Consider the following 72089-nt stretch of genomic DNA (forward strand, 5'->3'; position numbering starts at 1 on the left):
TACTTCTTTACTTTCACGGCGCCAGCATGGCGCCGCGCGTACTTCCGGGTTACGCTCGCCACTAACTAAGTAAAATAAACTAAGTTAACGCCATGCCAACATAGATAGTTCATACCTCCACTATCCATGTTGGCATGGAGTTGATTTTAATTAGCGTGGCGAGCGTAGCGAGCCACCGAGCCCGCAGCGTGGGCGAGCGAAGCGAGCCCCGCAAGGGGACTCTGACGCGAGGCGCCATGCTGGCGCCGTGAAAGTACAGAAGTACCGCCAAAACTTGGTAGACAACATTTCAGCATCTTTTATGTGGTCACCTAAGTTTACCACACCATATACCCCTTATACAAATTATGCAACACAATAGTAACCACCTTATACTGTACTTGCCTCTTATACCTTATGCCACATGGAATGAGCCAAAATTCACACTATGGCACACGGATTGAGTCAAAATTCACATTATGCCACACAGATTAAGGCAAAATTCACATTTTGCCACATGGATTGAGCCAAAATACACACTATACCAAACGGATTGAGCAAAAATTCACAATATGCTTCATAAACAGGGGCATTGCATTAAAACATTTACACCATAATGCCCATTACATGTTAAGCCACACACAATAATGTCCATTATGTATTATGCCAAATACCGTAATGCCTATTAAAAATTATGCTACATAAGTGCTGCTTATCTACGTGCTCATTGCCAGGGGTTCCATGCTCATTGCTAGGGGTTCCATGCTCATTGCCATGTGGGATTACATGCTCATTTCCAAGGGGGAATACATGCTCGCTGTAACTGGGGGACAGCTGCCGCCGGGGAGAAGTGACAGCCATTGACAGCCGGGCAGAGAGCAGGGGGCTGCCCAGCTGTATTCAGAGCACTGCAGGTCCCAGCTATTTAAAATAATACCCCTTTCACACCAGAAAATGCCGGGCCTTACCCGGGAATATGGTCCCAGGATCGTGCAGGGACATTCCCAGGCTGGCCTATTTTCTACCAGCCTAGTCCCTGCATTTTCTGATGTCAGAGGGAGAGAACCCCCTACCCCCTTTAACCAACTCTCTATATCTTCATATGAGAAGAAATTTTGAGTGGGCTTCAAATAATTTTGGTCCCGTGAAACTGGGCCATTTGGTTCCAGAGAAATCTGCCCTTAAACAACATGAACAGCCATGACATTTCAGAAATGAAAAAATCGGTTAACCCGCAATATCTCTGGAACCAATTAATCCATATGGTATAGCCTGATATCAGATTGAAGCCCCAGCAATTTTGGGTTCAACTGAGATCAACCATGAGCTTCTGTGATGTCAGAGGGGGAACTGGCAGCCGTTGGAACTGGTTGGGGGTCGGAATTAGCGGGTCCCATGTTATCCGATGGTGGAAAACATTGCAGATTTGCCCGGCTGTATCTCCGTTTCCCGAGGGGCTAGCGACATGGGGCCAGGCTCGTTGGAAAGCCCCAGTCCTCAGCTACATAATGGCCCTATTTGGAGAGTGGGCCTGTAGCTGTAGCTCCATCATGCCCATTGTTAATCCGGCCCTGCCCTGTACACTGTACACAGCCCCTGTTACACTGGCCAATGCACCCTGTACACAGTCCCTGTCACACTGGACACAGCCCCTGTCACACTGGACACAGCCCCTGTCACACTGGCCAATGCATCCTGTCACACTGGACACAGACCCTGTCACACTGGACACATTCCCTGTACATTGTACACAGCCCCTGTTACACTGGCCAATGCACCTGAACAGAGCCCCTGTCACACTGGCCTATGCACCCTGTACACAGCCCCTGTCATACTGGCCAATGCACCCTGTACACTGGACACAGCCCCTGTCACACTGGCCAATGCACACTGTACACAAGCCCCTGTATACAGCCCCTGTACACTGGACACAACCCATCACACTGGACACAAGCCCTGTCACACTGAACACAACCCCTGTACACTGGCCACTTCACCTTTACACTGGACACAGCACCTGTACACTGTACACAGCCCATGTACACTGGACAAAGCCTGTCACAATGGACACAACCCCTGTCACTCTGGACACAACCCCTGTACACTGGCCACTGCACCCTGTCACACTGGACAGATATAATGTACACAGAGCCTGTACACAGCCCCTGTACACTGGACACAGCCCCTTTCACACTGGACACAGCCCCTTTCACACTGGACACAGCCCCTGTCACACTGGACACAGGTCCTGTCACACTGAGCACAGCCCCTGTACACTGTACACAGCCCCTGTACACAGCCCTTTTTACACAGCCTCTTGTACATAGCCCCTGTACAGTCCCTTGTACATAGCCCCTTGTACACTGGCCACTGCAGCCCCTGTACACTGGACTTGTGTACAGCAGACCCTGCAGCCCTTAATGGAGTCGCAAAGCAGCAGCAAACAAATAAAATGATAATAAAAAAAATATATTATTATACGGCAGTAGAGCACAGCACAGGGCACAACCACCCTCTCCCCTCTCCTATGCTGGAGTGAAGATGGCTGTGTGCACATTTGTCTTTTATAGAATCCAGAACCCATGAGAATCCGACAGCACGATGAGGACGTTTTGCCTTGTTTTTAGTCCAGAATGAGGCAGGAACTCCCAAGTCAGCTCGGATCCCTCCTCGGATCACGATGTTCGGGTGGGTTCGGATCTCAAAGATCCGGAACCTGCTCATCCGTAATTTATCAGTTGCTACATAGAAGGCCCTTACAAACTTTTGCTATGGGGCCTATGAATATCTAGTTACATGCCTGGAGGTAGGGTTCTCAGATTGCCCACCATTGTATGTTGCTTGTAGATACTGTAATGATGCAAGATGCTGAAACAGCTTCATACAGGTAAGCACAAGAGTTTGGTCCAAATTCCCTCAGAGTCTCTCACATTACTGAAAAAGGATATTCAGATGACTGAAGTCACATAGGGGGTTATTTTGGTTCACTCTTTCTGACAAATTCCTTCTTAGATGGACAAAACCATGTGCACTGCAGGTGGGGCAGATGTTTCTCGTGCAGAGAGAATTAGATTTGGGTGGGGTTTACTTCAGTGTAAACATAAAGCAGTCAGTATTTACCCTGCACAGAAACAGATTAACTCACCCAAATCTAATTCTCTCTGCACAAGTAACATCTGCCCCCCCCTGCAGTGCACATGTTTTTGTCCATCTAAGAAGGATTTTGTCAGAAAGAGTGAACTAGAATAAGGCCCATAGTGTAGCAGCACAATAGACTCAAGGACAGACTTGTCTGGGTCCTAATGCCCAGCATTTAGGGGAGTAATTTCCAGAGGCAATGGACACTCCAGCCTCCGAGGTCCAAGCCCTGAAGGGGCACCTGCATGTAAAACAGGACCTGTGTGATTTACAGCGGGATCCACGTGTGACCAATGCACTTGCAATGGAGACTAGGGTTGCACCTGTAATTAACTCCTTTTAGTGCCAAAATGTCTGTGAGAGATGTGCAAAAAAGCTGCTAAAAATGCCAGCATCACTCACATTAGTTATATATTCAAATAACAAATGTTGTGTATGTTTGCTTGCCAATTTTTACACCTATTTTGACAAATCCACCAGGCACTCAAAGGGTTAATTGACCCTATACCAGAAGCCCTGATAACATCTGTAATAGGGAACAGGTATCTCTTGCCTGGTATTACTCAGCCTGTGCTGAGCAAGCAATGCTGCTGGATTCTGGGATGATACACAGAGGTGACTGGTGACAAACTGCAACTTGCCTTCGTGCAACTTAGATTAATTTACGCTCTGCCAGCATCAATGTAACAAATAAATAAAAGACCACACATAATGCCATATTAGTTATGCTCGTATTTTAATGCTGTAGATCAATTTATCAGAAAGTAAAAACATTTCCAATAATGTCAGACAATATTTATATTGAAATATATGTATATACTGTAAACTTGGCAGTGTGCACAAGTTTAGCAAATCTTAGCACGGAATGAGATGAGGTATACAAATTCTCCTCTCAAATATCATTCCAGGTTGGTCCTGTTGTATCTCCCTTTTCTCAATCTCATTGTTGCTTTCTTCTTCCCTACACCAGAGAGAAAATGTTATTGTCAGCAAAGTACTAGTGAATCAAAATTTAAGCCATGATTAGTAATTTATACAGTATGGAATTCTGAGCAGCAGGTTAGATAGAGACTAATTGGGTGATGTAAAACTTGTATTTGTAAGTTGTATTTGATCAATTAAAATGACAAACGATGTTTGAAGAAACTTGAATTGACAACAAAACAAATTGAGGACATTCACACTGTCATAAGAGAACAAGGGAGACATTTACAAGTTCAATTTTAAATTCATCCAAATCAGTGGGTAGGATGTATTGAAGTACGAGTTCAGCAGCTTTGTTTACCATATGTGTTACTATATGTGTTTAGCAACTCCTCTCTCTGCACATCTGACATTATACATACATGTGTAATGATGGGTCACTTGCACATACTATAGGACTGGATACAGGAGTGCACACTAGTCATGGCACCTATCAGCTGTCTAATCACTGACAGCCTGTTAGGAGTATGCATCAAGCACAATTCTTGGACAATTTTGGCAGAGCTCAAAGTCCACTTAAAAATGCCCTTTCTACAGTCTTGTTGTCAGGCATCCTGGGAACAGAAGGGCTGGGCCGCCATCAGATGGGTGCTAGGGGTGCGGTTGTCCAAGGCCCTGGCACTCTGAAGAGAGGGGAGGACTTGGGCCTATCTATCTCAGGGGGAGATTCTCTAAGAATCTCCGCCCCCCTTCGCCGCCCATTGCATATTTAATTATCGCATATGCTGTAACATATGCGATAATTAAGGCAAAGGACAGCTCTTGCGTTAAGAGCTGTCCTTTGCAGTGAGAGTCGCCGGGTCCCAGCAGGTCCCAGCGGCTCTCCCCTCCCTCCCACACCTGGCGCTGCTGCTGCTGCGCTGGGCTCTCCTTCTCCCTGCACCCGGAAGAGGATCAGTGCAGGGAGGAGGTCACAGGTCCGGGCAGCACTGCGCTGTGCTGCCCGGACACAGGTGAGGGGGTCGGGGGCGATGCGGGGCGGCGGGGGGTCGGCGCGGGGCGGCGGAGGGTTGCGATAGAAGCCCATTGGCTTCTATGGGGCATCGCCAGATTTTTCTGGCGATGCCCCCCGCCGCGGTAACCCGGCGGGGGATTCTTACAGCATCCCAAAATGCGGTAAAAACCCGATAACGGGGTTTTTACCGCATTTTCAGCTTAGAGAATCTCCCCCTCGATCTGCCACTGACCAGCCAATCACTGTAATCAGTGTCGGACTGCGGGTCATTTGCAGCCAACCACACAGAATATCCACCTGCCAGCTAGCCACGGAGAACACTCCTTCGGTGGTAGTCAGCATTGCCCACTTCTGTGCTAGCCAGCCTTGGAGACTCCTTCACTGCACCAGGACATGATGCGGGTCACCTGCTGCCTGCCACCCAGTGCTCAAGCAGCCCATCGAACCGGTGAGCAACACAGAAAGCCCCCGTATACAGCACAGTCACGTTGTGCCAATGAGCCGGGCAGAGGAGCCGACAGCCTTAAGTGTGCAGCATGAGGAGAGGAGAAGGCAAGCTTGAAAGGTCATTTTATAAATTAGCAGCTCAGCAGTGAGAGGCAGCCCAGGGCTGACACTCTAAACATGCTGTGAATATAATGACAGGCTAAGACAGGCTGTATCTAAAAGTAATAATTTGTGCAATAGGGGGAGTTTGGGGGGGGGGGGCTGTCTATTTTGTCAGTCCTGGGCCCCACAATTCCTGATGGCAGCCCTGCAGAAGAGACCCTCAGAGTCCTAAGCAGACAATCTTCTACTGCTCAGATGGGCCTGTGAACTTTGCCAAAGTACAGAATACTCATGGGGTTGTGTAGTTTTCTCTGTCCTCACCGAGAAATTCTCCTCTCAAATATAACTCCAGGTTGGTCCTGTTGTATCTCCCTTTTCTCAATCTCATTGTTGCTTTCTTCTTCCCTACACCAGAAAGAACATTTTATTGTCAGCAAAGTACTAGTGAATCAAAATGTAATTTATACAGTATCAAATTCTGAACAGCAGGTTAGATAGAGATGAATTGGGTGATTTAAAACTTGTATTTGTAAGTTGTATTTGATCAATTAAAATGACAAACGATGTTTGAAGAAACTTGAATTGACAACAAAACAAATTGAGGACATTCACACTGTCATAAGAGAACAAGGGATACATTTACAAGTTCAATTTTAAATTCATCCAAATCAGTGGGTAGGATGTATTGAAGTACGAGTTCAGCAGCTTTGTTTACCATATGTGTTACTATATGTGTTTAGCAACTCCTCTCTCTGCACATCTGACATTATACATACATGTGTAATGATGGGTCACTTGCACATACTATAGGACTGGATACAGGAGTGCACACTAGTCATGGCACCTATCAGCTGTCTAATCACTGACAGCCTGTTAGGAGTATGCATCAAGCACAATTCTTGGACAATTTTGGCAGAGCTCAAAGTCCACTTAAAAATGCCCTTTCTACAGTCTTGTTGGCAGGCATCCTGGGAACAGAAGGGCTGGGCCGCCATCAGATGGGTGCTAGGGGTGCGGTTGTCCAAGGCCCTGGCACTCTGAAGAGAGGGGAGGACTTGGGCCTATCTATCTCAGGGGGAGATTCTCTAAGAATCTCCGCCCCCCTTCGCCGCCCATTGCATATTTAATTATCGCATATGCTGTAACATATGCGATAATTAAGGCAAAGGACAGCTCTTGCGTTAAGAGCTGTCCTTTGCAGTGAGAGTCGCCGGGTCCCAGCAGGTCCCAGCGGCTCTCCCCTCCCTCCCACACCTGGCGCTGCTGCTGCTGCGCTGGGCTCTCCTTCTCCCTGCACCCGGAAGAGGATCAGTGCAGGGAGGAGGTCACAGGTCCGGGCAGCACTGCGCTGTGCTGCCCGGACACAGGTGAGGGGGGAGGTGGCGATGCGGGGCGGCGGGGGGGCGGCGCGGGGCGGCGGAGGGTTGCGATAGAAGCCCATTGGCTTCTATGGGGCATCGCCAGATTTTTCTGGCGATGCCCCCCGCCGCGGTAACCCGGCGGGGGATTCTTACAGCATCCCAAAATGCGGTAAAAACCCGATAACAGGGTTTTTACCGCATTTTCAGCTTAGAGAATCTCCCCCTCGATCTGCCACTGACCAGCCAATCACTGTAATCAGTGTTGGACTGCGGGTCATTTGCAGCCAACCACACAGAATATCCACCTGCCAGCTAGCCACGGAGAACACTCCTTCGGTGGTAGTCAGCGTTGCCCACTTCTGTGCTAGCCAGCCTTGGAGACTCCTTCACTGCACCAGGACATGATGCGGGTCACCTGCTGCCTGCCACCCAGTGCTCAAGCAGCCCATCGAACCGGTGAGCAACACAGAAAGCCCCCGTATACAGCACAGTCACGTTGTGCCAATGAGCCGGGCAGAGGAGCCGACAGCCTTAAGTGTGCAGCATGAGGAGAGGAGAAGGCAAGCTTGAAAGGTCATTTTATAAATTAGCAGCTCAGCAGTGAGAGGCGGCCCAGGGCTGACACTCTAAACATGCTGTGAATATAATGACAGGCTGTATCTAAAAGTAATAATTTGTGCAATAGGGGGAGTTTGGGGGGGGGGGGGGGGCTGTCTATTTTGTCAGTCCTGGGCCCCACAATTCCTGATGGCAGCCCTGCAGAAGAGACCCTCAGAGTCCTAAGCAGACAATCTTCTACTGCTCAGATGGGCCTGTGAACTTTGCCAAAGTACAGAATACTCATGGGGTTGTGTAGTTTTCTCTGTCCTCACCGAGAAATTCTCCTCTCAAATATAACTCCAGGTTGGTCCTGTTGTATCTCCCTTTTCTCAATCTCATTGTTGCTTTCTTCTTCCCTACACCAGAAAGAACATTTTATTGTCAGCAAAGTACTAGTGAATCAAAATGTAATTTATACAGTATCGAATTCTGAGCAGCAGGTTAGATAGAGATGAATTGGGTGATGTAAAACTTGTCTTTGTAAGTTGTATTTGATCAACCAAAATGACAAACGATGTTTGAAGAAACTTGAATTGACAACAAAACAAATTGAGGACATTCACACTGTCATAAGAGAACAAGGGAGACATTTACAAGTTCAATTTTAAATTCATCCAAATCAGTGGGTAGGATGTATTGAAGTACGAGTTCAGCAGCTTTGTTTACCATATGTGTTACTATATGTGTTTAGCAACTCCTCTCTCTGCACATCTGACATTATACATACATGTGTAATGATGGGTCACTTGCACATACTATAGGACTGGATACAGGAGTGCACACTAGTCATGGCACCTATCAGCTGTCTAATCACTGACAGCCTGTTAGGAGTATGCATCAAGCACAATTCTTGGACAATTTTGGCAGAGCTCAAAGTCCACTTAAAAATGCCCTTTCTACAGTCTTGTTGGCAGGCATCCTGGGAACAGAAGGGCTGGGCCGCCATCAGATGGGTGCTAGGGGTGCGGTTGTCCAAGGCCCTGGCACTCTGAAGAGAGGGGAGGACTTGGGCCTATCTATCTCAATCTGCCACTGACCAGCCAATCACTGTAATCAGTGTTGGACTGCGGGTCATTTGCAGCCAACCACACAGAATATCCACCTGCCAGCTAGCCACGGAGAACACTCCTTCAGTGGTAGTCAGCGTTGCCCACTTCTGTGCTAGCCAGCCTTGGAGACTCCTTCACTGCACCAGGACATGATGCGAGTCACCTGCTGCCTGCCACCCAGTGCTCAAGCAGCCCATCGAACCGGTGAGCAACACAGAAAGCCCCCGTATCACTGACAGCCTGTTAGGAGTATGCATTAAGCACAATTCTTGGACAATTTTGGCAAGTATCATATTATACACATTACAGTATATATATATCTGAAATAATGTTGTATAATTTGAACAACTTACTTTTCCGCTTCCCCAACTTGTACAAGGCAGGCAAGGGCCACAGCTACTGTCACCAAAATTACCAATTTGGGCATCATCTTGGGATTCTAAGATTCTGTTCAATAAACATACATTGCAATTACTTTATGCATGCAGACAGCATTTACACATTATTTCATAATATACTGTATATATACAGTACTGTATATTGCAAGTTTCTGACTTTGTTCGGAAACCCAAGTGCGGCCAAACGCTGTATTCTAGTGTCAGATTCTCACATGATGCCGAGTCTTTAAAGGCTCGGCGTCCCGAGAATTCAGCGCCATTTCTCACATGCTTCCACAAGCTTTGCACAGCTCTGCTAAGTGTAGTCTCCAGAGGCAATGGAGTCATCTGCCGCCGGGTGCCAGCCTTAAAGGGGGCACTGGCTCCATTGCCTCCCGATGTTCCTGTATTTTGGAAACCAGGATCGACCCATGAGCCTGGTGCTGGTTAAAAAAATATGGGGGGGACCCCATTTTTTTGTCCATCCTGAATTTCTAAAACCAGGACCAGTTTAATGAGCCTGGGGCTGATTATAGCCAGGCGGGGGGACCCACGCTAAAAAAAAAAAAAATTATATATTTTCTTTTCTACACTGCCCAGCATTGGCCATATCTGACAGATCCGTATGATGCTGGTAGCTTGTACATATTTGTCTGCCATATTTTCGGCACCCAAATACGAATGTGTACAAGCGGCTACGATATCGAAAAATACCAATAAGGAGAATACGGCTGTACTCTCCATTTATATTTGTTGGTCTTATACAGCCAATCCCATTTGTACCCTTTTGTACAGGGAACAGCCTTAGTAAATTTCCCCCTTAGTATTATAGAGATGGGGGCAAAATTGCCAACCCTCACAGAAATGGCCGGGTGACTCATAAAAATGATTTAGTGGCTCTCATCTAGTTTTCACCTCGTCATTATGAAGCTCAACAGTGATTGAAAAAAGTCATTTAAAAAAAAAGAAATATAATTTTAATATTCTTCATATTAGATATATTTAAAAAATATATATATTATGGGGGCTTCCGGTTGGCGTTACTCCAGGGAGGACGCGTTCTTAATGAGCTCCCAGACCGCGGCACTAAAAGCAATCAAATAAGACTGCACACACGGCTCAAACTGACCCCCGTGCCAACCTCAACATAAGGGATAAGCGTCGGCAAGTGTCCCCAGCCGGGACCGGCTTCCGACCCACCCCAATCCACCGGAGACCGGCTCCTCAGATCCGGAGCCCAAGGCGCGTCCGCCATCTTGTCTTGCGGCCTAGCCCCACAACCCTCCTTCCAGTGCCCCTAACCACCCTGTGGGACCACTCACCGAGACAACCATCCTCCGCAGCGTGCCGCCGGGTGTCTGGCTGTCTGGGATCGGCGGTGCATCCAGCGGCGGGTGTCGCGCTCGGCTCCAGGCTGTCTGCCGCACGTGGCACATGAGGGGGCAGGGATCACAGCAGCACAGCTGTCTCCCTGTTCAGCTGGCTGATCGGCGGTGACGGCTCCGACGGCTGCCTGACCGGGACCTGGGGAAGCCTTTGCTGACACCCTGCAGGACTAGACTTCGGAGTGGAGGGGTGCTGCGCAGGTCCTCTTTCCATACACGGACGGCTCCTGTCTCCCATCCCTGCACCCCACCAGTTACCCGCTCTCCACAGGCTATATTCCGGGACACTACACATGGCTTCCGCAGCTAACAGCCAGTAAACAGGTACCGGAGCTCAGTATATCTCAGAGACGAGAAGTCCTCTTGCCTAACCACCCCCACTCCTCCCAGCTGATACTGCATCCCTGATCACCCCCCCCGGTCCCTATTCCACTCAACCCAGGTCACCCTCACCAAGTGACACCAAACCCTCCCCAGTCATCAACTGCATACTGGGACATACGTCCACCTACTTACCCCACCCAGAGACTGCCCTACTTGCTTGAGACCTCTGGCACACCTAGGCCAGCCAATCAACAGCACCATTGATTGATGTCTCCGACTCTGCAACATTTTTGACTTGAACGGAAAAGACGACTCCATTACCCATACACACAGAAACCAGCCAACTGCCAGCTAGGCCCTTTGCCCACAATAACAGGCTGCCACACCTGGACCGGGCCAATTCAGGCGAAGGTGATCTCTGCTCCAGAACGCCTGCACATCACCTCTCAAACCAGACCAAGTCTTTCCCTACTCCACAACGAAGGCTGACCTCTGCCCCCACAGAAGCCGGTGGTGGAATACCTCTCCCCAACATTTACTGGAGAAAAACATCCATGGGTACAAATAAGAAATATAATTTGTCTGTAAAATACCAGAACCTACCAAATCAGCAATGGATATCTATACCAGGTTGAACTAGATGGACGCAAGTCTTTTTTCAGCCTTACCTACTTTGTAACAGTACCCCCGTGACACAACACACCTAATCCGAGAGTGACGGCCCGCTGGGGCCTTGGGTGCAGAGGTTGAGCCCACCCACGCTTAGCGGTCTCAGGAGGAACTGTCCGCTCTGCCCTTTCCACACACGAAAAGCGCAGTATCAACGCCCCCCCTTTTAAGTGTTCTGGACTGCCCTTCCGACAGCTCTGTCAACTGCTACTCCTACTAGACAGGACTCGTGAGTTCATCATCATTCTCATACTGCTGTTACAAAACCTTTTCTTTCTCAATTGTATTAGCCGTGTGTCTCACAATGTTTTTATGTGATCACTAAGATTCTCTCGCTTTTATAATAATAAGGGTTTGCGGTGCTTTGAATTTATTGTATTACGTGTCCCTACGGGGGCTGGCAGTGCCTTGAATTTAATATATTGCGTATCTCTTTAAGGGATGACAGTGCTTTGAATTTATTGTATTACAAGCCCCTCTGGGGGTTGACAATGTTTTGAATTTATTGTATTACGTATCTCTCTAGAATCGGGAGATAACTCTCCCATTCTACATTTCCGCTTTCCAGGTTATGCACAGGTTTTTTGAGCCTTACTCTGCTACTAACATGGTAAAAGGTAGACCCCAAGGGACAAAGGTCCCCCAACCCACCCCCTCCTCCTCTCAAAGCTCTCACAGAGATCAAGCTACCCCACCCTCTACCCCTTCCCTCTCACAACTAGTCTCCCAACCCCCACCTTCATCCACTCACCTGGCTGTTCCATCAGCGACGGAAGCAGCACGGGAAATGCTATTGGTCCTCAAACCAGCCATAGACCAACAATTTTCAGAATTCAAAAGCACATTAGCCTCAGTGGTCTCCCAACTTGATTCCAACACCAAACAAATTGGGACGTTGGAGCAAAGGATCAACGACCAAGAAGACACCCTGGTGTCGGTCCAATCCTCTGTTGACACCCATGAGTCGACAATTAAAACCCTCCTAGACAAAATTGACAATTTAGAAAACAGAAATCGTCGTAACAACTTACGATTTCTGGGTATACCCGAATCGATCACTGGCCAAACCCTACTGCAATATCTTCAATCTGACCTTACCCATGCCCTGGGCCTCTCGCCCTCTGGGAATATCATAATCGAAAGAGCTCACAGACTAGGCCCGGAACGAGCCCAAGCGGGTGATCGGCCCAGACCAGTCATAGCAAAATACCTGAACTACAGAGACAAAGAATCAATACTTTGCGCATATCGTAGAGCTGGTTCAGTGTCAATAGACAGCCGGAAGATCCTGATATTTCAGGATTTCTCTGCATTGGTCTCCCAGAAACGCAGGGAATTCTCCCCAATATGCAAGATGCTCTTTGACCGACACTACAAGTTTACACTTCTATTTCCAGCTAAATTAAAAGTTACAGTGAATGGCACCACTCATCACTTTGAAGATCCTCGCTCGGCAAGATCCTTCGTGTCCTCGCTGTCACTGGCTGAAAACTCCCCCCCAAGATCTCCACAACAAGCTGGTCAGGAATAGTCCTAGATACCAACCCCTTTATAAAAGAGAGATACATACAATCCACTGATAACCAATGTACCCATACCCCATTTTTCTCTTATTCCTAGCTTTATCCTGTATCTCTTACAAATTAAGATTTCAAACACAGTTATGTATATGTTTGTATTTGTTCATGGTTAATGACCCAACTACCTGTGTGCTTGAAGCCTCAGGTTTTTGTTTTTTCTCATTGGAAAATGTTGAAAAAGGCAAGGATTGGAGCACTAACTTCAATTGTGAAATGTTCTTACTTTTTTTATTGTGTGAAGATGTTATGGGCGGACGTGGCTGGAGCCTAGCACCCTCAACCGCTAACCGGTTCCCCAGAGGCTGGGCTGGGGACATGGTCATGATGCTCACCTTGATCTTTGAAAGGGCAAAGTCAAAGCAGGGTATAGGATGACATCTAGCTCACATCATACTGCCCCTACTACTACTACACACGACCAACTACACATAGTCTCGTGGAATGTACATGGCCTCAACTCACCGGTAAAACGGAAAAAAATCTCTACCCATCTAAAACGCCTCTCCCCGGATGTAGTGTTCCTACAGGAGACACACTGGACACTGGCCCAGGATGGGTCGATAAAAGATACCTGGATCAGGGAATGTGTCTCAGCCTCTTACACCTCTAAAAGACGTGGTGTGGCCATTCTTTTCCATAAACGCCTACGATACACAATTCTAGATACCTTTAAAGACGAAGAGGGACAATTCCTTTTACTAGATGTGCTCATACAGGACACACATTACACCCTCCTAAACTTATATGCCCCACCATCTCCAAACAGCGATTTCTTCCAGGCTCTCTCAAATTTTTTACTACAATGCACTCATCACAACCTTGTGATTGGGGGAGATTTCAACTGTATAGTTGACCCCCATTTAGACAGATCGACACAGCCCCAACCAAGCTCCTCTATGGGAGATAAAGGCATACACCTTCTTCAAAACATACACAACCTCCATGATGCATGGAGAATTCTAAACCCCAATGACAAAACATATACTTTTCACTCTCATGTCCACCACTCATTTTCCAGAATTTGAAAAAGCTGCACCTTTCAAGCAGCGAAACGCGTTAGTAGTACCTCTGGACCGGACCAACTGTACCCATTGAATACCCCCTGCCTACCCAGCCCATCTGGATCTTCATTGTCATCTTGTCACCCACGCTCTCTCAGCTTGTTACCACCAATACCAATCATCGGTCATCATCCCAACCAGACATCTTGTATACAGCGAGTGCAGGAATTGAGGTTGGCCACTTACATCACTTGCCATTCAAGTTTACCAACCTTGAGGACACCTGCTTTTCACCAACCGCTAAATTGGGACCTCTAGCGAAGTGGGAAATACCTGGCTATATACAACCTTAGCCCCCGTCATCATCGGGTCATTGCCCATTGTGGCCCCACCCCCGCAACCAATTGAGGACACCCCATAATCATATCTGGGATTAGACCATCTGAGACATCGTGTGGTAACTATTAGCCCATTGGGCCCCTTGATTTTTCTCAATTACTGTTATACCTCCTCATCCAATGGAACTGGTCATACTTTTCAATTCATCAATTCAGCCTCCGGTCCAGTTATAACAACATATTTGTTTTTATCCATCTGATTCCTCAATTCATTTTATTTTTTATTTTTTATTTTCCATTATTTATTATTTTTCATATTGTGTTATTGTACCTATTAATTTTAATTGTTATTAAACATTTATATACCCTTTTCATCAAACCAGCGCCACTTAATTTTCTTTTCTTTTTTGCTTGGTCTATTGGGGCCGACAACCCCTTTCTAAGTGGCAGCTCTTAGCGAGGCACCCTTAAAAACACCTGTCTGTGCACCCTAGGGGGCACACCATTCTTTATCCCTCCAGCACCCCAACCCAGAAACCACAACAAGGTACTGGAGATTCCCATCCTCGCTATACAAATCAGAACAGTTCACTAAATTCTTACAAAACAAATGACAACCTGGAACACTGGGATGACCCCGCCCTATTCTGGGCAACCTCTAAGACTGTCCTCCGAGGACACATACTGGACTACCAATCCAAACACCGTAGAGACCACCGAGAAAAATATAACTCCCTGCTCAAATCAGTACTGGAGGCCTATCAAACATGTGTAGATAACCCATCTGACCCCACGTTCCTTGACTATAAACAAAAACAACAATTAATGGAGAGCTTCCTACTGGCGGACGCCCGACGACATGTGGGCTTTACGTCTAACCGTTACTATATATGGGGCAATAAGGCTGGCCGTCTCTTAGTCAACATGATGAAGGGACACAAAACAAAACACTACATTAAACTTATTAGAGACCCAACCACAACACATAGGGACCACACGACACCTACTATCCTATCCAAATTCCATTCTTATTATAGCACCCTATACACTGCACCCACTACAGACGAACACCTACATGATCGTCTCTTAACACAAGTCAATCTTCCCAAACTTACAGAAGACCAACAAGAACACCTAAATAGAGAGATCACAGAGATAGAGGTTTCTACGGTAATCTCTCAAATTCCTATCGGTAAATCCCCAGGCCCCGACGGATACACGGGTGAATATTACAAAATACTCAAGCCACATATAACACCCATACTAACACAACTATTCAAAAAAATCCATCTAGACCAAATCCCGTTCCCCGGGTTCACCGAATCACACACCATACTCCTCCCGAAACCAGATAGAGATCCAGAACTTATAACTTCTTATAGACCAATAACATTGCTCAACCAAGATCTGAAAATCTTGTCCAAAATCATGGAAAACCGTCTCCACTCCATCTTGCCCACAATACTAACAACTCACCAGCTAGGTTTCACCTGTGACAGATATTCAGTACGGGGTGTCCGCACGGCATTGGCTGCAGTGATAAAGACTTTCCTAGACAAAAACGCCCCACCCTCGATGCTTCTCAGCCTAGATGCTAAAAAAACTTTCGAGTCTATCTCCTGGACACACCTCCAGAAAATTTTAACAATTCAAGCATTTGGCAATCATTTTATACAACTGTTTAGATACCTATACACTTCCCCTAGTACATCTCTGCTAGTAAATGGACAAAGAGGCCATCCCATCACGATTGACAGAGGGACGCGTCAGGGTTGTCCTCTCTCCCCTTTACTATTTAATATTGCACTTGATCCCCTCTTACGGCTCCTACAATCAAGGGATCCCCATGGGTTCGCGTGAAATCAAAGTCATGGCCTTTGCGGACAACCTCCTACTTTATGTAACAAACCCTGAATCCACCCTTCTCCCTATTCTACAAAAAATCAACCAATACGGTACAGTCTCTGGCTTTTCTATAAACCAAGATAAATCCCAAGGTTTATATCTAGGCCCACAAACTCGCCCCCACTGGGCAGGGAAAAGCCACATACGCTGGGCAACCACCGCGATAAAATACCTAGGGATATACATCCCTAAGCGTATTTCAGACCTCTATAAGTTCAATATCACCAAAACCCTGAAACCTATCTTGACGGAACTAGACAACTGGAGACACTTAATGCTCTCATACCTGGGACGTGTTCACTTATTAAAAATGATCACATTTCCCAAACTATTATATCCGCTTCAAATGTTACCAATTCTTCTATTGGCCTCCGATGAGAAACTCATCAACACCACATTTCGCAAATTCATTTGGCATACTAAACGACCACGGATAAGCTATCTAAAACTACAACAACCAGTCTCCAATGGAGGAGTGAATCTCCCAAATCTATCACTTTATAATCAAGCCGGAATACTCCGATATATCCGAGACTGGATTCACGCCACTACCAACCATACAGACACCGACATCGACCAATCATTTCACTGCCACAAACAGGAACTAACGGACCCTACCACACAAAACCCTCTACTGATGACGGCATGGACTGTCTGGCACCGCACACGACACAAATTAAATCTTAATAGCCACCACTCACTATTTCTTCCGCTTCTGAACAATCCTGATTTCCAGGACGGCTCGGCCACGCACCCATTTATTTCATGGAGGACCAAGGGAATCCTACACATTCGGGCCCTTGTCGATAACACGGCCACAGCTCCACTAACGGCACAGGCTTTGGTAGACAAATATGATCTCCCAGCCACACAAGCATTGGCGGTTTACCAGGCCCAACACTACTCTCAGTACTCCGACATTTATCATCTACAGACCTTACAAACGAACTTGACACTCTGCTCTTCAAACCCACTTCTGGCAGGAAAGCAATTTCTACTTATTACCAGACCCTTCATACACCCAGTGATCATTCTACAAAACACACTGGCCTATCCACATGGCTGCGAACATTCCCCCAACTCACACTAAAACATCAACTGCGTTCCTTCTTATACTCTTGGAAAACATTACCAGCTTCAATGTACAGAGAGATGTTTTACAATATCTATCAAAATGGCTACCTCTCCCCACATTGACGACACTTAATGGGTATCTCAGACACAGACAGTTGCTCAAAATGTGATAGTCCTGACGCAACATTCCAACACCTCATGTGGGACTGCTCTATTATTAAACGTTTCTGGAAACAAGTTCAGGGATTTTCCATTACATTCTTACTGAACCGTCTTCCCCTGCCGGCGGAGTGGGCAATCCTAGGCATTTTTCCTGTGGGGACACCAATCTTACAGGAGAGAAAAAAGATGATGCTCATTATATCTGCGGTAGCCCGCAAATGTATCCTACATCAATGGATACATAAGGACCCTCCTTCTATACCCCTGTTCCGAGCAAAGCTATTCCATATATTCCATATGGAATGGGTGGAATCATCCCTCCAAAAAGAAGAACGTACGGAAACGTTTTTCTAGATATGGGAGGGTTTTATTGACTCACTATCCAATGATCTGAAATCACAAATTCACAAATGTTTCCGCTCCACCCAATGGTATGAGACCCGTGTCCTCACTGGGCCCAACCCGATAGATTTTCCAGCAAATACGATCATTGTTTGAGTGATGGTGTGGTTTAGGTCCTAGCTGCCTCACTTCCTGTCTACAGATATTCCCTCAATTTTTTAGGTGATTTCAAAATTGTAATCTCCACAGAAACCTCTGCATCTAAACTACTTAAACTCACAAATAATGCTTAGTCTATACCAGTGTTCACCAACCTTATTTGGGGTGTGAACTACTCGAGAAAAAATGAAACCGCTTGAAGAGCTACTAAAAATGTTTTAATAAAAATCTGCTAATTTCTCATGTGGTTCCCGTTCCTGTCTGGCCATCTTCCAACGGATCCCCTCTCCGTCTTGCAGTGACTCCCAACTACCTTCCCACTTATCTCTGTGGGAGTGTCAGCTGTTCTGCTGTCTTCCACCAGTGGCTACCGGCGGTGTGCATATTCCTGGGTTGCCATAGCAGCCTCCAGTCTGTTATGGGAGAATGACACTGAATCCCTCTGCAGCTGCGGGAGGATTCTGGGTTCTCTCTTACAACCTTGTGGAGGCTCCCGGATTCAGCTCCTGATATCAGGCACTTAATCCCAGCTGACAGGAGTACTGTAGCTAGGCGAGCTACCCATAATATGACCTTGAGCTACTGGTAGCTCGCGAGCAACAGGTTGGAGACCACTGGTCCATACCATCCTATTATGTGGACACTCACATGATTTGTTCTACACTCACTGTTATGACATTTTGTATTACCCCCAACTCCCCAATCCCTCTCTTGATCATTTCCTGCTCTGTTTTAACTTTTCCCTTTGTGAGCCTAATTCAGATCTGACGGCAGGACAAAATTGTTCTCAAAATTGGCAAAACCATGTGCACTGCAGGTGGGGGGCAAATGTAATATGTGCTCTCTTTCTACTTTGTTGCCCTCTCCATCTCAAATTTCAAGAACCTCATCTCTTCAAACCACAATATCTTTTAACTGTCAACTCCCTCCACTGCCATTCCTTGCCACGACTCATTTAATCACTATCTACCCTTTTATATACCTCATCCCACCCCATCCCTTCCTCCATACCTTTCTCATTCTTCCTGTTCCCATCTTGCCCTCTTCCTCAATATCTCCCTCTCATCAGAGACTGTCCATTCTGACTTCAAACATGCCCTTGTCTGCCCTATTATTAAACCCATGCTTGATCCTAACTACTGAGCAATGCCTCTTCTCCTTTTTGCCTTCAAACTCCTTGAGCATTGTATCTGCAATTGCCTCACTGGCTTTCTCTCCCTCTTTCAGTCCGGCTTCCATCATCTCTACTCCAAAAAAAATCACCCTCATAAAAGTCTGTAATTACCTTTTTACCACTAAATCCGAGAGCGCCTATTCTCTTTTTAATTTCTTAGACCTTTTCGGCTGCTAGATCTTTCTACTGTGGACGTCCCTCTCCTTTTGAAAAATGTTCACTCTCTTAGTCTGCATAATAATGCCTTCTCCGCACACAGGCATCAATTCCCCTCCTCTGCTGCCGCTGCTGTCTGCAGAGTATAGCAGACAGCAGCACAGGCTGTGTGTGCCCCCCATCCAACCTGCGAGCGCTGCGGTCCGCAGGTTGTACGTCCCCCATTGATGTAAATGGGAGCCAGGTCGGATGACCCGGTGTACCCATTTACACCGCTCTCTACCCAGGTCCTAGCCGTGTTCTACCCAGGTCAGGACCTGGGTAGAAGTCCCCTGTAATTGAACACAGCGTGTCCCATTTACACGGCCGCTGACCCGGGTCTTACCCGCCGAAGACCCGGGGTTTTGAGGTGGTGTAAAGGGGGTATTTGATGTGTCTGACTTTAAGCAATAACATTTTCTCTACCTAACTACTGTACATGTGGGTATTTCTATATTATGTGCTAATATTAACATATCAGTAATTGTATAATCCATACTCACCTCGTTCCTTGGATTCTTGAATTCAGCAAAATCTTTTTTTCCCTACAAGTGCTAAATATACATAATTTCAGGTTTTTATATTGTAGAGGTGAGTGATATTCAGCCCTTCAATATTTGAGGTAAACATGGCATACAAGTCACAAGCAGCTGGTATGGCACAAACAATGCAACATAATCTTGTGATTTACCACTTATGAGAACCTGAGCTCCATCCGCTTCTCACAGGATATTACTGTTTATTAATGAAGCTTCAGTGGTCCTGCAAAAAGACAAAGGGCAAAATAAAACCTACAATTTCTTTATGGGTATATACAATATTATTTTTTATATCCTCACCTAGCACCATTTGTATAGAAATTAGAACAGTGTAAATTCTGTACAGAACACAAGTCCTGCGATTGTGTCTCAGAAATGAAATTGACAGATTGAGGTATTCACGGGGAAGGATAGGGGTGCAGGCAGCCAGCAGTCAGGAAAACAGGGGCCTCGCAATGCCCCCTGTGACTGCAAGTCTGAGTAAGGTAAGACTTACTTAGGCTTGCAGTTGTAGATGAATAAGGGGATTTTTGGTTCTTACCTGTAAAATCCTTTTTCTCGTAGGCCAAGGTGGATGCTGGGAAAATAGGTATTTCAGGTCTGAGAGGACCGGGTACCAAGGAGTACTATGGGTGGCCATACACACGCAAATTTATCTGCAGATCTGTCTGGTTGGAACAAAAACATGGTTATGGATGAGAGCAAATGACAGTTGACCATTTGCTTTGAAATCCTGGAAAACTGACAAACTGTCACTCATCCATAACCATGTTTTTGTTCCAACCAGCCATATCTGAAGATAAATCTTACTAGTGTATGGGTACCTTAAGACAGTGCAGCCTGTAGCCCCTCCCCCTAATACCCCTTCCTGTCCTTAGAGACCAGTTTTAACTTAACAAGCCGAGGAATAGGGATAGGAGAGAAGAACCATTCAACAGAACATACAAACAAGGGCAGTCAACTACTGCCAACTAACTTAACTGCTCATCTGGAGTACAAGGGTGTGCACCCAGCATCCACCTTGGCCTACGAAAAAAGGATTTTACAGGTAAGGACCAAAAATCCCCTTTTTTCTAATGGCCCAGGTGGATGCTGGGAAAATGGGACGTCCTAAAGCTGTTGTCCCCTAAGGGTGGGAACGCTCCCAAGCTAAAATGTGAACACCTCTGCCAAAGGCTGCATTAACTGAGGCGAAATTGTAAAAACGATCAAATGTAATGAACGTGTGAGCAGAAGACCATGTGGCTGCCCTACAAATGTTCTCAGCCGAGACACCAGCCCGCACAGCCCATGATGTCCCCACGGACCTAGTGGAGTGTGCCCGCACCGAATAAGGGACCGGTAGACCAGCCGACACGTATGCCTGACAGATTGTATAATGGCCACCCAGGCTTCTGCGCACTGTACAGGACAAACAGAGAATCAGTTTTCCTGATGCTTGCCGTTCTTGTGACGTAAAGGCACAAGGCCCTAACATCGTCCAAGGACTCATCCACTGATGAAGTTTCGCTCCCATCTGCTGAAGAAGGGTGTGGCGAATAAAGCGGGACTATAATCTCCTCATTAATGTGGGATTTTGATACCACTTTGGGGAGCTAGCCCTGTCTAGTACGAAGGACTGCTCTGTCTTCGTGAAAGATCAGGAACGGGGATTTACACAAAAGAGCACTGAGGTTTGATACCCTATGGGCTGAAGAAATTGCCAGTAGGAACAAAGTTTTCTGAGTGAGCCAGGGGAGACCCACAGAATCCAACGGTTTAAAAGGTGATTTAGCCAAGTATTTTAGGACCAAAGCCAAATCCCATGGATTGGCTGGAGGTCTAACAGGGGGTTGGAGATGTAAGACTCCCTGCAGGAAAGTATGGATAGTGGCAGACATTGCAATCTTCCGTTGGAACAACACCGACAGAGCTGACACCTTCAGGGATGCGTTGCTGAGGCCTAGTTCTAGGCCTGACTGAAGAAAAGCCAGAATTCCGGGCCGGCCGATATATGCGAGGGTTAAACCCTTTAGGCTCGCACCACAGAAAATATTTGTGCCAGATTCTGTGATAGATCCTTGCGGATGAAGGTTTCCTGGCTGCCAACATGGTCTTGATTACTGTAAATCCCCTTGTTTTCAGAACTAACTGCTCAATAGCCACCCCGTCAAAGCCAACCTGTGAATGTCGGGATGTTGGCAAGGGCCCTTTGACAGTAAGTCCGGACGTAGAGGCAAGGGAAACGGAGGTCTGGGTACCATGACCGTCTTGGGCATTTGGGGGCAATCAAGATTACTACCACCTGTTCTCGTTTAAATTCTTTGGATGAGGTGTGGCAGAAGAGCTATCGGAGGGAAAGCATAGACCCTTTGGAAGGGCCATGGAGGGGACAGAGCGTCTATCAGACAGGCTTGAGGATCTCTTGTTCTTGAGCAGAACAGTGGCAGCTTCTTGTTGTGGCGCGATGCCATGAGGTCCACTTGTGGAAGTCCCCCTCGATCCACCAGGAGATCGAACACCTCTGGATGAAGGGACCACTCCCAAGTGTATTGTTTGGCAATTCAGGAAGTCTGCCTCCCAATTTAACACTCCGGGAATGTACACCGCTGATAGGGCTGAAAGATGTCTTTCTGCCCACTTTAAAATGTGAGACTCCTCCTGCATTGCTGCCCAGCTTTTTGTCCCGCCTTGATTGACGTACGCAAGAGCCAGGTCTTCTGTGAAGAAGGTACCCTGATTCGTTGAATGTCCTGTGAATGGTCCGTAATTCTAGGACATTTATCGAGAGTCTGGACAGTTGATGTGTCCAAAGACCCTGGAAGGAGTGTTGTAGTACCACTGCTCCCCAGCCCTGTAGGCTTGCGTCTGTGGTGACTACTGTCCAATCCTGAATTGCAAATAAACTACCCTTCTTGAGGTTCTCCGACTGGAGCCATCATAGAAGGGAGATCCGAGCCTCCCGGGTTAGTATCAGGAACTGGGTTTTCAAGTGGAGCGGTGACCGACTCCAGTGACTGAGGAGTGCTAATTGGAGTGTGCGAGAGTGAAATTGTCCGAACTCCACCATTAGTAAAGTGGAGACCATTTTCCCTACCACTTTAATGCACATATGAATTGACACTCTGTGTTGTTTGAGGAAGGATCGAATGAGCTCCTGTAACTACAACCTTTTTTCTCGGGGTAAAAACACTTTCTGTAAGACTGTGTCTATAAGGGCTCCCAGATGAATCATGGAAGTTGCCTTAGTCAGGCTGGACTTTCTCCAATTGACCAACCAGCTGTGCGTCTGGAAAAGGTCTGTTGTTATCTGCAAGTGAGTCTGGAGGATGTCCATTGACTGTGCCAAGAGTAGAAGGTCGTCCAGATACGGTAGGATCTGTATTTCCTGTTTGTGAAGATGGGCTGCCATTACCGCCATCACCTTCGTGAAAACTCTTGGAGCGGTGGAGAGGCCAAATGGAACTGGAAATGGCGCTCCAGTACTGCGAACCGAAGGAAACGCTGATGTGTTAACTTTATGGGGAAGTGGAGATATGCGTCCTGGATATCCAGGGACGTCATGAAATCCCCCGATTCTATTGATTGGAGAATGGACTTGAGTGATTCCATGTGGAACTTTGGCACTCGAAGGAACAAATTCAGCCTCTTTAGCTTGAGAATCGGACGGTAAGAACCGTCTGGTTTGCTTACCAAGAAGAGATTTGAATAAAAGCCTGTTCCCCTCTGCACAGGAGGGACCAGAATTATCACTTGTGCTTGTAGGAGAGTCGAGATTGCTGTCTCAAGGGCTGCCGCCGTCGATGGATTTGCAGGAAGACCTGTTGTAAAAAATTGAACTCGAGGTCTGGACCAAAAGGTGAGGGAGTAGCCTTGTGATAGAACATTCATAACCCAAGAGTCTGTTGTTGAGTCTTCCAAATCCCTGCAAACCAAAGAAGGCGTACTCCTACCGCCATTTCTGATGGCATAGGACTTTTGCCGTCAAGCTGTAAGTTTGTCTGCCTGTTTAGGGGCCTGTCGACGACCTGTCCAGCCCTGTCACTGCTTGGGTTTCTGATTATTGATGGAGGGCTGAAATCTTGTATAGGTCTTAGCCCTTGCCTTACTTTGTGGTCTGAAAAACCGATAGGACTGTTGTTTTGGCTTTGACACGCCAGAGGGAAGAAAAGCAGACTTGGAGGCTGCCAAGGAAGTAACTATTTTGTCCAATTCTGGACCAAAAAGCACTGTCGCTGTAAACGACAAGGCTTCTAACGCCCTCTTGGAGTCGTTATCTGCCTTCCATGACCTGAGCCAGAGAGCTCTTCTGGCAGCTACTGACAGGGCAAAAACCTTTGACGCAAATACACCCCCATCTAGAACACTCTCACTGAGGTAGGTGATAGCCTCTCTGATATTGTCTACCAATGCCAAGAGTTCAGACCTGCGAGTGCCCGATTGTGGGCCCTCAAGAAATTCATCTGCCCAGTGAGCCATAGCCATGGTAGTTCAGGTGGCTGCAAAGGACAGGCGACTGGCTGCACCTGCATTGTAATAAATTGATTTAAGAAATTGATCCAATTTCTTTTCAACCGGGTCATTTAGTGAAGTGACATCTGGTATAGGTAGAGTGGTAGACTTCACTAGTCTAGTGGCGTGGGCGTCTACCTGAGGATGGATCTCCCACATTTTATACTCCTCTGGAATAGGATAGAAGGCTTAAATCCTCTTTGAAAGCAGGAATTTTTTATTGGGGTGTTTCCAGGCTTCCTGGAATATTTTGTCCAGCTGCGCGGACTGTGGGAACACTGCTGGGTCCTTTTTTTTCCTTTTGAAAACAGGGCCCTCAGAAGGAGGTTGGGACTCAGGGTCCTTAATGCTTAAGGATGATCTGATAGATTTAATCAGACTATCCACCTTAGCCTGGGTCATACGATCCTCATCAGGTTTAGGATCCTAAAAAGTCCAACAGTTAAAAAAGGGGGAAACACCTGGTGCTTGCGATAAATCAGGGTGCCCTCCTATCCAGATGGAAAGGTCCCCCAACAGGGCTGAAGATCCAGTCCAAGATATCACAAGCTGCCAAGGTGTCCTCTCCTCGTGGGAGGAGAGGACGCCTTGGCAGCTTGTGATATCTTGGACGAACGTTTATGGACTTGCACAGATTGCGACAGGCCTTGTACCCACGCTGGCTCCTCTGGCGGAGATGGAGCCTGGGGAATAATGGGTTTAAGCACTGGACGTGAGACCGCCAGATGGGACGCTAGCTCCCTCATTGCAGAGGACAAGGCAGTAGCCCAGTCAGGCTCGCAGGGAACTTCTGCAGTGGCATGTGGACTGGGCCCCGGCAGAGTGCAGCATTCACATACACCAGTATGGTCCTGCTCAGCACATGCAAAATTCTCTTTACATGAAGTGCATGTATGTGCACGCAGCGCTGGAGTGTTACCCTACTCCTTATCTGACATTGTTTATGCACAATTATGTGTAAACAACAAGGCAGTGCTGTATCCTGACACTAATAGACAGATTAGTGACTAAGAACTGCTATAATGCACAATGCAGCTCGTTCACAGAATATGTGAAACACAGAAAAGGTCTTGTATACTGACACTAATAAACAGATTAGTGAGTAAACTGCTATATTGCCTATTGCAGCTAATTCACAGAATCTGTGAAAACAACAGGGAAAGTGCTGTACACTGACACTAATAAACTGATTAGTGACTAAGGGCCTTATTCTGGTTGGAGCGGCCGGGCCGTACGCGTACGTCCCGGGATTTTTTATGATCTGCGCATGCGTACATTCGCCAATGCGCAGGCGCGACCACTCACCAACGCTTACGGACGGGTCTCTACGTGCGAAAAAACCTGTACGCGAGTGTACGGTATTGGGGGCGGCATAGGGGCGTGTTGAGGGGAGCGGCCGAAATAATGAGGGAAAATGGGCGTAAATATGGGCGTACACGGGGGTGTGCACCAAAAATGAGCGGTGCTACTACCGCACGATCGACTAAGGCACCGTTCATTTCGGACACAAAACAGGCGGCCGCCAACCGCCAGCTCAAACCACCCCTACAGATACCGCATGCCAGCGTGCGCCTGAGTTTGCTAATTAACGCTGATTCCTACTCAAACACATACACCTGAATGTAATAAGCAATGCTGCAGTCTATTAAGTCCAAACCATGATTTCACTACCTGCAAGCCACACACAGCACTCAAACACATTGGAAGCTTATCTTTCTATACTTCTCGACATTTAAAGGTTTGTTTAATTTAAGGTAAGAATCTTTTGAAGACCTGCTTATATATGCTAAGGTAGCTATTTGCTAAACAGTTAGACACATTCACTACGTGCTTTCATAGACTTTACACAGTAGCACACTCAATCTACACAAGTCGACATGTGTCAACGTGTTCACTCTAATACAAACATAGGTTTTGTATTTAGGATACAATAACATAAACCACATCTAACACCTACAAAGGATGTTTCAGCAATGTTTTAAGCCCATGACCACTATTTTGCACACAATCTTTGTATAGTACCCAAAATACAGAACTCTACCACTATCTCATCTGCTATGAATTGGATTTGACTACACTCTGGATGTAAGATGCCACCAATAACATTATTGCACTCACATCTCTCTAACAAAGGATTCCTACATCTGCTTATGATACTGTCAAATCATATATATGTAAAAACTTATACATGTTTGTTCACAAGCAATTTTATCATGTTTGGCCCATTCACACATCTTTTTTTAGGGAGGACACATATGCATTCCTACACAAATTTACCTTTTCACCCTTGTTTGTCTGCCTCACCCACTCCATGAGGAAAGCATTGTTCTGGACCTGCTTTTACCTACTACTGTAGGAGCTACCTCACCTGCACACAAACTGCTTTCTCACCTATTAAGTTGCTCTGCACATGTGCTGACACAAACTAATTAGCAGGGAAAAGTTGGATAGGAACATGGGAATGGCCATGGAGAGGGTTACACATGGGAAACTTCGACCACACTTCAACAAATGTTCAAAAATACCCTGGTCAGTAAGTACACATAAATCTAGTATTTGTTTCACACAAGAAATTACACATACAACAATTTTGATTTAATTGGTAAAAGAAATTTATTTGCTGTTCAGCATCACAGCTTAAAGTGTGAACACTTTAATGTCAGAAATCAAATAAACAAATCAAATAGACACAAAAATAAAAAAACAGCCAGAAAAAGAGGTTGCATATCTCCAAACATGTGTTACCCTGCAAATGCAATGGTGAAAGAAATGGGGACACCAGAATACATACTGCAACAACCAGGGTGAATACTAAGCAAGATACACACCACCAAAAATTTATCCTGCATTTGTAGAGGTCAAAATAAGAACTTTAATGCCCATGGCACGCAAATGGATAGATGGCCAACTCAGGAAGTGGATGTCCAGTGCAATTTAAACATTTGGGGTCCAACCACAGAGGAAGTGAACCAGGTCTCATTATTTGGGCCCTTTTTTCCCCCTTTTAGATGGGGCCTTGGGGACAGGGGCCTTTGGGTCAGCTGGCTTGCGGCGTCTTCCCCTAGTGGACACAGGAGGGTCAGCAGAGGTGGAAGGTTGGGGAGCAGCTTGGGGTGGGCCAGCAGATAGGGAATTTGTCCCTTAGGGACCTGGCGGTGGTCAGCTGCTCCGCAAGAAGTTCATTCTGGCGGCTGAGGTGTTGGCCAATGCTTAGCATGCCAGCCGCCAGAGTGTCATTAATGCGGTTCAAGGCCTCACACTGCAGCCTGTTTGTGGCCTTCCACTCCGCCAGAAATTCCGCCACCTGCTGTTGACGGATCGCAGCATCCACCCCTTGCTGCTCGATCCTCTCCAGCATCACCAACACGCTCTCATCCCATGTCTCCTGTGGCTGGGGCTGGGGGTGTCTTCTTGGTGGAGGCTGGACCACTCGCTCCACCTGTGGCTCTGCAGAGGAAGATGCTGCCGGTACATCCTGGGTTTCTGCTTCTGCTAGGATAATAATTGAAAAAAATGTCACCATCACATACGCACAAAAAAATCTCTTTCAAAATAGAATGCATTACTGTGACTTACCATCAAAAGCAGCATCAAAGACCTCCACCGGGAGCTCACTGTCCATATTGGAGATCCCCCTGACCTCGCCCACATCAATCACGTCCAAGGCGTCCTGCTCCAGGGGGGTATACTCCAAAGTATCGGGCATAGGACCTCTCCCGGTGGACATGCTGTGGTTGTACCGGTCAGTCATCTTCCTCTTCATTGCCGTTTTGAAGTCAGTCCACCTACAAGTTTAAAAATACAAATATCACCATGAGATATGTGCACCACTGTGCTACGTGTAGGGTTACCACCTAGTCCCTTTAATTCCGGACACATGTTACTTACACAGGTTCTGTGGCAGTTTAAAATTAGGTGAAGTGGAGTCTTGAAGTCAGCCAGCCACAGAACCTGTGTAATTAATATGTGTCCGGAATTAAAGGGACTAGGTGGTACCCCTAGCTACGTGACATTTCCTAGTGTGGGTGATCTTATGTTTTTTAGCCATATGTGTCCCACACACACATTCATGTCTCCATTAGGAGGCATTTCAGTGTCTCATCACATTCATTAGGCCACTAAATGCACATACATACATCACTATGCAGAAATGACATCATCCATGGCCAAATTATGCACCTCCACCTGTTGTGAAACTACACATTCCACCATAGCTTGACAATGTGGTTATTATGGAGTAATTTAACTATGGGATGGCATACTGGGATGTGTAGTTTCTCACCAGCTACATGTGCACAGTTTGCTCATTCTTGTTTCAGTAGCATCATATGGAACATGTTACAACAACTCTTTCAAAAACACACTTTCTGTTGTCCCGTCACATACTTCACATGAGCAGAACTGTGCCCATAACCTCACATCACACCAATGGTGCATGTTTCATATATCAATGTGGGTTATTAGACATGGTTGTGTTCACATGTGACATTGAAGTGTAGCACTATCTACAAACACACCTTTCTATTATTCTCAAAACATACATGTAACATATGTACACACATATGACATTATCAGGGGGACAAACACCAGGGCTATTTTTCAGCAGGCTCCAGCAGCAACTGAGGCCCTTATTCTAGGTCACTCTTTCTGACCACATATTTCTTAGATGGTCAAAACCATGTGCACTGCAGGTGAGGCAGGTGTAAAACCCCACCCAAATCTGATTATCTCTGCACAAGTAACACCTGCCTCACCTGCAGTGCACATGGTTTTGTCCATCTAAGAAATATTTTGTCTGAGTGAACTAGAATAAGGGCCTCAGTTCCTGCTGGAGCCTGCTGAAAAATAGCCCTGACAAACACACTAACCTTTTCTTCACCGCTAGCCAATCTCTGACCACTGGTGACACCTGGTTCACTTCCTCTGTGATCTTGTCCCAAAGCTTTCTCCTTGCACTGGCACCCGGCTTCCTGGTTGCCAATTCTATCCATTTGCGTGCCCTGGGCACTAAGATTCTTAATTCTGCCTCTACAAATGCAGGGTTTCTCTTTCTGGTGGTGGCATCCTGCTCAGTCCTCACCCTCGATGTTGCAGCCTGTTTTCTGGTGGCCCCAGTTCTCTCACCATGCACCTGCTGGGTCACACCTGTTTGGAGAGATGCAACCTCTTGTTCTGGCTGGTTGCTTGGCCCTTGTGGAGCTGGTGGAGGTTGAACAGGGCCTGTTAGTGAGGGGCCCGCTTGGTCTGGCAGGCTACCTCTCTCTTGAGCCCTCCTTCTCCGCTCCTATTCCCTCTTCTGTAACGCTTCAAGCAGGGATTCTGCTTGTGCTCTCTGCAGAGCGTCCTCAGCTGCGGAATTGTCTGAGTTAGACATGTTTGCAGCAATTCTGGCCTGCATCTGACTGAATATTTATATGTTAATCTCCCGCCATGAACAAGGGGGCGTATATTTTTTCCCGCAATGGACTTGCTAATTTACGCCGATATTTCCCGCCGATAATTGCCGCTTAAATTACGCAGGTCTCCACGCACCTGATCAATCACCTGTATATGCACATACACAGGTTGTGGAGCATTGTGTTCTGCATCGTGAAATGTGTGCACCTGTCATTCAAATGATGAGTGTTGTCAGCTGGTATCTGTCGGAGTTCGTGTATGCTTTGTGAGTCACATTTCAAAACATCACGTTATAATGCTTTCCTTACATATGTAATGAGTCTGAAATTGTCATACACCAACATGTTGCATTGTGCCCCTTTAAGCAGCGTATTTATAAGTAGACGCTTGCGTGTATTATTTTCCGCACACTGTATATACAGTACGTCTCTCCATGGAAAACGGTGTATTGTGCCCCCCTTTAAGCAGCGTATTTGTAAGTAGACGCTTGCGTGTATTATTTTTCGCACACTGTATATACAGTTCCTCTCTATACATTGAATGCATGCTGTTGGTTTTGGTCTGTGTATATCGTAACGGTCCGCGTAAGTTTCTATTCGCATCCAGTTTGTTAATGTGAGAAGGATTAATAAAGTTAATACCAAACAAACAATTTTTTACACCAATCAGCAAGCACCAAAAGTGATATATGTACCTGCAATTATTAACTGCGCCATTGGCACTATGACTTCAACCAGGGCTAGGCCGTTTTCGACCCAGGAGTTGTTGGCCTTGGTTGAGGTCATGGACCGTCACCTGGGGCCCAGGGGCCCATATGTGAGTAATATGGACAAGCGGTGGGCGTATACTGCTGCCCGCAGCCTTATCTACTCCACGACCGGCGTCCGCAGAAGCCTGGGGCAAGTGGAGCGGCGCTGGTCTGACCTGCGCCGGCGGCAGCCAGTTTTGCTCTGCACACTTCGCCGCCATATTGCCCGATGTAAGTTTTTATTACTAGTATGTCTGCGTTTTTTTGCAAATGTTTTCTGTACTTTTTATAAATATGTTCCTGAGTATGTGGGTGTATATGGGGTGTATAGGGGGTGTATATGGGGTGTATAGGGGGTGTATAGGGGGTGTATAGGGGGTGTATAGGGGGTGTATATGGGTGTATAGGGGGTGTATAGGGGGTGTATAGGGGGTGTATATGGGGTGTATATGGGGTGTATATGGGTGTATAGGGGGTTTATAGGGGGTGTATAGGGAGTGTATAGGGGGTGTATATGGGTGTATAGGGGGTGTATATGGGGTGTATATGGGGTGTATATGGGTGTATAGGGGGTGTATATGGGGTGTATATGGGGTGTATATGGGTGTATAGGGGGTGTATAGGGGGTGTATAGGGGGTGTATATGGGGTGTATATGGGGTGTATATGGGTGTATAGGGGGTGTATAGGGGGTGTATATGGGGTGTATATGGGTGTATAGGGGGTGTATAGGGGGTGTATATGGGGTGTATAGGGGGTGTATAGGGGGGGGGTTAAGTAGTTGCTCAGTTTTTGGGTGTAGCATATCAATTAGTTTGCATGATAAATGTCTGAAATATAACAGCAATGATAATTTGGAAGGTTATGAGCATGACTAATGTGAATTTTTCTTTCCCCCTTTTTTATGAAACCCAATCTTCGATTTCTATGTCATCAACATGAACATTTCAGCACGGGCAAGGGCACGCATGGAAGCCCGGGAGCAGGCAGCCCGGGACCAGGCAGCCCAGGAGCAGGCAGCCCTGTAGCAGCCAGACGAGGAGGAGGAAGAGGAGGAGGAAGAGGAGGAGGAGGAAGAAGAGGAGGAGGAAGAGGAGAAGGAGGAAGAGGAGGAGGAAGAAGAGGAGGAGGAAGAGGAGGAGGAAGAAGAGGAGGCCGAGACAATGGCTCAAGCTGGGGCCCACACAATTTCCCCATCCCCTTCCCCCACCCCCTCCCCAACCCCCACCCCCACCCCCTCCCCAACCCCCACCCCCACCCCCTCCCCAACCCCCACCCCCACCCACACCCCTACCCCCACCCCCACCCACACCCCTACCCCCACCCCCTCCCCACCCCATTTCCAACCCCCCTACACCTCTCCACCACCCACCCCCAAACCTCTCCAATCCCCACTCACACCCACTACCTCTATCCAAATTCCCATCCCATCCCCCTTGCTCCTGACCCCCCCAACCACCGCACAGCCAACCAGCGGCGACCAGGATGGCTCAAGTAGCCGTAAGTAAATAATGTGTCTAATGTTTACCTACACATTTCTACACATAAACAATCACAACAACCACATATGTGTATCCAACATCAACATTAGTTGCAACATATCACTGCAGGGCGACCATGAGGTGTGTCCTGTCCTTCTCCAGGAACAAGGGTCCCCTTGGTGGTTTTTTTGAGTGTGGCCATGCCTCACCCCTTGAATAATTGACATAACAGTACATCCAATGAGATATCCGACATTAGTGGTGTGGTAGTAATGTGGCTCCAGGTGTTGGGTAACTCCAGTTCCCAGCATGATGTGCAACATAAATGTAGAGATTGTTTTGTTAATAGTGTGTGAGGCCATGCGGATTCATGCTTTACAAACATAGCTGTAGGCCTATAATTTGTATAGCAATGTCCTAAATTTAAAATAGTAAGGAGTGCTTAAGCCACAACAATGTCATAACCCTTAAATAGCACAGCCTAATTGTGAGGTTAGAGGACAGTCCCCCAAAACCAAACTACCAATTGAGTCTCAGCATACATACATTCAAGAAGGAGTAATTTAATTAATGTTATTTACTATGTACAGTATGTGTGTGTTAACATATTATTTTTTAGTACTGTGTTTACAGCAGACCCATCTTCAATGTAGTTTCAAAATGTATGTGGCCTTCACACATAACTCTGAACTTTTTATTATGTACAAATACAACAAACATTTGTGTATGTTATATATAAATTTTTTGTTTTATCCCTTCATTACAGACACTGAACAGCAGCAGGAGGAGGTGGCAGCCCTGATGCGGGAGATCGTCCTGACTCTCCTGTATCTCCAAATACTTTTTGGCCTACTGGAGGCCCGCATTTAATTTATTTTTATCCCCCCCCCCCCCCTTATTGTTTTTGTTAGAAATAAAAGTTTCTATTGTGTTCTAAATTGCCTGTGTTTTTAATAATAAATATGTTAGAGGGCTTGTAAGGGTAGGTACATACAGATGTGTAATGTAATTTATATTTGTCATTTGAGGTGAGGGGTAATGATTGATGTGTGAATGTGTGTGTTTTTGAGTAAAATAACACATAGTGAAAATGCATGAATGTTTAATGTTGTTCGATTAAAACATCACACATAACATCAGGGTAGGTATACATGTTACACATTTTGGACAAACTAATTATGGACATAATTTAGTACATATACAGAAACACCAACATAACTTGATTTAAAAGTAACAGCAATATGGGGACACATAGATAGTGATTAAAATGCCACATTAGAACATAACAAATATACATGTAATGAGGGTTAAAATGTAGTTTTATTAGGGTCTTTATTAAGGTAGACAATTGAGTTAATAGAAAACAATAATTGAATAACAAATAGATTAATTAATCAATTGTCAGAATTCGAGTTGAAAGGCAAGATTTGCAGGTCCATATATGTGAAGGGTATGCCAGCGTACACGGACGTACGCTCACTCTCACGAGCGGTGACATAAGCTGAGTTTTCCATTGAAAACAATAGGGAGCCGTCCGTGCAAGCTGGCGTACGCTCAGATCTCCGCAAGAAGTCGGTGGGAAGACGGACGAAAGAGGTCCGCGTACGTTGCCGTACGCTCAGTTGTACGCCAGTTGTCGGAGTGTAAGGGCTGGGCCGGCCGCGTACGTTGCCGTACGCTCAGTTGTACGCCACTCCCCTTCTACGTTGTTACTGCCCGTACGTAAGCGGCTGATTTGTGGGTGGACTTAACCCCAACGGCCGCGTACGGCTAGCGTACGTTAATAGTGAACGTACGCACGTTTGGCCGCACCGATCAGAATAACCTCCTAAATACTGTTGCTCTGCTATCAACAGATGTGTAGATGACAATCTTAACATTTATAAAAACAATAACTTGCAGAAAATAACAAATACAGTGAAAACTGTACAGTATTTACACAGCCTTTCACACAGAAAATAATGCACTAAATCCATCAGCAGCACAATTAGTGAAGATGAGGGAGAGTTAAACCTGGACAAAAAGATCATTCTAGGGCTTAACAGCCCTCTCCTTGAAAAAAGCGCCCTATTCCTCAGAGCACCAAGGAAAAAACTGGTCTCTGAGGACAGGAAGGGGTATTAGGGGGAGGAGCTATGGGCTGCACTGTCTTAAAGACATAGTACTCCTTGGTGCCCGGTCCTCCCAAACCTGGAATACCCATTTTCCCAGCATCCACCTGGGCCGTTAGAAAAATCATGATTGATGTTTGCGATGTTTATCTACAGTATAACTGAGATCGTATAGCAGTTTCTAGTAGTCACAAATACAGCAAGGAGTTGGTCTGTACCTCCTCCATCTCCTGTACATTGCTAAGGATTGCATATGCTCATCTGCTGTGAGCAGTTTAGAATATATGATCCAACCTAAATCAGACAATTGGTTCATATCTTCTGGGAACTCACCTCACATCTAATTAGACATCAGGATATTGAACATTAGTTAGCTTAATTTTGCCAATAATTGTATATTTTTTTTTACATATTCTACAAAGTGTACAATAATGCATTAAATAATGTTGGACTAGTAAATACTTACTTGCTGTATAGTTGGCAGATGTGTTTAAATATTGGAGACGGAGTTTTAAAAACAATAACAATAAAGTGGCCTCAAATTACCCCTAAATTAATTTTAACATTTTTATTTAATTAAGAGAAAGTTTCTTTGGTACTTGTTTCCTAGCACGGCGCCCGTCGGGTCTATCGCATACCATTAAGTTAAGGTATGCAATGGGACCCGATCAGAGCCGATATCAGGGTTTTTAAAGTTTTCTGTAGAATTATGTACAATTTTAACATCGTGTCACATCACATGCCATTACAATGGCATGCGATGCGATGCGACGAGACCCGATTTTGTATTGTAAAGGCACCCTGATGGCTAATAAGTATGTTAAATGGACCCCCAGACCCAATTTTTAATTGTACAACCCTGATGGGTGATGGACCTTTTCATACCCCCACTATCCACGTCGGCGTGGAGCTGATATTATATAGTGTGGCGAGCGCAGCGAGCCACCAAGCCCGAAGCATGGCGAGGGGATGCGTAATACATGTGAAGTCATCCAAGTGCGCTCGCCACGCCTCGGGCTCGGTGGCTCGCTGCGCTCGCCACACTATATAAAATCAACTCCACGCCGACGTGGATAGTGGGGGTATGAAAAGGTCGGAGGACGCGTACCGCCGCCCCTCGCGGGCTCGCTGCGCTTTGCCACGCTTCGGTTTGGCATTGATAGTGGGGGTGGCAGTAACAATGGGTGTGTATTTCACACACTAATCACCCGTCAGGGTGGGTGTACAATTAAAAATCGGGTCTGTGAGGCCATTTAACATAGTAATTAGCCATCAGGGTGGCTGTACAATAAAAAATCGGGCATGATCACATCGCATGCGATCGGTTCGCATGCGATGTGATGCAAACTGATCAGATAGACCCGATGCCATAAGATCATTATCATGGGCACCGTGCTAGGAAACAAGTACCTTTTCTTTTTATATATTTTTTTACATTTAAAAATGCAAAATCTTCGATTTAAAAAACTAAAAAAAAAATCTAAATGTTTGACATCTACAGTATACTGTTGTTTACATTTTGGGGGCTACAGGCTAAATTTCATTTATTTCCACATTTAAACTGATCTTACCTAATATTTTCCAACAAATTGTTGCAATCGGTTGGCTTGTTATAAATAGAAGTAGCTAGTTTAAGTCAAGTCTGTTGGTGAATTTAACATCTAGGAAGTGGATTTCTTTGTCCTGTATGTAATATGTGAATTTTATGTCAGGGTCCTTCAGGTTGGCCTGTTCCATCATGTGTGGAAAGCTCTCTTTTGTGCCCCTCCACAATAGGAGCACGTCATCTATATAGCGGACATAAAAAATAATATTATTGCTGGTATCTTGGTTGGCAAATAATAAATTCCTTTCATCATGGAACATAAAGCTGTTCGCATACACTGGCTCAGTGCAAGAACCCTTTGCAAATAATACTCATCATTAAACAAAAAATAATTGTTGTACAGTGTCATTGCCAACAAGGACAAAAAGAAGTCTAGATCTGGTCCATTGTAAAGTTCACTTGAAGTAGTGAGATCTTTTACTGCTTGCAGCCCCCGAGTGTGGGGAATGCTGGTATAGAGGCTGTACACAGCCAGATGTCATCCGGTAGGGGACCAAGGGCTTTGAGCTTCTCCAGTAAGGTACTTGTGTCTTTCAGGTATTCCTGTTGTCCTTGGACAACAGGTTGCAGATAGTAATCAATTAATTTAGAAACCTTGTATAATAATGAATCCTGTGCTGCTATTATGGGCCGCCCGGGATGATGGACACTATCTTTGTGTATTTTGGGTATTAAATTGAATAAGGGCACCCTTGGGTTAGGCTCTGATAGGGCCTGAAAAGTCTTTTTATCAATATAGCCTTTAGACATACCTTGCTGAAGTGCTTCATTCAGTTGGCCCATATATTCAGGTGTTGGGTCCCGATCCAACTTTTTATAAACTTGTCCATCACCAAGCTGTCAGTAGGCTTCGTTTTTGTAATCCAAGGTATTTTGTATAACAATTCCACCCCCCTTGTCGGTGGGGCAGATGGTTACATCCTTGTAGCTGGCAAGTTGTTTCAGGGCCTGGTTTTGTTCTCTGGACAAGTTGTGACGTCCCTGGTAGCTGCTTTTGCGGTCCTTATCAATCTGTAATTCCAAAGTCTTTGTGAAAGCCTTGATTGCTGGATTGATTGAAAGGGGATCAAACATGGATTTGGGTTTAACTGGGCATCTGTCTGATCTTCTGAATTGTTGAAATGTTCCTTAAGTTTTAGAATTCTATTGAGTCTGCAGACATCTACTTTGGAGGTTAGATGGTCAGGCATATTGGTCGGTACGAAGGTGAGACCTTTGTGCAGCTCACTCAGTTCCACTGATGTAAAAGTTCTGTCAGATAGGTTGTGTACGAGGTTTAACTCTTTGAGCTTTTTTTTCCTTTCCCTTTGGTTCTGTTGTCCTCTACAGGTTCGTCTAAAGGGCCCGCCTGCTGTGCTCTTGTCTTGACCGCTAAAGGGAGAATACTTTTCTTACCCCTGCGGTTGGTTGCTGGTAAGTTGTTATCGCTGTTTGAAGCTGCGCTGGAGGATTCAGTCTCTAGGGGGAAACTTTGAACCGTTTTTATTGCTGCTTAGACTTGTAGTTATTTTGAGTCGGATGAGTGTCTTTGGGTCCAGATATAGACTCTGTTCTACTCGTAGTCTCTGTTTACTGTATTAAGTTTATTGGTCTTAAATTTTATAAGATCAGATCTGTATTTGTCAATTTGAACGCTCAATTTGCTGAGCCAATCACAGGAGGTGTCTGCCCGGAGCTGTTCAGTGCTGGGTGGTTCTAGATTTTGGATTTTGCTGCACACCAGGGATAGCTCCCTTGACGATTCTTCTATGACGAGCAGGATTAGGTCAAACAAAGCTTTGTTTAACATGGCCACCCACTTGCGACAAAAGTCGGGGTTCAGTCGGACGATGGTTGGGGAGTTACGTATTCTAAAACCTCGTGGGATACGCTTCTCTCTGAAGTAATCAGAGAGTGTGATCCCGTGGAGGAGGTAGTCAACTTCCCGCTTTCAAGGTCCGAGAGTGCCACCCAGCAAACTATCAACTCTACCCGAGCACCACAAATATATATATATATATATATATATATATATATATATATATATATAAGTCGAGATTGGGTCCGGCACTCGGATTAGCAGCAACAACCGGGGTGCCCTCCCAAAGGGATGTATAGCAAATGAGTGTCAAAAGACACAGATGGGGCGGCACTCCAACGGAATTCAGTATAGAATGAAACACAGAGCCACAATGTAGTGATCTAACGTTTCGGCAACTTAATGCCTTTATCAAAGACGTCTTTGATAAAGGCATTAAGTTGCCGAAACGTTAGATCACTACATTGTGGCTCTGTGTTTCATTCTATACTGAATTCCGTTGGAGTGCCGCCCCATCTGTGTCTTTTGACACTCATTTGCTATATATATATATATATATATATATATATATATATATATATATATATATACAGATCCAAAAACTGCCGGCACTCGTTAAATGATAGAACCAACTTGCTCCCGGTGCCAGAAAAAATAACCAATAGAATTCCAATTCCCTTGAAGGAAAATAACGGCACTCAGAAGACTGATGAACAATAATAAAGTTTGTATTCCAGGTATAAGGGGAACGTTTCGGGGAGTGACCCCCGTCTTCAGCCCCAACCTACAGCACAGGAGTAAACAATGTGCATACAATTTATACTTACCTGACCCAGAGACGCTCCAGGATGCGCTGTCAGCGTGTATCCAGCTGGCGGAAGTGGTCAGCTTACAGCTTCCTGTGCGTGACGCGCACCTAAGGTTGCTAGGCAACCCTTGGTTTGCGGTTCACCAGCACGGAAGCGTAGCGTTCCATACCCCACACACGGCGGACCTCGCCGCAGTCGCACACATAGAACGCCCAGGGCCAGGTGTACAAATGTAACAAATGGCTAATTACCACATACAGATCCAGCTCCAGTGTCACCGCAATGAGCAGCCAGTAACATGCACCTAAAACCTGGTCACACTGTTCAATTAGCGCATCTTACCGTGGAAGTCCCACCCAGTAGAATCGCGCAGGGTACAAGGATCAGATTGCATGAACTGTCGCCGACACGGTGCCTTCAACTGGGCTTCTTGATCAATTATGTCGGCAAGCCTACACAAACAAAAAAATACATTACAACATTAAAAAACAGGTGGAACAAGAGAAACATTACATATACACGACATTACAGACTGGAAACTAAACAATCAATCCAGTGAAGGCCCAGGGTCAGTATGTGGGCTTAATAAAGGGTATTCCAATTAATCTTCTCATTGAGGCCATCAGGATGAATGGTCCCCAATCTAAAGATCCACTCGGACTCCTTGAGTAACAATTTTTTTGATCGATCACGTAGGGTTTCTGCTACATGGTCGATCATGAAGTACTTGAGGGTGGAAATAGGGTGGCCACATTTTTTTAAATGGCGGGCCACCGGCTGGTCAACTTCCCTGCCACGAAGTGACAGGTTGATTGCCGACTGATGGGCCGCCATTCGTTCCCTAAAAGTACGGGTGGTTTGCCCAATGTAGTAAAGCCCACATGGGCATACAATAATATACACCACATGAGACATCCTGCAGGTCAATACCTGTCGAAAATCAAACATCTTGGACCTGTGCGGATGTTTAAATTGCTTGCAAGACACAAGATGCTTACAGGTCTCACATGAGCCGCAGCTGTAGCAACCTGGTGCTTTTGTGTAGGTGTTCGGAGGCTTAGGGATGCCTCTGCCAGTGATGTCAGGGGTTATGACCCCAGCATACTCCAGTCACAAAAATTGGAAGTTCTCCAGATGTCCCAATCAGATCTGCTTACCCCCAGACCCAAAAACCCTGCTGCAGTATTACCTTGGTCGAGCTCATTCTCCACGGCCAGTGTAGTGATTCGACATGCCACTAATGCCCTCTGGCCCACTGTAAAAACTGACCCGGATTTACCGGGTTTGAACAAGATCAGACCACCTGCAGCCTTTCGCAGGGGCCCTAATTTGCGGGACCGCCTGGTGAAGGCTGACATCACTGGCAGAGGCATCCCTAAGCCTCCAAACACCTACACGAAAGCACCAGGTTGCTACAGCTGCAGCTCATGTGAGACCTGTAAGCATCTTGTGTCTTGCAAGCAATTTAAACATCCGCACAGGTCCAAGATGTTTGATATCCGACAGGTATTGACCTGCAGGATGTCTCATGTGGTGTATATTATTGTATGCCCATGTGGGCTTTACTACATTGGGCAAACCACCCGTACTTTTAGGGAACGAATGGCAGCCCATCGGTCGGCAATCAACCTGTCCCTTCGTGGCAGGGATGTTGACCAGCCGGTGGCCCGCCATTTAAAAAAATGTGGCCACCCTATTTCCACCCTCAAGTACTTTATGATCGACCATGTAGCAGAAACCCTACGTGGTGGTGATCGATCAAAAAAATTGTTAATCAAGGAGTCCGAGTGGATCTTTAGATTAAGGACCATTCATCCTGATGGCCTCAATGAGAAGATCAATTGGAATACCCTTTATTAAGCCCACATACTGACCCTGGGCCTTCACTGGATTGATTGTTTATTTTCCAGTCTGTAATGTCGTGTATATGTAATGTTTCTCTTGTTCCACCTGTTTTTTAATGTTGTAATGTATTTTTTTGTTTGTGTAGGCTTGCCGACATAATTGATCAAGAAGCCCAGTTGAAGGCACCGTGTCGGCGACAATTCATGCAATCTGATCCTTGTACCCTGCGTGATTCTACTGGGAGGGACTTCCACGGTAAGATGCGCTAATTGAACAGTGTGATCAGGTTTTAGGTGCATGTTACTGGCTGCTCATTGCGGTGACACTGGAGCTGGATCTGTATGTGGTAATTAGCCATTTGTTACATTTGTACACCTGGCCCTGGGCGTTCTATGTGTGCGACTGTGGCGAGGTCCGCCGTGTGTGGGGTATGGAATGCTACGCTTACGTGCTGGTGAACCGCAAACCAAGGGTTGCCTAGCAACCTTAGGTGCGCGTCACGCACAGGAAGCTGTAAGCTGACCACTTTCGCCGGCTGGATACACGCTGACGTTTACTCCTGTGCTGTAGGTTGGGGCTGAAGACGGAGGTCACTCCCCGAAACGTTCCCCTTATACCTGGAATACAATCTTTATTATTGTTCATCAGTCTTTTGAGTGACGTTATTTTCCTTCAAGGGAATTGGAATTATATATATATATATATATATATATATATATATATATATACAGTATATATCATCCCAGGAACACAGTGGCACTCTGAGACTTCAATATGGTGAAAAAAAGTGTGGAACTTTAATGGTCTACAGTTTCGGGGACTTCACCCCTTCATCAGGACCACTGCAATATAAATACATATATATATATATATATATATATATATATAAAACAAAGAGGATAGAAGAGGGCGCTTCATGGTGCATTAAAAGAGATATTTTATTAGATCCCACAAAGCGTGTCACCAGGCTCACATCGCACAGGAGGAAATCCCGGCTCTTACCAGCGGCGGCCGCGACACAGGTTGGGACTGCTGTACTGCAATGACAAGCGGCTCAGCCAGTCGGGCCGCTTGTCATTGCTGTACAGTTTTGAGCAGCGGGCCAGTCAGTCGGGAGCGTTTCGTGGGCCGCCTGTACTAGAGGTATGGCAGTCCTCTAGTGTCTGTCTACTGTAAGGCGGCTGCCATTTTTGGAGAGGCCGTCGCCTTACATTTGTAGGGCCAGGAAGCTAGGGATGAGCTGACACATGGAGGTGGCCGGCGGCTGCAGCGGTGACGGCTGCGGCAGCGTGTGCAAGATACACACAGCGGCCCAGCCTGCACATAGTCATAACAGGGGGCATGTGGCACCCTGCTCCCCTGCCCAGCCCACCCCTGCCAGCGTGTAGGAGACTCCAGGGAACTGTGGCTAACAAGCGCTGGTTTGCACTGCTGGGAGCAGGAGATTGTGGAGGCACCGGCGTCAGCTGTTAACGACTGGAGACAGCACAGAGATTGGGTAGAGCGTCACAGGCCACGCCCTGAAGCGTTTCATCACTGGGACTTCGTCAGAGGGCGTGGCTTGTTAGCCGCAGTTCCCTGGAGTCTCCTACACTCCGGTACTGGATGAGTGAACAGCATTGCCTTGTTGTATATATATTTACGCCATGTGGTAACCAGCCCACACTGTCTGTTTATTCGGTACGAGCAACTGCTTTTTACTGTGGATCATTGTCTTTGTGGGATCCAATAAAATATCTCTTTCAATGCACCATGAAGCGCCCTCTTCTATCCTTTTGTTTAAGATTTGGCTATGCCTTTTGGGACCCTGGGCATTCGTGTTTTCATAAGAGGAGGAGCTGCAGTTCAGTTATTTGGACTTTGGTGGAATTTAGACCTTTGGACTTGGTCATTCTCAGCTGGTCTCAGTTTGTAATCAGCGCTCTTAAACAACGCTTTTGTTATATATATATATAGTAGTAGTAGTACGTTTATTTATAAGGCGCCGCAAAGTGTCCGCAGCGCCGTACATAGCAAACAAAAAAACAAATTACAAGGTAACGTACAGGGTGTGTTGAAAGATACAGTATAAATAGGGGTATAGCTGGTAGAACTAAAATCAGCATCAGTTCAGAAGTAGGTGTCAAAATTGTCAAGGAGACTGAAGATGAAGTAGAGGAAGGGAAGAACAGGACAGGAGCACAGGTGAGGTAATGAGGTAGGGTGAGTACGTAAGGAAGGAGGGCCCTGCTCATAAGAGTTAACATACTAAAAATAGGTGGGTGGACGAACGAAATACAATAGGATAAGTAGGAACGGAGGCAGGATAGGAGGATCAAAAGAGGTTAGGAGGAGGGATAGGCTAGTCGAAAAAAGTGGGTTTTGAGGGAGCGCTTGAAGGAGGTAAGGGAATCAGATAGCCTGATGGGTGGCGGGAGGTTGTTCCAGTGCAGGGGGGCAGCGCAAGAGAAATCTTGGACACGGGAGTGGGAGGAGGTGATTAGGTGAGAGGTCAGTCGGCGGTCAGCGATGGAGCGAAGAGGACGGGAGGGAGTGTGGATAGAGATCAGTGAAGAGAGGTAGGGAGCTGTGGAGGAGGAAAGAGCCTTGTACAGTAGGTGGTGGTGAGGAGTTTAAAGAGAACTCTGAAAGGAATGGGGAGCCAGTGAAGAGATAAACAGAGGGGGGAGGTGGAGGTAGAGCGGCGGGAGAGGAAGATGAGCCTAGCAGCAGCAATAAGAATGGATTGGAGAGGTGCGAGGCGGGTGAGAGGTAGCCCAGAGAGAAGGATGTTGCAGTAGTTAAGGCGGGAGATGACAAGAGAGTGAATGAGAATTTTGGTCGCGTCAGTGGAGAGGAATGGTCTGATGCGTGAGATGTTGCGTAGGTGAAAGCGGCAAGACTGTGAGAGAGCACGAATGTGGGGGGTGAAAGAGAGGGAGGAGTCAATGATGACACCGAGGCAGCGCGTTTGGTCGGTGGACGTGATCTCGGTTTCACCAATGCTGATGGAGATAGTGGGAGAAGAGGGGATGTTCGGGGGATGGAAGATTATAAGTTCAGTTTTAGCCATGTTTAGTTTCAGGAAGCGTTGGGTCATCCAGGCTGAGATGGCCGTGAGGCATTCGGAGACCTTGGACAGGAGTGATGGGGATAAGTCGGGGGAGGAGAGATAGATTAGGGTATCATCAGCATAAAGGTGGTAATGAAAACCATAGGAGCTGATGAGGGTGCCCAGAGAGGTGGTGTAGAGGGAGAAGAGGAGAGGGCCAAGGACTGACCCTTGGGGAACACCGACTGGCTGGGGGGTAGTAGGAGAGGAGGAGCTCGGAGTGGAGATGGAGAAGGAGCGATCGGAGAGGTATGAGGTGAACCAGGAGAAGACCGTGCCAGTGATGCCAAAGGAGCGGAGGGTGTTGAGCAGGAGAGGGTGGTCAACAGTGTCAAAGGCAGCCGACAGATCAAGCTGGATGAGGATAGAGAAGAGGCCTTTGGATTTAGCCCATAGTAGATCGTTAGTGACTTTGGTCAGGGCAGTTTCAGTGGAATGTAAAGGGCGGAACCCGGATTGGAGGGGGTCTAGAATGGAGTTAGCAGTAAGGTGGCTTAGGAGACGATTATAGGTCAGACGTTCTAGGAGTTTGGAGGCAAAAGGGAGGAGGGAGATGGGCCTGTAGTTGGATGGAGAGTTGGGGTCCAGATTTGTTTTTTTGAGAATTGGGGAGACAAGAGCGTGTTTGAAGGAGGAAGGGAAGATCTCAGAGGATAGGGAAAGATTAAAGAGGTGAGCTAGGTGAGAGCAGACTGATGGACTGAGACGACGGATAATATTGGAGGGGATAGGATCGAGCGGGCAGGTGGAGGGAGAAGCGGATTGAAGGATAGAGTGGACTTCAGCAGCAGTGGTGGGGTAAAATGAGGACAGGGGTTGGAAGAAGGGGAGTGGAGATGTAGGAGGGGAGGAGGGAGAGGGTGAGGTCATGGCAGCAGTGATGGCAGTCCTGAGAGAGGAGATTTTGGTTGAAAAGTAGGTAGCAAAATCAGCGGCTACGATGGAGGACGGAAGAGCTGGAGGAGGGCGGGAGAGCAAGGAGTTGAAGGTGGCGAAGAGCCTGCGGGGATTGGATGATTGGGAAAGGATGAGGGACTTAAAGTAGGATTCCTTGGCCAGAGCAAGGGCAGAGCTGAAGGAGGAAAGAATGAATTTGAAATGGAGATAATCCGCAAGGGAGCGTGATTTCTTCCAGAAGCGCTCAGCAGTGCGAGAGCACTTTTTAAGGAATCGGGTGATAGGTGAGTGCCACGGTTGGGGGTTGGAGCATCGAAGGGGGATAGAGGAGGGAGGGCAGGCAGAGTCCAATGCCGAAGATAGGGTGTCATTATAGAGGGAGGCAGCGAGGTTCGGGCAGGACATGAGGGCGATTGGGGCGAGAAGAGGACACAGCGTGTTTGAGAAGGCAGCAAGATCAAGTGTGTTGACGTTATGCCGTGAGACAATGCGCTTGGGAGGGGGGGTGGGAGAGGGGGAAGCAGTGAGGGAGAAGGAGATGAGGTGATGGTCAGAAAGAGGAAAAGTTGAGATAGTGTAGTCAGTAAGGGAACAAGAGCGAGAGAAGACGAGATCGAGGGAGTGTCCTTGGATGTGGGTGGGAGAGGTAGTCCACTGAGATAGGCCAAGAGAGGAGCAGAGAGAGAGGAGTTTGGAGGTGCAAGGATCAGCGGGGTTATCCAAGGGGATGTTAAAGTCACCAAGAATGACAGATGGCAGGTCGGAGGAGAGGAAGTGTGGAAGCCAGGCGGCGAAGTTGTCAAGAAATTGGGAGATAGGGCCAGGGGGGTGGTAGATTGCAGCGACACGGAGGTGGTAGGGGTAGTATAGACGGATAGAGTGAGACTCAAAGGAGGAGAAAAGGAGAGAGGGTTCAGGGTGAATGACACTGTGGGTGCATGAGGCTGAGAGGAGAAAACCCACACCGCCACCTTGGCGACCGTCAGGCCTGGGAGTGTGAGAGAAAGAGAGGCCACCGTGGGAGAGAGCAGCTGGAGAGACAGAATCAGAGGTGGAGAGCCAGGTCTCGGTGATAGCAAGGAGGTGGAATGCTCTAGAGATGAATAGGTCATGGATGGCAGGGAGTTTGTTGCAGATGGATCTGGCGTTCCATAGTGCACAGGAAAGAGGGGGGGTGGGTTGTGTATTTATGTGGATAAGGTTTTTGGGATTGCAGAAGCGAGGGGGGGTCATTGGGAGGGTGGGGGTGCGGGGGCGAGTGGTCAGGATAGGTATGGGATGGGAGGGGGGAGGAGCAGTTGGAGAAAGTGAAGTTGAGAGATTAACAGCCATGAGGAACCGAAGGTGAGAGGGTAGGTTAGTGAAAGCAGACAGAGGGATTTGGGAGGACAGACAGCGTCTGTAGTAGATTTGGTAGAAAACAGAGTGAGAGAGAAGGTAACAGGCAAGGAACTACTGTCAGAGAGGAGACCAGTGGGTAAAATCAGGTTGATTGAGTAATCCAATTAAGTATGAAACAACAACAAGTGAGAGGATGAAGGGAACAGAGAAGGTCAGAAGTGAGGCAAATGTGAGCAGGCGTGAAGAGGGAAACAGAGTGCAATAAATGTGTGGCAAAGATAAGAGAAAATAATAGTAAAGGAGTAAAATGAAATACAATGTTTGGAAAGATATAGATACAATGAATTAAATGTCAAAATTGAGCAACATATATATATATATATATATATATATATATATATATATATATATAGACAATGAATAACCTGCACCCATCGGGTTTCTTACTGGATCAATAATCACTCAGACGCCAAAGCTTTAAGCAACGTTTCGGGGGTTTATTCCCGTCCTCAGGCTTATATATATATATATATATATATACTCCAACAGAGGTACAGCACTCCAGCCACTTAAACACGAACTTTCTTTATTGTGAAAAAACAGCAACGTTTCAATACACTCAAGTATTATCGTCAGGCTACAGACATGAATCCACACACAGTTTAAATAGCACATCTCCCGCCTCTCGGCCAGTGTACCCGCCCAGCCGGGGGGGCCTTCAGATGATGTCAGCATTTCCACGTTACCACACATAATTAAGAAATAATCAAAAACACCTATAACCAAAAGACAAACACCATTTAACATATAATACATACATAGCAGAGAAATATTTTTATATACAAATACCAGTAAAAAGATATATATGGAAACTGCATAAAAATAGATTAGCAAAATATATATACACACAGTTTTACTGCATAAACAGAAGTTAACCTATATCTAGAGAAGAAACTACCGCATAATAAACCCTTATATAAAAAAATAACAATTTTTATTATTGTAACAGAATGTTTAACCCCATATTCTCATTCAAACCCTTGGGGGTAACTGTGTCCAATCTAATTATCCATTTGGCTTCGCTTTGTAACAAAGCGAGGCCCCGATCACCCCCCCGTAGAGAGGGTGCAATGTGGTCTATCATTCTATATTTGATAGCAGACATATTATGCCCTGCTGTCAAAAAATGCCGGGCAACCGGTTGTTAGGTTGCTTTGAGTAATCCAATTAAGTATGAAACAACAACAAGTGAGAGGATGAAGGGAACAGAGAAGGTCAGAAGTGAGGCAAATGTGAGCAGGCGTGAAGAGGGAAACAGAGTGCAATAAATGTGTGGCAAAGATAAGAGAAAATAATAGTAAAGGAGTAAAATGAAATACAATGTTTGGAAAGATATAGATACAATGAATTAAATGTCAAAATTGAGCAACATATATATATATATATATATATATATATATATATATATATATATATATATATATATATATATATATATATATATATATATATATATATATAGACAATGAATAACCTGCACCCATCGGGTTTCTTACTGGATCAATAATCACTCAGACGCCAAAGCTTTAAGCAACGTTTCGGGGGTTTATTCCCGTCCTCAGGCTTATATATATATATATATATATATATATATATCATAGATCTACAACTCTTGATTGTGCAGCAACTATGAATTACGCACGCCTTGGGTGGATGAACACACGCAGCCTTCTGTATCATAAATGGCTGAGCTTGAACTGTTGAACAGCTGTTTTTACAATAAGTACATTTATAAGTGTCCATCCTTCATACTTACAAGGGTACCTGCTCTTCCAACCAAGTATACATTAGTTCTGGTGTCTCTTAGGGTTTTTCTTTCAAAGTAGCCCTTGTCTCTGGACCTGTCAGATATTTTGTATTAGTTAGATTAGCATCATTATTAGTGGAGTTGGTAATGCACTTTACTGTAATAATCTGGGAGTAAAGCTGTTTACACACTAGTAGATATCTGCAAATCAATTGATCTGCAGATATACAGTATCTTCAGACTGATCAGCTAGCGTGTTCTCCATACACGCTGCCTACTCCGTCAGGACTGACATCACAAATGGGCAGGCGCACTGAGCTGTTACTGGTGTCTCACGGTGCGGCTGTATGGGCGGTCGGCGGAGGATAGCCCGTACACACAGCACGATGCACCGATCCATCTTTAGATATACAGTATTGGGCATTGGCTGTATTGCAATATACTTGTGAATGACGCCATTCACAGATATATCCATGGTACACACTGGTTTTATATATCGTAGTGTGTACACACCTTAATCAGAATCGCTTCCAATCAGAAACTATTTCTTATTTATTTAGCACCCTCTAGAAGATACTGTAGTAGACAGGATCTGATTGGTTGCCCATCACAACATCACATGTGAAGTAGAATACACATCTTAGTAAATTTCCCCCAGAGACTGTTAATACTGCACTTGCATTCAGGGCAAACCAAGGCACACGTGCTGTACCTTTCAATATACCTGCACATGCATTTCATTTTCTGTTGAACTACTTTTATAGAGAGAAGGGGGTTTTGGTTGTCAATCGCACAAGACAAAATTGGAGAGCAATCGGACCCTTTAAATGTATGATCTACAATAAATTTGCAAGTCAGGGGTGTGCTACCTAGGGACATGGGTATGAGAACAACGACTGGAGAGAAAAGATATGTCCTTAATTAGGTGCACCTAAGAATTTACAATAAAATTTAACCTTTATTTGTGAATCATTTAAAAGGCTGCGAAAATTTAAAAAACATTAACATACAACATAAATGGGGTAAACACAATTTAAAACTAAGGTGGCAGGCAGAAACTGCTGTTTAGAATATGAAATCTTTAATTTTATTGCATGTATGTCCTTAACAACGTGGTGTAGGACCACCTTATACTGGTAAGTCCACACTCAGGTTGTGTGATGTATAGACACCCAGAAGCGGTGCAACTAGCGCAGGTCCACTGGACTTTCTGCGGTATTGCCACTCGCTCTAATGGGGTCTTGCGTTCTAAGAGTGGGTACAAACCTCTTGCAACTCCTAGTTAAATAATAATATGTCCTGTAGCTGATGTCGACACTTGGCCCGTCAACTAAATCCTTGAATAAGTATTATAGATGGTAAGTATTCAGTTTATATTATATAAAGGTGCTATAGGTAACACATCTATAGTTCTGAATGTGTTAATGGCGCTCACAGTATCCTCCTAAATAATACCTGGATACCCTCTTGGTACATAAAGATCGTGAGGAGATGAATTACCAGGGAGGATTGGCGTTACACTGATACCCCAGCTATAATCCTGCGCTTTGTAGATAAATTGCGCAGGTTAGGTACTTGATTCTATAACCTGGATACCCCTAGCTGAATATACGCTGCGGGGAAATAAATGACCAGGGAGCACCAGTACTGAGGTGTATGATATATATGTCACTCTCAGAATAGAATGGTGGTATCTGGACCAAAATGTATCAGGGTGTCCTACATAGGTACCACGACTGTAGTTTGCGCTTTGTATATAAATTGCGCTAGTCTGGTCCTTACACATATAAACTGGAGACCCCTGCATATAAATATGGGGAAATGAATAACCAGGAAGGACCAGTCCTGAGGTGTCTGATGTAAAAGACACTCTCAGGTTAGCGTGGTGACACCTGAACCAATTGGACCAGAGTGTAGGAGATGATTGACACTCTCCAGATATGAATGGCGCGCAAGGCACACGGGCACAAGTCTCAATCTCAGCTTAGGACTAGAAACATATAGGACATACACATAAATCAAAATGCATTAATAAGAAAAATAATAAACAGCCGTCTGCCTGCACACCGCTAGCCGGCACGCGCTTCGCAGTACAGCTTCCTCAGGGCCCTCAGGACATATTATTATTTAACTAGGAGTTGCAAGAGGTTTGTACCCACTCTTAGAACGCAAGACCCCATTAGAGCGAGTGGCAATACCGCAGAAAGTCCAGTGGACCTGCGCTAGTTGCACCGCTTCTGGGTGTCTATACATCACACAACCTGAGTGTGGACTTACCAGTATAAGGTGGTCCTACACCACGTTGTTAAGGACATACATGCAATAAAATTAAAGATTTCATATTCTAAACAGCAGTTTCTGCCTGCCACCTTAGTTTTAAATTGTGTTTACCCCATTTATGTTGTATGTTAATGTTTTTTAAATTTTCGCAGCCTTTTAAATGATTCACAAATAAAGGTTAAATTTTATTGTAAATTCTTAGGTGCACCTAATTAAGGACATATCTTTTCTCTCCAGTCGTTGAACTTTTATATAAATCAGCGTTATGACTGCTTTTAGCACTGCTAGTTTTACTAATACATATCCCTGAAAACTCACCTCTTCAGGCAAGCCTATTTAGTTAAGTTCTACACGCATAACCCTCTGAGGCACTTATGTATTGTATAGCTTCCCTTCTGGACCTGCAACTTGGTGGGACTGCTATGCTATTACTGGTGCCTGTCCTTGGGTTTCCCTCCTATGTCCCTAAAGCTTGCAGCAGGGCCCTCCTACCTCCAAGTCTGTCTGTCGTTACCCAGTTTGTTTTATCACTGTCCACAATTGTAAAGCGCAACGGGATCTTCTGCACTAAATAAGAAACTTTAAATAAATAATAAATAAATAAATATCTATGTTATCTATGTAGATTACAGTGCCACAATAGGACTTTGTATGTCTGGATTTTAGCTGCAGCTCTGAAGTGGCCACCTCTAGCTTTTACAATCCCTCCAAGAAGCGGAAATGCTTTATTTCCCACATAGCTATAAAGGGCACAAAAAGAAGAATGTTTATATACAGTTAATGATGTGCAAATTATCTGTGATCTTCAGCTATTCAGACCAATTAAGGAATTAACTGAATTTCCTATGCTATTTTAGTATGTTTCAATTTCTTGCACAATTTGTATGGACCAAATTTGTGGGAATGGAAAAAAAATAAAAATAAACATTGTATCTTATTGAAGGAGAAGCAAGTTGAACATATGTGTATTAAAAGTAATGGAACTTGCTGCATTAAAATGCAATAAACTTATGCTAAAGTGTGTGTGCTGGGTACAAACTGAGCGATATATCGTGAATGATATGCACAATACAGATATCGTTATCATTATATCACAAATATCGTCTAGTGTGTATACTCTACATCATTAACAATGCCTGCTCCCGTGCATCTCTAACAACACCTTGTCCCGTCCTAAAGAAGAAAAAGATAGCTCTCCAGCGCTGGTTGAATCCAATGCGAGTTGGATTGGTAGTGTCCTTAGGTCCGTACCCCAGAGGGACCACACTGACCTTGGTGTTGGTCCCTATATACAGGCAAAGGTATCTTTTGTGGATTCAATCTCAAGATGATAGTGTACACTCCTATCTAGACACGGGGGGATAACAACTGACCTTGTTGCAAATCCCTATATGCACATCACGGTTTCTTTAAAAACTGCAATTTTTCTTTGGCACATATACTCTATATATATATATATATGTGCCAAAGAAAAATTGCAGTTTTTAAAGAAACCGTGATGTGCATATAGGGATTTGCAACAAGGTCAGTTGTTATCCCCCCGTGTCTAGATAGGAGTGTACACTATCATCTTGAGATTGAATCCACAAAAGATACCTTTGCCTGTATATAGGGACCAACACCAAGGTCAGTGTGGTCCCTCTGGGGTACGGACCTAAGGACACTACCAATCCAACTCGCATTGGATTCAACCAGCGCTGGAGAGCTATCTTTTTCTTCTTTATGTCTATGTTTAAATGCTAAGGAGTTGGTGCTCCTTGATAGCAATCCAGCTGCGGTTGTAGCGCTGCCTTACTGAGAATCCATTTCTGTATAAATTGTCCCGTCCTGTCGTCTGTGCAGGCAGCTCAATGTTAACTATATAGTCAATGATGCTTGTGTAGAGTGGGCGCCCCAGTGATGTCACTGAACGTTATTGATAATGTGTTATGTCAATATCGTTCGCCTGCAGCAGTGCCAACATAGTTAACGCTATCAACAATGTTGCAAATTGCTTAGTTCACAGATTCTCAAAGTCGGTCCTAAAGGTGCCCATACACTATGCTATGCGATGAGATGCGCGCTCCCGCGGCATCTCATCGCACAGTACAAAAAGTATGTGCTGCACATACTTTTTGTACTGTCTTTTGATCGCATTGCATGCGTTGTGCATGCAATGTGTGTGATGCGATTTATCACAAAGCGCACAGCAAAATCGTGCGTGTATGGGCACCTTTAGGACCCCACACAGTGCATATGTTGCAGGTTTCCTCATAGAATCAAGTGAAATAATTAGCTCCACCTGAGGATCTTTTAAAATGTGTCAGTCAGTAATGAGTGCAGCTGTCGGGTGACCTGGAGAACTTGAACTGTGTGGGGCCCTGAGGACAAAGTTTGACAACAGTGTGTACACAGCATTACTTACATCAGAAATTACAATGATAGTAACTCAAGAATGCAAGGAACTAGACAAGTTTATGAAATAGATGTTCATTGTTACTTCCCTTTTTACGCTGAATGTTTTACTGTACCTTTTATCCTTAGGTTTCATTTTTTAGTAGTATGACACTTTTATTTAAAAAAAATTGCATGCATACTTGTTTATCTTTTACTGCGATCCGAAAGCAGTACAAAAAGTATGTGCAGCACTCGTGACTGAGGGGGAGAGAAGGAGGGGAGAGAAGGAGGAGATGGAAGAAGAGGGGAGGAGATAGAGGGGGCGGAGTGTTAAGGACTGGCAGTGGCACTGGCACAGCACACTGAGAAGAGGGAAGGAAGGGGAGGCGGCGCTACTGCCTGTTCGTCATTTGATTGACATCTGACAGGCGTAGGGGGCGGATCCGGACATAACATGTCATCCAGGCATTCACAGACAGCGCTACATGCCTCAGCGCAAGTGTCCGTGAGGAAGAGGGGGCAGGTCGCAGGAGGAGGACAGTGTGTGCAAGGTGCAGGGAGCTGCTCAGCCTCTCCATACTGCCGCCCGCTGTCAGACAGGTGCTGCGGGTGGCGTGCAGGAGGCAGTGACATTGAGGGCTAAGGCAGCTGTAGCAGAGCAGGGAGGGAGACAGCGCCTTTTCAGCATGGCGCCTCCCTGCTTTGCAGGAGCTGCTGAGTGGGTAGCGCTGGCCCTGGTTATTAGAGTATGTGGATAGTGGGCAGTTTATTGCAGATGGATATGGCATTCCAGAGGGCACAGGAGAATGGAAGTGAATGGAGGGATGTGGATGAGGTTAAATAGGATGTGGGTGAGAGCAGTGGAGAGAATTTGTATGGGACAGGGGTGAGGAGAAATTGTGGGCAACTCAGGGAGCAGGGAGTGGGGATGAGAAGGATGGCAAGTGTACAAATAGGTGGTGGACAGGAAAGCATGGCAGAGGATACAGATATTTAGAGGAGAAGCAGGTAAACAGCATACAATGGGGGAAATTTAATAAGATGGGAGCTCTATTTCACATTGGCTGTTGCTATAGGCAACCAATCGGTACTTGTTTCCTAGCATTTGAATTAAATGAATTAGTGCAGACTACACCTTGTTACACACACACACACACACACACACATACATATATATAGTTTTGCATATACTGTACATATATTCACATTGGTGGCAGTGGGTATATACTGCACATAAATAAACATTAGTGGCAGTGGGCATATACTGTACATATACACATTGGTGGCAGTAGGCATCTAAATATTTACACATTGGTGGCAGTGCACTTACTGCTGTGCTGCGGCTGGGGGGACGGGCGGGCGGGTGTGCGGTGAGCGGGCACTTGCTGCTGCTGTTCTTCTCCACCTCCCTGCCCCGGCGTGTAGTGATAAAAAAAAAAACGAGCAGGGGGAGGGAGCAGGGAAAGTTCAGCAGCCAGACTCTTCTGCTGCTGCTGCTGCTGCCGCCGAACAGGGACACGGGGGCGGGGAGAGGACAGGTCAGGAATCCTGGCCCGCAAAGGACCATGGGAGGAGCTGCGTGCAGTCGGACATGCGCGCAGCCCTCCCATGGCCATCTTTATGGTGGCAATAAGGAAAAAACAGGGGGCGGCGGCGGGCATTAAAATGTAATTAAAGTTAAAAGTGCTTTTATAAAATGACAGGGCAGTCTAATGGGTGGTCCGGTGCACACCCGGACCACCCCCTAGATTCGCCTATGTTTGCATCCACTTTTTTCATATTGTGAGAGACTGGATCCCCATTACGATATACTTTTAATCCAGCCAAATGCAAAACAATTGCTGCTATTATTGATGCCTTAAAAATGTTGATTTTTAGCTTAATAATTTTTTAATTGTGTCAGTACTATAAATCAAATAAATAATTTTTATTAATATCCCATGGTATTGAATTTAATTTATCCCTCCTCAAACAAGCACTGTGTCAATACATATGCAGACCGCAAGTGTTTGATGTGATGATGTAGTGAACTCACATTTGTGGCTTTAACAGAGTCCATCTGCAATAGTGGCACTTTACAGTATGTTTCCGCGTCAGTCTGCGCATGCGCAGGCGGACTCCCGGGGCATAGACCAGGAAGTCCAGCAACGGCGCCGCATCGCATGGGACAGCTCTTATCGCAAGAGCTGTCCCTTGCGTTAATGACCGCATATTTTAGAGAATATGCGGTCATTAGAAATGCGATGCCGGGTGAAGAGGGCTGCGGATTTTAGAGAATCCCGCCCTTAATCACTAGAACAATTTTGAAATTGTATAGATTAAAACAACAACAGCTTTTAAAATTGTACCTACACAATGTAACCAGTAAGTATAAAATATTGGTCACTTGCATCCGATTTCATAATGATTCAGTACTAACAGTTGTGATCAGGGAGGGATCTAGAAGAAAATTACAGAAAGGTGGGGGCAAAATAAAGTAGGCAGTGGGTGACAGGTAGAGGAATACAGGTAGATGCAGTTGGAGGCAGTGAGAGGCGGTGAGAGGCAGTGGGTGACAAAATGATTGTGAGAGGGAGTAGTAGTTGGAGAAATGCGGACGTTGACTATGAAAGGCTGTGTGTGACTGGGACAGGCAGAGAGTAATGCTGTGTATACACGGAGCAATATATCATTGAGCAATACAGTATATTGCCCAGCAATTTATTTCTGTGTCTCCTTTTCATCAGTGACCAGAGATGATTGCTGATGAGAAGGAGAAACTGCCTGGGGAAACAGCTGACTGCCGGGGAAAGCGCTGGTCGCATTAATGAACTAAAACTCCATTGTTTATTTAATTGATTATTTGAATGTTAAGGTGAGTTAGTTTGTTTTAGTGAGTGCTGGGCCCCCTGTGTTTGTATTTACTAGAGTGTGTGGTCACAGGCCACTGCACCCCATCCTGGGAAGTGGGTGCTATTTGCACCCCAATTATTAGGAATGGCGAGTGTGTTGGTACTTCTGTATCTATATATTTGGGTTGATTTTTAATTAACCTTTGTTACTGTGATCATAGCTTTCTTATGCACCCTAGATTAGCTCATTTACCTGAAACCTGTGACAGCTGCCCCTTTAATACTAATTCAGGTGCTGTGTTTGGGATGGTCTCACCTTTAAAAGCCATAAGGTACTTGGCAGTTGAGCTTTAACCCAGGAAAAAAAACACATGTTCATTTTAGCTATGATGTGTAAGCAGGTGCCAGGTTCCCATGAAAACCAGTTGTTAGTGTAGGACTTGCAGTGAAATGTGGTCCCTTGGCTGCAAGCTTAAATGCATTGATCAATTCAAGAACTAAAACCCCATTGTTTATTTAATTGATTATTTGAATGTTAAGGTGAGATAGTTTGTTTTAGTGAGTGCTGGGCCCCCTGTGTTTATATACATACATATATATATACAAACCAAAAGTGTTATATAGCGCCCTGTATATTTAGTCAGGATATTTCCTGTCTTTCCTTTACAATATCAGATGGACCATAAACAATTTTGAAGTAGAAAAAATTTATTTAAAACATTTAAAACAGAAACCTCATAATATCATATGGAAGGTTTTTCTAATACAGGTGTATTCCTTGGTTTATGGATCACAATAGTAGTCAATGGTTACCCAACGCGTTTCATCTCTTTATGAGACTTCATCAGGGGTGAAAATAGTATTGTAGTAGATCTTCTTAGGTCTCTTAATCAATATTTTTGTACAATTGTAGTGGTGGATGGTCCGGTTATAGACTCAAATAGTTTACTTATTAAGTCCTTTAATACCAATAAATTAGTTGATAGGTAGTGCAAGTTCAAGCAATATGCGGTGCCCAATATGGGATTTGTAGGACTTCTATTAAAAACTTCGGGTATTATAACACCGTTGATTGAGATAATTAACTCTAAATCGATGGTAGGTTTTTAAGTATTGCAGTGTGGTCCCCTTATGATATAATCAGGGATAAACTCCAATTTCCAATAAGCGATCTCCTTGATGCAAATTAGATTATCTTTAATACGAACAATAATCTTTTGGGCAATAGGCAGTGCCCGATTTGGAAATTTGTAAAACTTCTAATAGAAGGGTTCGAGTATTTATATACCTTAAAGTGAAATAATTGATGGTAGGTTTTTTTAAATATTAAAATGTAGTCCCCTTATAATATAATCTGGGATAAACTCCAATATCCAATATGCGATCTCCTTGAAGAACACAGGAGTATGGATGTGGTCTATAAAGGGATAAAGACCTTTCTGGCTCCTATAGGTGTGTGCTCTCCTGTGTCCAAACACTTGCTATAGAGCACACACCTATAGGAGCCAGAAAGGTTTCACCCAGTAAGTAAAGAAATCAAGAGCATATCCAAGAAGTATTGGCCGATTGTTAGTACTGACCCTGCTTTGCCAGTATTCAGCAACAAAACTTTGCTGCACTCCTATACCAAGGGCAAAAGCCTAAGAGACCATCTGGTTAGGAATGATGTCACATTTCCGATTGGTAGAGATGCGCCCTTCTGGGGTAACCCGAAGAAGGGGTGCTTTAAGTGCAGCGGGTGCACGACATGTAGCTATATGATTCAATGTGAATCGTTTTGCCATCCATTCTCAGGCAAAAAATTTAAGATACAACACAGGGTCGGATGCAACACTAAATTCGTGATCTATCTGATCAGTTGTCCTTGCGGCCGACACTATGTCGGTAAGACAGATAGAACCTTCAAAGAGAGGGCGGCTGCCCATCGTTCAGCGATTAAATCGGCCATACAAACAGGACACAGCGAGCAGCCGGTAGCTCGGCATTTTGCCGAGGCCAGGCATAACCTTGCAACACTCCGTTATCGGATCATTGATCATGTCCCACCAATGAAAAGGGGTGGGGACAGATCTTTAAAGCTTCTCCGATTGGAGAGCCGCTGGATTTTTTTTTTAGACACACTGAATCCACGGGGCTTAAACGAGAATCTAGGCCTGTAATGTTTTTTATAAAGGATCCAGACATGCTGTTTAGGTTAGGTTGTTCTTCGTAGTTTTACTGCACTTATCTTTATTGATTGTTTGCCACATCTGGTAGTGAGAAAGTGGTTTCCACTTTAATAGGTATATTTCAGCAAGGTATACCAACATTATATTATTGATTTCGTATATCTGCATAGTACAAAATGTTATATCTGAAATAAGGATGCAGTTAGCCGGTGTTGATTTTATGTATTCTTTTTGTATGTTGGTAGGTATTTTTTCACTGTTTTGCTATATAGATTTGCCGCCTGTACTAGGGCGATCGGTTTTATCATGTATTGTTTGTACACGATTGTAACCATGGTACCTGTGGCTTTGTTTACAGGTTGCCATGGCTGCTATGCACGCACGGGGCTCCTTCGTGCTTCCCGTTGCGTCTGCGGCGTGTGACGTCATTTTGCAGCGACGCCGCGGGAGACGACGGGCGGCACGAACGCTCTGGCATAAGGTATTTACACTGTGTTTTTATCACTGTATATGTCTTTCCTGCACCTTGATAAAGGAGCCAGTGGGCTCGGAAACGTTGGTCATCAACCCACAGCGTGGTCTATTGTTTTCTGAGTGCCGCCAACCCCCCCCTGTACTATATATATATATATATATATATATATATATATATATACAGTATATATATATATATATATATATATATATATATATATATATACAGTGTGTATATATATATATATATATATATATATATATATATATATATATATAGGAGATGGGCAGTCCGGCACTCTCTCCTACTTGTGGACAACTGCCCCCGGTGCCCTTCTGGGGCTGTAGACAAAGCAAAGGCACTTAGTGGTCTTAGGAAACAATCTAGTAAAGCAAAAAAAAATAATTTTGGGACAGATTAAAAGTGGGGAACAAAGGAGAGTCCAGAGTCAAGGATGACATCTAGGCAGCAAGTTTAAGGAATAAGACTGGTTGTTGAATTCTGAACAATGATAGCTATATCAGGTTGGTAACTATTATTGTTAGGTGGAAATGCAATTAATTCTGTTTTGGAAATATGAAGTTTGTGGTGGCTATGAAATGGCAGAAATGCATTCATTGACATGGACCAATACAAATGTTGACAAATATGGGGTCGATTGGTAAATTGGAGTATCAACTGCTTACAGTTGCTCCTGAAATCCAATTACCGGTAGTTTGCCAAGAGAAATATACTTTAGATAACTTTAGATGCAATACATTCCCTTCCCTCTCCAACTTTACAGTGATGCTGGGGCAAAGCATCATTGTAGAAAAATAGTTAATCACAGGGAACACAGCATGTGCAGAGGAAGAGCTGCACCCTACTGAAACAAAGAGCAAGGTCCTCATAGGTCGGTAATTCAGCCAATTACAGATACTTGAGTACAGCTTCGACTGACACCATCACCGGTCTAATAGGCAGTTGAGTTGGGGGGGAAAGATGAGAGGTAGGTAAAGAAAAACATCACTGCAGGAGTCCACCCCCACTCTCTGTTGGCACTCCACCCACACTAAACCCACATATGCAGACACTGATGATTATTGGGTAATCAGCCTTATCTTGCCTTACCTGCAGCCTCTTCTGTACTTAGTGCCCACCAGCTGTATTAAACAGAGAAAGAGCAGCAGTGTTGCAACTGATCTCCAATTCTCTATTGGAAAAAAGTACCAGAAATTATAGGGGCGGCACAGGTATGCAGTTAATTGTCCTTTGCTCCCATACATTACCAGAATTTCATTCCAACCAGAAAGATTGGACGACTAATCTTAAGCTGGCCATACACACACAGATGTATCGTGAGATCTAGCTGGGTGGAACAAAAACCTGGTTATGGATGAGCGCAAATGACAGTTGACAATTTGCTTCGAAATGCTGGAAAACTGACAAATGGTCATTCAGATACTGCCAGATTTTTGTTTCAACCAGCCAAATCTGACAATCAATCTGTAGGTGCATGGCCAGCTTTACAGTGTGTACTCAGTTTAAGTGTAGGTTTTTGATAAATATATTGATATTGATATATTGCAAATAAAGTATTATAATGTTGACTACATCAAGAGGAGGGCTGGCCACAATTGGTCTGGGGGGAGGGGGTAAAAAAGTGAATGTTCTCCAATACATAGAACATCATTGTTACCACCACACAATGTAGATACAATACAGAGAACACCCAAGTGACTGACACACTAAAAGTAGATCATCTTACACACCCGATGAAGAAAAACTAAAATGATCTTTCTACCACTACATATTTGTACAGTATGTATGAAAAGTTCTCCTTACTAGAGCCAATCTCACATATAGGAGAAAAGGGTAAATTCCTATGCAATATATATATGGGCATTTATTAGTAATTTCCAATATTTCTATATTATTAATGTAATGAAAAATGAGACCGGAGACGTAACTAGGGGGTGTGCAAGTGAGGTCGCTGCACAGAGTGCAGGGCTATTTGGGGAGCATTGTCACTGCTCCACGGCCCCTGCATCCTGTTAGCATAACACTCTGCAGGCAGGATCTCTGCTACATTGCCTTTCAGATCATCCTTTAAACACTTTAGGCAGGCACTCTGCAGTCTGTGTAGGCCCCAGGAGTATCCTGTGGACACTTCAGGGAGTGCTGCATTTGCCATTTGCCATGACATCACTGTTGGGGCGTGGCAGTGCAGCCCTGTTACAGAACTGAATCAGACCCCAGATTTGACACCATCTTATAACACATCAGATCATGGAACTGACAATATCTTGCAAAAAATCAAGTCCTATGTCTAAATAAATTTAGAAAGATATTATTCCAGTTTCAGGCACTTTTAATTAACGATGTTAATTGATCAATATAATCTTTAAGTATTTCAATCAGTACAAATGATTCAAACCAGTAAGTGAAGAATAAACACAAATATATAAAGTGCAAAAATAATGTTCACAAGAAAACATAAGAAAATAATAAATAACTAAATAGTTTAAACATCTAATATACTTGTAGTTTTGAGTGGTCAATTGATGTACATGTACCCATTGGAAATGGTCATATTTAGGATATTCATTATTCTTAATTACAAAGATGTTTGCTCTATCAACTCGATAACATCAACATTTTCTCTTCCTATAAAAAAATTATAAGACCTACTGTCTTCTTGTCATCCCTGCCTCCCCATCCACATACTATCTCCCTGTCACCAGTGGTCGAAATGGGGGTAAGGAAAAGTTAAGAATGTTGTTCAGCGCACGCGCTCCAGAAAAGGAGACATGGCCATGTATAAGGGGGCGTGACGCAACACACTGTAATACCATTTACACATGATGCCACACACCTTAATGCCCATTATACATTATGGCACACCGTGATGCCCATTACATAATATGCCATGTAAGTGCCACTTACCCACATGCTCATTGCTAGGAGTTGATTTCACAATGTGATGTTAGGGGCTTCATGCCCGACGCCAAGAGGGTTTCATTCTTGTTACCACGGGGGATTACATGCTGGTTGCCAAGAGGGTTTCATGCTTGTTACTATGAGGTATTACATGCTTGTTGCCAAGGGGGTTTATACTTACGGTGACAGCCACCACAATGGAAGCGCCGCGGCCGCCTGTCCACCAGGCAGACTGTAGCTGCTGGCACCCGGCAATAGGGATAGGGTGGGGAGATGACAGGCTGGGCCAGGGGTCAAGTTGCATAATATGCCTTGAGTAGCGTGGCTGGGATCCTCTGATGATTTTCTTTCTCCCCTCCCTGCAGCAGAGATGGAGGAGATTCCGCAGCCATTCACTGCAGCACACAGGAGTCTGGCACCCGGCGATAGCGAAAGGTGGGGAGATGACAGGCTGGGCAGGGAGTCAGGGTGCATTGTGCCCCCTGCTGTCATTTATTTATTTATTTGGGATCCGTTGCGGCCGCCCACCCACCGAGAGAATGGCAGCAAGGTGACAGCCAGCAGAGAGTGCAGAGCGGTGAACTGCCCTGCCTGGCAGTCTTCAGAGCGGGTTGCGGCTATTTGAAATCTAGCACAGGAAGAATGTCAGCCAATCAGCCCAGCGCGAGATTTCAAATAGCCGCAACCCACTGAAGACTGCCGGGCACGGCAAGTTCACCACTCTGCACTCTCTGCTCTGAAAACAGCTGGGCAGCACGGGCAGTTCACCGCTCTCTGCCGGCTGTCACCTCTCTGCCATTCACTCGGTGGGCGGGCGGCCATGATGGAGCTTAAATAAATAAATAAATGACAGTGGGGGGCACAATGCACCCTGACCCCCGGCCCAGCCTGTCATCTCCCCACCTTTCCCTATCGCCAGGCGACAGCAACTACACAGTCTCCTGTGTGCTGCAGTGAATGGCCACGGAATCTCCATCTCTGCTGCAGAGAGGGGAGAAAAAAAAGATCAGTGCCGGTATGTCATACCGTTGTATCCCGACCCACTTCGAGCACTACATGTCACCCACTAATTCCCTGCAATCACCTACTACCTTCCTGTTACCCTTGCCTCCCAGTCACCCACTATCCCCCTGTCACCTTTGCATCCCCAGTCACTTAATATCTCCCTGTCACCCACTGTCTTCCTATACCCTGATGAGTAGCATTGTGTTGTCTTGCCCCTTCCACATTAGACCACATACCTGTAATGCAGCATGCTGATGGTGCACACTGTGCCTTTATACAGTGTATCCCATTAAGGGGCACCAAAATCTATATTCGCTTACCAAAACATTTAGGCTCAAGCTTGCTATGCTTTCACCATTGTCTATTTATTTATTGCCAGTTACTTCTGTAGCACTAGTGCTTTACAATTTGGAACAAAACAGCAATTAAAAAAACCTGGTAGGTGGGATCTGTTCACAGTCTTACACCAGGCTCTGTATTAGGGCAAACAGTTACTACCATTGAAAATGTGACATTCGGGCCTGAATCTGACCTGCACCCAATAACGATGTCACCTACTGTACATGAGCAACTATGCATGTGCTAAACAAAATGAGAGGAAAACAGAGAAGCAGGGAAGCTCCTGGAGGGACACAAACCGTGAGTTGCTTGAGGGACAAAGACAGATATGTGTGTAAGGGGCACTTTATGTAGACATGATGTGTATGGGGTGCTACTGCTGTGCGCAATATGTGTATATAAAGAGCAATAATACTGTGGGCATTCTATGTAAGCGATAATACTATATAGCGTAACTTGAATAAGGGGCACTACTGTGTGTCATAACGTGAATAAGGGGCAATATTATGTGGTGTAATGTGAATCAAGGGCACTACATGTTGTGAAATGTGAATATGATTGTGCTACTTTGTGGAGTAATTTGAATTAGAGTAACTATTCTGTGACCATGTCCCTTCCTTGTGAGACCACTGTCCCTTTATAGAGTATCAGAGGTAGGGCACATATTTTAAAAATTTAAAGGGGGTGCATAAAACCCATGCACTGCCTGGGCTTTGCCAATTGGGTAGGGGGAAGGGGGGTTGGTGGCAGGAAAAATGAGTTCCACCACCTCTCCAGGACCACTTTAAGCCCTGCCTCTATTCATTTTCAGAAGCTTAGGTAAATTTATGCCCTACTGTCTTCCTAATTGTGGACAAGGTAAGGCAACTTGGGCCAAGTGCCAAATGTCACCTGTTAAGATAGTGCCTGGCTACCACGTCCAAGGCCAAAGTGCCTGACTGTTGCCTCCTCTTCTTTTCTTCCTGCAGCCAGTTCTGGGCATCTTCTTTCTTGAACCCAGCATCTTCTCATATCTTCCCTGGCCACCAGAGTTTTTCTGCTTGCCTCCACCATCTTCCACCGCCGCTTCTGGCTCTTCCTTTTTTGGGGGGTAAGCTGCCTGCTCCCGCTCAATAGCATCTTATATAAGATACTGGAAGGGGGCATAGTTATGCCTAGTGATTTAATAGCCTTAAACTGCTTCCAACTTGCTGCTAATCTGCAAGCTGCTTTTTGAAATGCCGCTTCTATGATGCTACATGAAGTTGCTGCCAGTTAGCTACCAGGAACCCGCAGCTGCAGTAAATCCAGTGATGGGATCAGACATTTGATCCCAGCATTGTTTGGAGCTGTGCCCCACTGGTGACACAGCTCCCACTCACTTTGATGCTCCTCCAGTGCTGGAGACAGACATATTGTCCCAGCGGTCCACAGATTTCCAGATAGAGGGCACCTCTCCACAAACACTCACCCAAGCCAAATACATAATGCATAACACTCGCTAGGTACCTAACAGCATGACTCATCTGTTGAAAGTTGCCCCTGCAGAAAACTGCCAACAGTTGAAACAGACCATTGAACACCCAGTAAATACCACATCTGAATGTATATACCCATGATACATATATATATATGAATAAAGCTACTTCATTGATTCAAGTGAGTGCTGATATTGATGTATCTACATTATTTGAATTTGATGAGTGTCTCTATCAGGGCCTTCCTGATCATTATGTTGGGAATGCAACCACATAGCACACAAAGCTGGGCACTGGCTACCGCTGCTGCACTGAGTGTGAAATGACTTAAGGCTTCAGCAGTAACAGGTACAATATTGGCTGGTACTTCATCCATACCTCCTAACCATACTTGCCTACCGGACCCTCTCTATGAGGGAGAAAATTCTCTGTTCCTAGACTTCCCTGGTAATGTATGATTGCCAGCACCTGTGGGGAGCTAGGTAATTGATAAGAAAGGCGTTTCACCACAGGTGATGGCAATCCTACATTACCAGGGAAGTCCTAGAACAGAGCATTTTCTCCCTCATGGAGAGGGTCAGGTAGGCAAGTATGCTCCTAACTGTCACAATTTTAGTGGAACAGTCACTTTGTGTGTGTGTGTGTCATACTTGCCTACCTGACCCTCTCCATGCGGGAGAAAATGCTCTGCTCCTAGACTTCCCTGGTAATGTATGATTGCTAGCACCTGTGGGGAGCTAGGTAAAGGTGGTTCACCACAGGTGCTGGAAATCATACATTACCAGGGAAGCCCAGGAGCAGAGCATTTTCTCCCGCATGGAGAGGGTCAGGTAGGCAACCCTGGCCAAAGGGAAGATGCTGGGTAGGCTGCCATAGCTATGGGGCCAGAGGGGATAGAGGGTGACAGACTGTTAATCTGAGTGTGTTACGGGGTAGAGGGTGGCGTGTCAACGAGCCATATTTTTGAAATGCAATCAGTGGATTGAGAGTTAAAAGTGGCCCTGTAAAAATTTCCAGGGCACAGTTAATTCTCAGTTTACCCATAACATTAGAGAAGGGCATTATAATAGAGTTATCAACAATTCAGACACAACTGCAGGAAAAGACACAGGGATGGCTGCAACTGTGTCTAACCCAGAATCAGGCCCCATAAGGAGGGATCCCGCCCCTTCAACAGGCCCCACCCCTCAACAGATCCTGCCTCCATGAGGACTGCTTCCATAAATTTTCTAGGTTGTTTTTCCATCCCAATCCACCTCTACGTATGTCCATGGGCACTACTTCTTGTGCTTAAGTACCTTTTCCTGAATTTTGGATCTTAAATTGCTTATAGTGTAATAAATAGTTATTAGTGTATTATGAGGTAGATGTATGAAGCAGTTTAAAGGGTAGAGAATTGCCCATGGCAACCAATCAGCTGCTATGTATAATTTAATAGAATGCACTTGTGTTACTTCAAAGTGGTGCCATGTCACACCTTTTCACTGGCATACTGTGTCCCTCTTTTCACGGCATCATACATCTCCCTGACACTGAATATCTGGACACTTGGAAAATAGCAATTGAAGTCCTTAAGGCTTAACCACTGAAAACTTAAGAAAATAAACTGTACACGTATTAATAAAATACTGGATAGGGTAGCACTTACAAAAAATGCAGATGTAAAAAATAAGTACCGTACAAGGCAGGGATACTGGAAATAATTAAACAAGACAGCAGGGATCCTGGAGCATGCAGATGGATAAACCACAGAGATGCTTCTGACAATGAGCAAATGGTCTGGCAAGAGCTGTTTGCCAGAGACAGGTATTTCACAGATAGACACACATGCAGCCCATTAGCTGGGAACCACATGATTAACTGTTGCGAGGATATCTAACAAAAATATCAATAGAGCAGCAGCTCAGGTAAACAAAAGGCACTGCAACCAGTGCTGAAAACACAATCCATACCATGACAATGCCTTTACTAACTATACATAATGTGCTGGTGATAATAGCATAATAATTAGTACGGGGTCTCCCAGTCATTATTAGACACCAGTCCAGGGGTGGAATACATTATGAGATGCGTGATCCTTTCCAGGTTTTTTTTTTTTTTTTAAGATATTTAAATGAGTGCAATACTTACACACATTTGTGTTAATAAAATACAAATCATGCACTGACAGTTATTCAATATTTGGACTAAAGAAACAGCAGTCCCATGACTGCCAGATCATGCTAGAGTTTGTGGTACAAGGAACATAAGAATATCAGATGATGTAGGTACTGTACACAAATATCTACTTTTAAGCAGAGGTCAGTTATGTATCATTAATTGCGGCCATGGCTTTCTATATTGTAAAACACCTCGGGAGTATACATTTAGGAATGACTCGCCTTGGTTAGATACTGGTAAATGTAAAGCTACAATTATCTTGCAGACTAGCTGTTCAGTTTGACTGGTTGAAATGAAAATCTGGTAAGGTATGGAAGCAAATGATAATCAACCTTTTGCTCCCAAAATACTGGAAAACAGGTAAACAAGGTAATTCATTGATTATCTCTCAGAATTAACCAAATTGCCTTGAGGAATGTCGCTACCTGACACTCTTTTCCGAATGCTCGTCTCTGCTATGCTCCGTTATCTGCCACCCGGTTCCCAGTTCATTCAAGACTTCAGCTACTATCCTGCTTTCTAACATTAACCAGTTTTCAGTATATCCAGTCCCATAGCCACTATCCAGTTCCTGGTCTCTGGTCGATCCTCAGCTGCCTGCCTAGCTTCAAAGTCGCACCCAGATCACTGCCACTCCAATCCAGCTGTCATCCAAACCTAAACCACAGTCTGGCCCCAAGCCGCTATTCCAGTTTCTGATGCTATCTGCTTTCCAGATTCTCCTACAGTGTCTTGGTAAAACAGTCACTTAAGGCTCTGCAGTAGTCTAGGGGACTGTTCTGCATGTGTAGCACTCAGTCTCAACTGGTCACTGGAGTCAAGAGCCTGCAAGAGGTGTGGGGACAGGTTCACACTGGCCAGTGATGACTCAGCTGACTGCAGCAGTGGCTTTGAGTACACTGACATTTGCTGAGAGACACAGTCAGCTGTAACTAGCCTGTGTACTGTACAGGTGGTTCTGGGTTTGTGAGGTCAGACGAGGATCCCAGGTCCCACTCGCTAGACAGCAGCAGTGGCAAGTGTGCTGCCACTTGCTGCAGTACACACAGTTAACAGCAAGAACTGTTCTATCTCACAGTGCAGGCATACACAGGGCTCCCGATCAATGCTAATTTCCACTGCAGCAGCAGATATGCAACCAGGCGCAAAAAGTCTGGGACACGAAGCAGGTCCTCCATCTAACTGTTGAGTTAAGGACAAGGAGAGGGGGACAGTAGACGAAGTGTGCCCACTCTGTGATCTTTTGTTCAACTATGGGCAGCAGTACTTCTTGATCATTCTACATCCACTATCAGTCCATCCCAGTCATGACTGATTCCACAAACCCTTCTCGTGATGCTATTACAAGTTTTTCTTTTGCATATTATTACATTGGAATGTTAACATGACATCAGTGTCCTTTACCTACATGCTGTATGTCTACAAAGTATAGACCAACTTAAACAGTACGGGTCCTGAATACATTCTTCCAATATTGAAAAAACCTTAAAAAGAAAATCGACAGTACTTCACTATTGCATGCCTTGTGTGTTTTCATTTTTTTGGGTACTATCCTTTTGAGGAGGACGCCTGAGGAGTGAATTCCATGGAATATCTGATTGGCAATTTATTCGATTGACTTAGAATTGTGCCCAGAGATTTATTTATTTATTTACAGTTTCGGTACTTGTTTAGTTTCACGGCGGCCGATATATTGGATGCTATATCGGCCAATCCGATGCAATTTTTTTACCTGTTCATAACCCCACTATCCACTACGCATGGAGTTGATTTTATATAGTGTGGCGAGCGCAGCGAGTCACCGAGCCCGAAGTGTGGCAAGCGGACGCTGATTACTGCGCTCGCCACACTATATAAAATCAACTCCATGCGTACTGGATAGTGAGGTTATGAACAGGTAAAAAATCGCATCTGATCGGCCGATATCGCATCCGATATATCGGCCGCCGTGAAACTAAACAAGTACCACAGTTTCTTATATGGCGCAGCAGATTCCATTGTGCTTTACAATAGTAATATATAAACTATAATACTTGTCGTGGTATTGTATGTGGGACTGTGAGGTGTCACATTTGAACTTAGATATATCTCAGAGCTGCTCAGCGCACTATTTCACTGAGCAATATAATGGTTCATTTATATACACTCTTGTAACATATATAACTCTCTCCCTTTTATAATCCGAATTGACACTACAACCCCCAAATATCACTTTATGCGATTAATTTCTATTATTTTACCTGACTACTCAACAATCTCCAAACTCATTTCTTTACCAAAATGTTTAATTCCAGCCACTCCACTCTTCATATTAACCTAAATATTTATATATTAACCAAGTATTCAAGCCCGGGTCATGACTGTTGATCCGTCATGACCCTGGCCCATTTTCGTTCTGCTCGACAGCATATCACCAGGCGGGATTCAATGTACCGCTTGGTGATCAGCGGAAAGGGGTCGTGTCTATGTAGACGGCCGTGGTTTGTTGAGATTTGGCCGTGATCGCGACAATTCATGGCCATAATCGACAAAACGGGCCTGACAGCTTTCAAAGTCGGGCCTGTTCTGACGATCTGCCTCTTCAAAGTTGTCGGGCAAGACAGCACTAAATAGGCGCCCACCGCTATTTCCCCCGTCGGAAATAGCGGTGGGGATTGAATACCCCCCTCAATCTTAAACAATGTCAAGTAGTCTTGAAATGCTATGGCCACTCCTTTGTTAGGGATGTTCCTGGAACAGTTGTACACAGAACTTTTCTGAAAATGGTTAATTGTTTCTCTATTTATTACCAGCTTTCCCTTTTACGATTGACCACTCTTCTTGATCCTTCTGAGCTATCCACACACTGATATCCTTCAGTAGCATATAAAATACTGTGTGCAAGCAAGCTCCTCTACATATGTCTTTGATACTTGCATTAACCAATTTACTTCCTCTGCTGGTATATACTGTACCAAGCAGCATGAATTAAACAATCAAAGAATACCTGTACATTGCATATTTTAGTAATACTATGAACTAACAAAGATACATATAGTTTGATGGCAGATAAAAACCACTTGGCCCATCTAGTCTGCCCATGTACAGTACATACACACGCTTACACACTAGGGTTCATTTTTGGAAGGAAACCAGAATACCCAGAGGAAATCAACACAAGCACAGCAAGAATATACAAACTCCACAGTTAGGGCTATGGTGGGAATTGAAACCTTGATCTCAGTGCTGTGCAGTAATGTGGATAGGGTGGAGCAGGAACTCTTTACCTAGGCCCAGGCCTGTTGGAGTGGCCCAGAAGTTGATAGCCTATGGTCACCAATGCTTACCAATAAACCATCTGTACTGCCCTTTATTAGTATACCTTTCCAAGCTGCAATAATCACTCTGGCATTCTTCATGAGCCATAACAAGGGGTTTATATATATATACCCTTTCAATGCGCTTAGAAATGTAGAAATGTGTGGACTGCAACTCTATAATTCCCCCCTGTTAGTAGGGAAAGGGAGAGAAATAGGGTGTTTGTTTCCTTGTCATTTGAACTGATTAAATTACTTAAAATGAATGAAAAAGTTTTTACTATTGTTTTATATGTATTTTGGTACTTGTGTACAATCACGGCTCCCACGATGTCCATCGTATAGGAAAAAATCGCATCGCATGCGATCGCATGCGATTTTTAACAGAAATGCAACCAAATGCATTGAAATTAGTATCAAACATGTTCAATGGCCCCCAAATGTAATTTTTGAGGCTGTACCACCCCCACTATCAACGCAAACCCCTGATGAAGTCTTAGAGACGAAACGCGTCAGGTTTTTTGTTGAAATAAAAAGACGATTCATCCTGAAATGGACTGTGCATAATCATTGCGAATATTATCAACACTGAAAACAAGGAAATGTATTTCAGATTGTATCTGTGATTTTATTGTGATAGAATATTGGGAGGTACATTGTATGTTCTCAGTAGCGCACCCCAATTCCCCCCTTTTTTCTTACATTTCTATACTGTTCCTCACTAACAGGAGGAATTATTGGTGGTGCTGCACACACTACCAATTCAACCCCCCTCTTATATATATATATATATATATATATAGGGGTCGGGAGGACCGGCACTTGGTGAAACAAATAGAGCAACAGTTAGGGTGCCTTCCACATCAAGGACATATAGAAGCGATTTTCAAACAAATGAAAACAGGAGGCGGCACTCAAAGAAAACGTGGTCAACTTATATGTATACTTTAATATAAGTTGACCACGTTTTCTTTGAGTGCCGCCTCCTGTTTTCATTTGTTTGAAAATCGCTTCTATATATATATATATATATATATATATATATACCCGTATTTGCCGGCATATAGGACGACTAGGCGTATAAGACGACCCCCCAATATTTCCACTCAAAATATAGAGTTTGTTATATACTCGCTGTATAAGACTACCCCCTCTTCCACACACCTTCCACACACCAAATAAAACGTAAAAGAACATCAGATTTGATTTCAACATGTTAATTTATATTATACCGGTATTATATGACTGCCATTAGTATTAGTGCCATTACAGTACCTGTCATTGTCACCATTGTACGGTCGCAGCGCCTCCGGCCTGCCCCTGCATCTCCCTGTGACCGGCACTAGTGCGCAAGTGCGCATGTGCGAGCTCTGCGTAGACAAGGGGCGGGCCGGAGCACTATGGGCAGCTATGTCTATCCCAACTGAAGTGCACCCGGCGTATAAGACAACCCTCCCTCTTGGAGGCATGTTTTTAAGGGTAAAAAAGTAGTCTTATATGCCAGCAAATACAGTATATATATATATATTTATATATATATATATATAGAAGAAATAATGGCGGCACTCGTAGACTTGGTGAAAAAAATCAATTTATCCAATCAACATAGGTGCAAATAACCGACGTTTCGGGGATGTACCCCGTTTTCAAGGTGCAGAAAAACAACAATGGTGTGAGTAAGATCTCTTACCTAAGTAGGCTTCGAGAAGGCTGAGGCGGGAGCCCGTCCCCCACGTCCGCGGTCGGCGTCTCACAGGAAGACGCTGGTGCTACGCTTCCGGTTCTTCCGCCGGACACACGCGACTTGGGTTACCTAGGCAACCTGTATGCAAAATACGTGACAGTGAATTACAGATACATAGTAAAAACATTAAAAAGCAGTTTGCGGAACATACTGGATGGTCTGTGGAGCTCATAGTTAGGTGTGCGCAACATGTTTAGATGCGGCATACTTGTGCCTTTATATCTAATACATCTCGTGTCTTATTATGGACCCTGTTAGTCAGTATGATACAGAGGGGCTTAATATATATAGATCCCGATCTATGTGCCAAACTGTAGAAAAAATGTTCTTCTCTGAGACCATATGGGCATCTAACATTGGCTTGTACTGTCGCTACATAGACGATGTCTTCCTACTGTGGCAGGGTAGGAAGGCAGGTCTAGAAGAGCTGATCCGATTCATCAATTCAAGGGACTCTCCCATTAGGGTCACCTCACAAATCGAGGATACAGCCATTAACTACTTAGATGTCCTGATAACAAAAAGAAATGGCATGCTGGACACTTCGGTATACTGCAAACCCACCAGTAAGAATACACTGCTTAAAGCCTCAAGTCACCATCCCAAGGCCCTAAAGATTGGCCTATCTAAATCGCAATTAATTCGCAGTGCCAGGATAACTAGTAATCCTGAGAAGACCGAGGAGGCTTTAAATCAGGTGGTTCAAAAATTCATCTGTAAGGGTTACGAAGCCAAAACACTGGAGAAGCAAAAGAAGGAGATACTGAGCATCCCCAGACAAATTCTACTTGATGGCCATACCAAGCCAGAAGCAAAGGTTATTCCATGGACCAGCAGATACTCCACCGCCAGCCCAGTGATACCAAGAGCAACACGGGCTCTTTGGCCTATCGTAAGTACTAACAAGGGGCTTCCTTGTTTTAGAAACAAAAGGCCAATGACATGTTTCACTAGAAACAAGAGTATCAAAGATCTAGTTGTCCACACGGACATTACCGGGTACACAGCTGAAATTGAACGGAAACAGAAGAGCAGTACATTCCTCAAAAAGGCTCCAGGGTGTTACAAATGTATCCAGTGCACCACTTGCCAGTTTATGAGGACGGGAGCTTCGTTCTCATTACCATCTGCCTCAGGAACTTTCAGAATTAACCAGGTGGTTACATGCACCACGGCATATGTAGTGTACCTTTTGACGTGCCCTTGTCATAAGGGCTATGTGGGTAAAACCATAAGGCCTTTTAAGGAACGGGCAGCAATGCATCGATCTACAATCAAAGCTGCCTTGACCAATAAAGCTAAAGGCAAGGTATCCGAACATCCAGTGGCAAGACATTTTGCCGAGGCAGATCATTCCCTTAATGATCTTAGGCACTTAATCATTGAACATGTACCAGCTCAACTCAGAGGAGGTGATAGGGATACTAGATTGCTTCAGTCCGAAGCAGGCTGGATCTTCAGATTGAAAACCACCCATCCCCACGGACTGAACGAAAGAATGCCCTGGAATGTATTCTTAAAATAAAATAAACTATCAGTTGGACTGCCAAGCCCACACACCCAAATATTCCCTACTAGGCAAAATCCCCCCGTTAGTGATTATACCAAATCACAATATATTACATTGATACAGTTGCTATTTTTTCTACAGTTTGGCACATAGATCGGGATCTATATATATTAAGCCCCTCTGTATCATACTGACTAACAGGGTCCATAATAAGTCACGAGATGTATTAGATATAAAGGCACAAGTATGCCGCATCTAAACATGTTGCG

General features: G+C 45.0%; 1 protein-coding gene across 2 annotated transcripts; it reads right to left on the minus strand.

Moving 5' to 3' along the window:
* Positions 1-3851: 3851 nt before the first annotated feature.
* LOC146058805 (uncharacterized) lies at positions 3852-47355 on the minus strand. Of its 2 annotated transcripts, XM_083171037.1 has the most exons (7): positions 47270-47355; positions 19992-20062; positions 19804-19854; positions 8969-9062; positions 7839-7922; positions 5927-6010; positions 3852-4078 (listed from the first exon to the last, which is right to left on the minus strand). In XM_083171037.1, the coding sequence occupies exons 4-7, from the start codon at positions 9043-9045 to the stop codon at positions 3973-3975; spliced, it is 351 nt and encodes a 116-aa protein (XP_083027163.1). In that variant the 5' UTR covers positions 9046-9062; positions 19804-19854; positions 19992-20062; positions 47270-47355; the 3' UTR covers positions 3852-3972. The 2 variants fall into 2 exon arrangements, with proteins under 2 accessions (XP_083027163.1, XP_083027164.1); XM_083171038.1 differs by lacking the exon at positions 19804-19854.
* Between the last annotated feature and the right edge of the window lie 24734 nt (positions 47356-72089).

Source organism: Crinia signifera, chromosome 2 (genome assembly GCF_055691185.1).
Source record: "Crinia signifera chromosome 2, ASM5569118v1, whole genome shotgun sequence".
NCBI lineage: Eukaryota > Metazoa > Chordata > Amphibia > Anura > Myobatrachidae > Crinia > Crinia signifera.

Excerpts from the sequence above, each read along its gene's own strand:
- LOC146058805 (XM_083171038.1), bottom strand. The coding sequence starts at position 9,045 with ATGATGCCCAAATTGGTAATTTTGGTGACAGTAGCTGTGGCCCTTGCC. Across the intron at positions 7,923-8,968 it reads CAAGTTGGGGAAGCGGAAAA|GGAAGAAGAAAGCAACAATG; the intron begins GTAAGTTGTTCA and ends TTTCTGGTGTAG. Across the intron at positions 6,011-7,838 it reads TTTGAGAGGAGAATTTCTCG|GGAAGAAGAAAGCAACAATG; the intron begins GTGAGGACAGAG and ends TTTCTGGTGTAG.